The sequence below is a fragment of the Sciurus vulgaris genome (assembly GCF_902686455.1).
Source record: "Sciurus vulgaris genome assembly, chromosome: X".
NCBI classification, from domain to species: Eukaryota; Metazoa; Chordata; class Mammalia; order Rodentia; family Sciuridae; genus Sciurus; species Sciurus vulgaris.
Genome location: NC_136471.1, coordinates 54,124,909 through 54,196,997, shown reverse-complemented (window position 1 = coordinate 54,196,997; position 72,089 = coordinate 54,124,909). Strand labels below are relative to the sequence as shown.

Below are 72,089 nucleotides of genomic sequence, written 5' to 3'. Positions count from 1 at the left end.
TTGAAAGAAAAGAAACAACTCAAAAAAAAAAAAAAAAAAACACAAAACCAAAAGTTGTTTCTTTGAAAAAATATATAAAATTGATAAACCTATAGCCACCCTAATGAAGAGGAAGAGAGAGAATACTCAAATTACTAAAATTATGATAAAAAAGGAAAAGTCATGATGGACACTATTGAAATACACAAGATAATCACAAACTATTTTGAAAATTTATACTCCAATAAAATAGAAAGTCTCAAAGACATCAACAAATTTCTAGAGACATATGACCTACCCAAACTGAATCAGGAGGACATATACAATTTAAACAGATAAATTTCAAACAATGAAATAGAAGACTCCATCAAAAGCCTATCAACCAAGAGAAGCCCAGGACCAGATTCTCAACGGAAATCTCCAAGACCTTCAAAGAAGAATTAACAATACATCTCAAATTATTCCATGAAATAGAATAGAACAGAACCATTACAAACTCATTCTATGAGGCTAGAATCACCCTGATAACAAAACCAGACAAAAACACATCAAGCAAAAATACTTCAGACCAATATCACTGATGAACATAGTTGCAAAATTCTCAATAAAATTCTGGAAAATTGCATACAAAAACATATGAAAAAGATAGTGCACCACAACCAAGTGGGGTTCATCCCATGGATGCAAGGTTGGTTCAACATCCAGAAATCAATAAACATAATTCATCAGATCAATAGACTTAAAGACAAGAATCATATGATTATCACAATAGAGGCAGAAAGGGCATTTGACAAAATACAGCACCTCTTCATGTTGAAAACACTAGAAAAAATTGGGACATTAAGAACATAAAACATCATAAAAGCTATATATGTTAAACATCGTAAGAGCTATAAGCTAACCCCAAGACCAACATCATTCTAAATGGAGAAAAACTGAAAGCATTCCCTCTAAAAATGGGAATGAGACAAAGATGCCCTCTTTCACCACTTCTGTTCAACATCATCCTTGAAACTCTAGCCAGAGCAATCAGACAGAAGAAAGACATTACATGGATAAAAATAGGGAAAGAAGAACTCAAACTATCCCTATTTGCAAATGACATGTTTCTGTATTTAGAAGACAAAAAAAAAAAAATTCCACCAGAAAACTTCTGGAACTAACAAATGAATTCAGCAAAGTAGCAGGATGTAAAATTAACACCCGTAAATCAAACACATTCCTATACAACAGTGATGAATTTACCGAAAGAGAAATTAGAAAAACTATCTCATTCACAATAGACTCAAAAAAAAAAAAAAAAAAAACTTGGGAATAAATCTAACAAAAGAGGTAAAAGACCTCTACAATGAAAACTACAGAACACTAAACAAAGAAATTGAAGAAGACCTAGATGGAATTAACATTGTTAAAATGGCCATACTACCAAAAGCATTATACACATTTAATACAATCCCTATTAAAATCCCAATGACATTCTTCATAGAAGAAAAAGCAATCATGAAATTCATTTGGAAAAATAAGAGTCCCAGAGTAGCCAAAGCAATTCCTAGCAAGAACAGTGAAGCAGGAGGTATCACAATACTAGACCTTAAATTATACTACAGAGCTAGTTTAATGTATGTATTATTTATATATTTACTAATATTAATAAATATACTAATATATTTATAAGTATTATTTAGTGGCATGGTATTGGCACCAAAACAGACACATAGACCAAAGGTACAGAATAGAAGACACAGAGAAAAACCCACATAAATACAGTTATTTCATACTAGACAAAGGGGCCAATAACATACAATGGAGAAAAGATGGCCTCTTTAACAAATGGCACAAAATGAAAATTAAACTCTTATCTCTCACCCTGCACAAAACTCAACTCAAAGTGGATCAAGGATTTAGGCATTAGAACAGAGACCCTGTGCCTAACAGAAGAAAAAGTATGTCCAAATCTATATCATGTCAACTTAGATACTGACTTCCTTAACAAGATTCCTAAAGCACAATAAGTAAAATCAAGAATCAATAAATGGGATGGAATCAAACTTTAAAGATTCTTCACAAAAAAGGAAACAATCAAGAACATGAACAGAGAGCCTACAGAATGGGAGAAAAATCTTTGCCACCTGCACCTCAGATAGAGCGTTAATCTTCAAGATATATAAAGAACTCGAAAAACTCAACACTGAAAAACAAATAACCCAATCAATAAATGGGCTATGGAACTGAACAGACGCTTCACAGAAAAAGAAATATGATTGGTCAACAAATATGTGAAAAAAATGTTCAACATCTCTAGCAGTTAGAAGAATGCAAATTAAAACCATACTGATATTTCATTTCACTCCAGTCAAAATGGCAATTATCAAGAATACAAGCAACAATAAATGTTGGTAAGGATGTGGGGGAAAATGTACACTCGCACATTGCTGGTGAGACTGCAAATTGGTGAAACCACTATGGAAAGAAGTATGGATATTCCTCAGACAACTTGGAATGGAACCACCATGTGACCTAGTTATCCCACTCCTTGATTTATACCTAAAGGGCTTAAAGTCAGCATACTACAGTGATGCAGTCACATCACTGTTTATAGCAGCTCAATTCTCAATAGCTAAACTATAGAACCAACCTAGGTGTACTTCAACAGATGCATGGATATATGCACAATGGAATATTATTCAACCATAAAGAAGAAATTATGGCATTTGCCAGTAAATGAATAGAACTAGAGAATATCCTACTAAATGAATAAACCCAATCCAAAAAACAAAGGCCAAATGTATTCTCTGATATGCAGATGCTAATTCACAATATGGGGATTCAGAGGGAAGAATAGAAGTACTTTGGATTAGACAAAGGGAATTGAAGGGAAGGGAGGGAAAAGTGTGAATAGGAAAGAAAGTAATTAATTGAACATTAGTATCCTATATGCATATATGATTACATGACCAGTGTAATTCTATATCATGTACAACTAGAAGAATGAGAAGTTATACTCCATATATGTATAATATGTCAAAATAGATTGTTATCATGTATAACTAATCAGAAGAAATAAAACTTTCTGACACTGAAACCTGAAAAAATACAATGTATATTAATATTTCTTTAAATTTAACTCTCACATTAATCAATATTAAAGATGAGTCACATTTTAACAGTAATGCAGTAGCTCTGTGTGAAACTGAAGATTCAGGGGTTAAGACATTGAAATAACACCTTTGCATAGAGATTCAAGAAACACTTTAACTTTCCTCAATCACAAAAAAAAAAAAAAAAAAAAAAAAAAAAAAAAGTATTTCAGGCAGAAGGAGTTTTTAGTTGATGTTATTTTCTCTAAAAAGGAATGGAGAAAAAAAGAAATTTGTACCTTTAAAACTTTAGACCTTGGTGATATCACGGGGCTTATATAAAACTGAGACAGAAAATGTAAAGGGTTGAGGTCAGTCAATGGTTTGTTCCTTTCAGACAAAGAATTCTAATCTTAAAATTACCAGGTTCCAGAAAGAAAAGTTCTGTTATATAAGCTGGAAGGGAAATCAAAAGCATCACATCCATGACAGCATAGGTCAAGAAAAGATAAAGACTCACAACTTTAAACAAAATTTCTAACCCAGCAAGAACAAATTTGGGTTTAAAATCTAGAACTAATCTAACAATTGACATCAATGGGGAAGAAGAAACATTTCTTGCCACTGGGATATTTTATTAAATTCCTATAAAATGAGCTCACTGTCCTATAAATATGCTCTAATATGATTTAGTTCCTCAAACTTTTACTGTGGCTTTTTGTCCCTCTTATGTAGCCTCAAAAGGGAAACTAGAATTAATATTAACTTTGAATATTAAATATGTATATTTAAAATTTTTAGTTTTCCTGTTTTGCCTCAGTGAAATAATCATCACTCATTTAGCCTAAAAAAATCATAAGAAATTCTAAAAACACCTGTAGAAATTGTTTCATTTAATATTAAATAACAAGAGATTGAAAGTGATAGCATAAGTTACTAAAATTAGTCGACTCAATTGTTCTACATTATCCACAAGTGATATTCTCCACAATTATATTGAAGAAAAAATATATTTTTAATATTCTTCTCTCATTAATATAACTTAATGATACTCTAGAACAGTGCCCCAGTGAGGACACACAGAACAAATTCAAATCATAAGGATATAGGGTAGACATATAGACATCAGACCTTTGACTACTCATTTTGAAATTATGTAATAAAGGAAATAAAGTTTTAGAGAAGTAGGCATACATAAACAAAAATACATAATTGTGAGACGCTATTCACGTCTCAGTTTTGGGAATGCTTATTTTGGTCCCTATATAGATTGGCTATTTATATATCGACCTCATTTATTTTTTCATCTAATTACTATTCTAAAAATAATATTCTGTGTTATTTAAAATATAAAATAAGACTTGTTCATGTAGATGTGATATAAAGTACAAAACAGAGGCATTTTAAAAAAGAGGCCTTGAGCAACTCTCGTTTTAAGGCAATTCAACAATTACAGCTATAATTTAGTAAATACCTAGCGAAGGTATATTCTTCACAGTTAATTATATAGTGCTTTACAAAATACCATGGTTTGCATTCTACTTCATTTTTTAAATTTAATTGTATATATTTAAGGTGTATAATAATGTTTTGATACACATGTAGGTAATGTAATAGTTACTTAGACAAATTGATATATCATTTCACATAATTATTCATTTCTTATGGCAAAAGCACATAAAATCTACTCTTTTAGCAAAAATTCTGAGTATAATACAATATGATTTAGTCTTCATGTTATACATTTCTAGACATGAGATCATGCAATACTTTTGTATCTCTTTTATTTTACTTAGCATAATGTTCGACAGATTCAGTCATGGTCTGGAGAATGGCAGAAACTCTTTTAAAAACAGAAAGATGTTCTATTGCTTATAGACCCCACAATTCATCCAATTATCCATTAACGCGAACTTTATTTGTTTCCATATATTGGCTACTGTGAATATTGATGAAATAAACATGGGAGTATAGATATCTTTATGAGGTAGTGAGTTAATTCCTTTGGGTATATACCCAGAAGAAGGACTGTTGAGTCATATGCCACTATTTTTAATTTCTCTAGAAATCCCCATGTTGTTTTCCACAAAAGCTGCACCATTCTATATTTATAACAAAAGTATACCAGGGTTCTCTTTTCTTCACCCCCTTGGAAATATTATCTTTTGACTTTTTGATAATGGTCATCCTACCAGGTGTGAAATGATAGCTCATGATGGATTTGAGTTCATTTCCCTAATGAATACATTCATATACCCATTGAGCACATTTTCATATACCTGTGGGTCATTTTTTTGTGTTTGTTAGAAAACTGTCTATTTGGATCCTTTGCCCATTCTTAAATTGGGTTAATTTGGTTTTCTGTTATTTAGTTGGGTGATTTATATATGTTGGATATTGACCTGTGGTTAGATATTGTCTGTAAATATTTTCTTCCAATCTGTAGGCTGCCTTTTTAAATAGTTGATTATTTCCTTTATCTTGCAGAAGCCTTATAGTTTGATATAATCCCATTTACTTTCTTTTTCTTTGTTTTTATTATTTACTTATTTTTTAAATTTTTTACAGACTGTGTTTTGATTCATTGTACACAAATGGGGTACATCATTTCGTTTCTATGGTTGTACATGATGTAGATTCATACCATTTGTGTAATCATACATGTACATAGGGTAATGATGTCTGTCTCATTCCACATTTTTCATACCCCCTCCCTCTCATTTTCTTCTACATAGTCTAAAGTTCCCCCATTCTTCTCTCACTCCCCACACCCCCACCCCTATTATATATCATTTTCCACTTGTCAGGGAAAACATTCGGCCTTTGGTTTTTTGGGATTGGTTTATTTCACTTAGCGTGATATTCTCCAATTCCATCCGTTTATTTGCAAATGCCATAATATTATTCTTCTTTATGGCTGAATAATATTCCATTGTATATATACCACAGTTTCTTTATCCATTCATCAATTGATGGGCATCTAGGTTGGTTCCACAATCTAGCTATTGTGAACCGAGCTGCTATAAACATTGATGTGGCTGCATTACTGTAGTATGCTAATTTTAAGTCCTTTGGGTAGTAACTGAAGAGTGGGATAACTGGGTCAAAAGGTGGGTCCATTCCAAGTTTTCTGAGGATTCTCCACACTGCTTTCCAGAGTGGCTGCACCAATTTGCAGCTCCACCAACAATGTATGAGTGTGCCTTTTTCCCCACATCCATGCCATCATCTATTATTATTTGTGTTCTTGATAATAGCCATTCTAATTGGAGTAAGAAGGGATAAAGAAGGACATTTCATACTGCTTAAGGGAAGCATGAAACAGCAAGATATAACAATTTAAAATATTTTTGCCCCAAACAATGTGGCATCTATGTACATCAAACAAACCCTTCTCAATTTTAAGACTCAAATAGACCAAAACACATTAATAGTTGGGGACTTTAACACACAGTTCAGGTCCAAATGTCCTTATTAATTTTCTGTCTGGTAAATCTGTTCATTGATGAAAGTAGTATAATGATGTCCCTTCTATTATTATATCACTATCTGTTTTTTCTCATGTCCACTAATATTTGCTTTGTATATTTATATATTCTGATGTTGGTTATGTATATTTATAATGGCTATATTCCCATGATGGGTTGACTCCTTTATCTTTGTATAATGACTTTTGTTTCTTGTGACAGATTTTGAAGTGAAGTCCATTTTGGCTACTTATTACAGCTACCCTGCTGTCTTTTTGGTTACCATTCATATAGAATGTAATTTTCCAGTCCTTCACTTTCAGTATATGAATGTCCTTAAAGTCAAAGTTAGTCTCTTATAGGTGGCACATAGTTGGATTTTGTTTTTTAATCCATTCAGTTGCTCTGTCTGTTTTTTTTTTTGTTTTATTTTATTTTTTTTTTTTTTTTTGTACTGGGGATTGAACTCAGAGGAGCTTTACCATTGAGATACATCTTTAGTACTCTTTTATTTTGAGATAGGGTCTCATTAAATTGTGGAGAGCCTCATTAAGTTGCTGAAACTGGCCTCAAACTTGTGATCCTCCTGTTTCAGCCTCTTGAGTCATTAGGATAATAGGCATATGGCATGGTGCCTGGCCAATCTATCTTTTAATTGAAAATTTTAATCCATTTTTATTCAAGGTATTTTTTTTTAATAAATAAGAACTTACTACTGCCATTTTAAAATTGCTTTCTAGTTCTTTGTAGATCCTTTGTTCCTTTATTCCTTTTTTCTTTTTTGGTACCGGAGATTGAACACAGGGGCAGTCAACCACTGAGCCACATCCCCAGCCCTTTTTAATATTTCATTTTTAAACAGGATCTTGCTGAGTTGCTAAGTGCCTTGTGAAGTTGCTGAGGCTGACTTTGAACTCTCAATCCTCCTGCCTCAGCCTCCAAAGCCACTGGGATTACAGGAGTGCGCCACTGTGCCTGATCTTTATTCCTTTATTATTGTCTCCTTTTGTAATTTGATGGTTTTCTACAGTGCTAAGCTTTGATTCTTTTCTCTTTATCACTTGTGTATCTGCTATAGTGTTCTGTTTTGCATTTTCTTACTTTATAAAGCTTACATTCAGCATCTTATAGTAATCTAATTTAAGCTGATAACAAGTTAACTTTGATTATATACAACAACTATAGACATTTACTCTCTACCCCACAATTTTTTTCTATCTCAATTTACATGTTTTTATTATATGTCACTAACAAATTATTGTAGCTATAGTTGTTTAGTATTTTTCTTTTAACCTTTATACTGATATATGAATGACTTATAAATCACCAATATTAGGGTATTCTGAATTTGACTATGTATTTACCTTTATTGGTAAATAAAGGTTTCATATGTTTTCATGTTAGTAAGCAGTGTCTTTTTGCTTCCACTGAAAGAACTCACTTAAGCTTTTCTTCTAAGACAGATCTAGTTGTGATGAATTCCCTCAACTTTCACTTGTTTGGGAAAAGCTTTATTTCTCCTTAGTTTCTTAAGGTGTGGCTCAGACCTTAAGGCATAGAACGCAACAGTGACTGGATGGAGCAGCGTGGTCCCAGTGGACAGAGCACCTGAGTAGCTGGCTTGTGGATGGTGCATCATAATGTAGACAGGGTATATTGGCAGAAGTCCTTAGGGATGCGGAGGTACAGATTTGGCCACAAGAGCAAGACACACATCAGCAGTTGTGGTTCCAGTTCCAAGATGGTACAGGCCACCATCTTGGGTCACACAGGTTAGAGCACCATGTCAAACTCCTTCTGGGTGGGAAAAGGGGAGAGTACAACAGTGTGGATTCCATGTAGCTTCTTCAGCTGGGCTCAGTGCTTGCAAGGACTATAGGAATCCCAAGTGGCAAAAACATAGTGTCTGTAGTGGTGATGAAGGCTGTAGGAAACGTTCTGCCTATCCATTTGTTCCCCAGAGGAGGACATCCTTCCTGGTTCCAAGCTGATCTTGACTTGGAGATGGGGTGGCACAGCTAAGGTGATTCCTTTCCTTTGTTACGTAGCCATCCTGAGTTTCTGTGCACTATAGGATTTCTGCTATCGTTTTGCTATACTTCAACATTCTCTCTCTTTTTTTTTTTTCCAGAATGTGGTTCTTATTACTTTGATTGTTTTATTCAGGGAGACAAGGATTAGAAACATCTAGTTGAACATGTTGCTAACATCACTCCTAATTATCTTTAGAAAAAATAATTTTACTCCATCTGCACAATAGCTCTATAAGGTAGAAAGTATCATTCATATTTTTAAAATGTGGGGGGAAAACCTTGAGGTCCATATGTTAAGTATCTTACCCAGATTTTACAAGACTGGAATAAAGAGGGTATAAAGATAGACAAATTTGTGAAATGCTACACCTTAAATTTCTGGCACATGCATGTACATTTTCAGGGTTTATCACTACGTTTACTAATCCCTAGGGATTTGGAAGGGTGTTATGATAGATACTTCTATGACATATACAGTCAGGATTGAATATGATGCCAATATTTTGGTTGAGAAATTAGATAGCTGCTATAGCTAAAAATGACTGAATGAACAAAATTTTAATAGCTTTATTATTATTCTAGTTAGTGAAAAATAATTGCCTATACAATGGAGAAGATTCATTTATGGTAGGAACAATGGTTGATGAAGTCTGTCTTCACAATGTTCCCACCTATTACAGCCACCTGGTTCAGTCTCTTATCGCCTTTGTTCTATTATAATTATCTCCTTGCTGGTCTTTGCCAACTGTCTCTAATGCCTTTCGGATATAGCCGATACACTGTCACTGGATGAATCATTCTAAAGTATAAATCCTACCATTGAAGGTCCTGTATACAGACCTTCAATCATGTACCACTACATAGTCAAGCACTCTACCACTGACCCACAATCCCAGCCCTAGGTACCACTTCTTAGGAATAAGGAAATATCAGCATGATATTTAAAGGCCTTCACAACATAGTCTCAAATACTTGTCCAACTGTACTGGAAATCTCTTCTGTATTTTATATTCTATCCAACACAGAGTTTTTGTATCTTTCTTATAGTATTTGCAGCATTTGAGCATGCATTGTTCATGTGTTCATTTAACTTTCATTTTATAAACTAAGTACTTGCTATTGCCACATACTATACTTGACGCTGGATGATACAATGGTGAGCAAACCACAAATGGTAAAATGGTAACAATCTTGTAAGTTTCTTGATACAAGAGCGAGATTGCTTCATGATTCATTCCCTTGAAGCCCAATGACTTCCACATAGTATGGGCTTAAAGAGAAGAGCACTTGCCTAGGACTGAGAATAGAGGAAGGGAATAGGAACTGATGGGAAAGGTAGGTGCATAAAGAAACATTTGGAGTTAATCAAAATCTTCTATATTTTGATTTAGCTTCTAGTTATCTGATTATATACACTGGTTAAAACTCTAACAGTATACCTGTGATTATTGTATTTTATTATATGCAAATTATATCTCAGTAAAGTTGATTTACAAAGTAAAAGAAATAATAAGTAAATAAATGCAAGGAAAGAACTGATTGTTTTAAAAGTGAAGATAGTGGTTACTTTGAGGAGGAGAAGGAGAAAGGTTGATATTGGAATGGGGCATGGGATGGGGCTCATGGACTGGTTGAAAATGTTTTATTTCTTGATCCGAGTAGTGGTCATAAGATCTTCCCCTCAGAGTACTTTATTAAACTATCCATTTTTATATGATTTTTTTAGATCTGTGTTTTAATTTATAATCCAAAGGTGAAAAACTGAATTAAAGTAGATTATCATTACTTAAAGCCCAAATACCAAAGTGTGGCATTGGACCAGATGGTTATAGAAAGTTAGAATTGGAAAGAACTGTGGTCATTAATTTGTCCAACTTCTTCATTTTACAAATGAGAACACTGAGAACCAGCAAAGATAGATTTTCTAAAGTCACACAGTGAATTGGTGGCAACTTGGGGACTATACTTCCTGACTCCCTGCACTGGGTTCTTAAGCTGGCCCAGGCAATGAAATTATACTTGACTGCCACTAAAAGATTCTTCAGCTACTTGACAATTCATGACAACATCCTCTATTGTTAAACTGGTAGTGCACTGTTCGTTTAGGTACTTGGGGGAAAAATGTTTAAGCATTTAAATACTAAAGCTTGTAAAGAGTGTCATTGGTAATGTCTGTTTTGTTAAATATAAATGACTAAGTTTTCATCATAATTTCTGCAGAGCTTCTGTGACTTCAAAGACTGTATTCTTCCACAGGGGACTCTATAAGGAGTTGAAGACAGGCAACAATTTGGAGGAATATTGCTTTGAACTTGAACTAATTATTAAAGTTGCAAAATGTCATGCTGATTACACATAGTCAAAAATTTTAACTTTGACTACATAAAGAGATTGGAATATTTCAGTTGATTGCTAATGCTTATTATTACCCTCAAAGGCCACCAATATATTTTAGTAAAGTATGTGACATGGTTATATTTACTTCAGTAAAGCTTGTGAAACATGCGTTCATTTTTATGCATGCTGTGATGTTGCCGTCACTTGATAAGTTTGGAGTATATTTTCAATTCTTATGAGGTCTTTCTTTTCCAATTAGATTGCTCTCCCCAGCATTTAGAGATAATGCCAAATAATGGTTTATAACTCCATTGAGCTTTGTTACAAAGCATGAAATTTAAAAGAAATTTAAATTTGAAATAAAAATGTCCCGTGCCTTAGTTTTCTTTAAACTAATACAATTACTATTTTAAAAATATTAACCTAGAGATTACTTACTAAACTAGAATAACAAAAATTTTAAATGATTATATATAAACAAATTAAATATTATTGAGCAAATTTTAAAGTAACCAACCTAGTTATTAACTAAATAGCTAGGACTTTTAAAAGTTCTGTGTCAAGCACAATTAAATCTAATAGTATATCAACAAATTTTAATTAGAATACTTTTTCCTAGTATGTTCTAAATTCAGGTATAGTACATTGCTGTACTGTATCAGGCCAATTCAAAGGAAGGGGGGATCTGGCTGGATTCTGTTATCTGGATAATTTATTCCAGTAGATGTTTTAATAGTCTGCATGGAGAAATTTAGCATTTACTCTATCATTTATACTCCAATCACAATAAATATCAGAATCCATTATAGGAATTTGAGCCCTTTTTGATCATAATGAGCATCAATCCTCAAAACTGGCAAAATAAAACAGTATAGTGAACAATCTGTACTCTGTGACCACCCTGCCCATGAATGCTGTATTGGCCCAATAATCTCTGGAATATGAACCATCATCCATCTAGCCAAACCTTCAGTACTTACTTGCTCCTACCCATGTTACCAGGATGTTTTTGACAAGTAGCAGTTAGCAGAGTAGTTCAGCATCCCACCTGGCAAATTTTGTCTGTTTTTTCTTTTTTTTCTGTTCCACTAATATAAATCTGTAACCAAGATATCTGTCCTCCCTTTTTTATTTTAGTTCCTAACTCTTCATCTGTTAGGAGTTATGATATCCCCATCCAAAGATGTTAATTAATGTCCAGATCCATCAGTTCCTGTCAATGTGGCCTTACATAGAAATATGATCCTTCCAGCTGATCAAATTAAAATGAGGTTTTTTAAAAAAAGATGAATATTAATCCCATATGACTAAAACCTTTTTAAAAATGGGAGGTTTGCAGGGTACAGTGGTACACACCTATAATCCCAGCAACTCGGGAGGTTAAGCAGAAGGATCACAAGTTCGAGGTCAGCCTCAGCAACTTAACAAGGCCCTAAGCAACTAAGTGAGACCCTGTCTCAAAATAAAAAAAATAAAAAGTGCTAAGGATATAGCTCAATGGTTAAGTACCCCTGGGTTTAATCTCCAGTACCAAAAAGGGAGCCTTGGACACAGAGATTGATGTGCACAGTGAGAAGGAGATATAAAGAGGCAGAGACACAGGGAGAATGTTATGTGACAATCAGAGATCTTCAAGGCAGAGATTGGAGTGACATTAGAAAACTACCAAAAGCTCGGGAGAGGCATGAAACAAATTCTCCCTAATGGACCTCATAAGCAACCAACCCTGTGGATAGATTTTGGAATTCTATCCTCCAGAACTGTGAGATAATAATTTTCTATTATTTTAAGCCACCCAGGTTTCAGTACTTTTGGTTAGGGAAACTCTAGAAATGAATACATCATCCCCCCACTTCCCCACAGAAATGCAACAAAAACTATACAATGTTTCTATTTTGACAATTTTTTTTAAAACTTCCCACTTGATCAAGATGAGTATTCAACTAATTCCAAAACAGAGAACAATTATTTTTCTATTAGTCAGCTAGCTAGTTTAGGGATAATAATCTACATAGAAACAATTTGATTTAATAATGCCTTGGAAAGGCTTTGTAAACTGCTACTTCTTCAGATGACTCAAGAATTTCTCATAAGATTTATTTCCTTTTCCTTCCTTCCTTCCTTCCTTCCTTCCTTCCTTCCTTCCTTCCTTCCTTCCTTCCTTCCTTCCTTCCTTCCTTCCTTCTTTTCTGGCAGTATTTGGGACAGAACCCAGAGTCACTTTACAACTGAGCTACGTACTCAACCCTTTTTATTTTAAGATAGGGTCTCACTAAATTGCTGAGACTGGCCTTCCAAACTTGCAATCCTCCTGCCTTGAACTCTAGATTTGCTGGGATTACAGGTGTGTGCCACAACACTGGGCTCTCAAACTTTTTTGGAGGGGCAAGGGGGAAATCAGGGATTGAACCTAGGGTGTTTCACAACTGAGTCCTATCTCTAGCCCTTTCTTATTTTATTTTGAGACAGGGTCTTACTAAGTTGTTTAGGACCTAACTAAGTTGCCAAGACTGGTTTTGAACTTGCAATCCTCCTGCATCAGCCTCCCAAGTCACTGGTATTATAGGTATGTACCTCAAAAACTTTGAGAAAGCTTGCTTTCTTTAACAAAAAGCAAACTTGAACTTTAAAAGGATGTATATAAGTTTTATACGTATATATGTATATGCATATACATAAATATCACATACACACACTCACATGCATGTATGCAAAAAGAAACAAACAGCAATTCAAACAATGCATGCTCAGTTTTGTTATTTATGCTCCAGTTCACCAGACAGCATTGGTAGTACCATCAAATATTATTTTTGTTCTAAAAGATCTGACAATTATCTAAATAACAAAGATCGTTTCTATTTCTGCTTCAAATTTTGTATACACACCAAAAAATCCAATCCTCTACTCGCTTTTGCAATGGAGACCTGGTCTAAGACCAGTGCAGAGATGAAACTCTAATTTCTCTTTGTCTAGGTTGCATTATTCAATCAGATTAAATAACATAGATGGTCCCTAAGGAATGCACAAATTTTTCCACTTTCTATGAAAACACATAATTTGCATACTGATTAAGGTCTTCGATTCTTTTAAGATCTGAGAGCTACATGAGAAAATAGAGTTGCTGCAAGATTCCTGTTGATTTCAATGGGAATCGCACAAATGAAATGATGGTCAGGAATATGTCCTAATTAGTACGCACTCCTGCCTTGCTGCACTTTAGTTATGCCACTATTAAAATCCACCCACTAAATTGAGCTTATTGTCTAGTCTCTGAAGAAATTAATGTTACATTTGGGTTATGCACAATGTCAACTGGTAATACTTAATAAGTAGAGAGACTTAAAAATACCTTTCAGTGGCTAAAAAATTGTGTTTCCTATGATGGAGTTCATTTTTTCCTTACTCAAGAAACAAAACGAAAGCAATTAGAGATGTTGGTGTTATCACTGAAGATCACTTATGGACTTTAATGCAATATTCCCTGGAATACTTGTAATTTATAAAAAATGATGAAACATTTGGATATTAAGGTATCATATTTACATTTGCATGTTTTTATTTTACATCTTTTTCCTTGGTTTATAGATCTTCCAAGTAGTTTCCTACAAGTAGTATGCTCAAAAAAAAAAAAAAAAAAAAAAAAAAAAAAAGCGTGTGTATAAAGTTTCATCTCCGGTATAATGAAAAACCCTTAATGTTATCTTTAAAACACGTGGCTTTGACCACCAAGACAGAAAACCGGCCTTGTGTATTAGGCATTGACCCCGAAATGACATATAGGTCTTCGCAGACCCTAAAAGGAAAACCTTTGACTTCCAGCAACCTAGTTCATAGAAACAGTTAAGCAAGGAAGACAAGCCTTTAAAGACTTCATTGGTACAGGTTAAGAATCTGGTGGTTCATATTGAACTGGGGAAATGCTTGTGCAGGACAGAAACTAAATAATGGCCATACAACTATTGTTTGTCTTTCATGGAGAAAAACTCAGTCAGAAAAAGTATCAATCTTCCTTTCTGTATAAGATATTCCTATCCCCCTTTAAATAATAGCAGGAAAACAGAGCCCTAATCTTCTCATTTATTTAGGATTAAAATATTAGTATTTCAAAAGTAAAGGTATACATGAGGAAACCAGCTGGATGTGGTGGTACATACCTGTAATCCCAGCCACTAGGGAGGCTCAGGCAGGAGGATGGTAAGTTTGAGGCCAGCCTCAGCAACTTAGTGCAACCCTATCTCAAAATTAAAAATGAAAAAGAACTGGGGATGTAGCTCAGAGCTTGCTTAGCCTCTGGGTTCAATCCCTAATACCAAAGAAATAAATAAAAAAATAAATGAAGAAACCAAGGACCAGAAGAGACTTATTGACAGCCACTACTAATAGCAGAACCAAGAGAGATATATTTTGGAGCTCTTACCGGGATGAATAAGCCTTACTAAAGCATTGCTTTAACTTCAAACTCCACTTTTTCTTTCAATGATAAAACACTAAATATAAAAGATGAAAAAATGTTGATAGCTTATATTTTGTTTGGATACTACCATTATATCAAGGTCAGGGTAAGATTCAAACTGATTAATTTCACTATAGTCTTACAATAAAAGCATATTTAATCTGCTCAGTGATATGTCTGCATTCTAATATCTAGTTCTATTATAAGGTCAAAAGAAGTATGATCACTTATAGAAACAGTACATATTGTACACTTCATTACTGCAATTTCTAAGGAATTTGAACAAAAAAGGAAATCTGCTATTGGATTAGAAGGAGACCAATAGAATTTAGCAGGTTTCTTTTGACACATTCAATGATTTTAAATATTTTCTAATCCCAAATATTTTTCTACATAGGTATTAATAATTTCCTGAAATATAATTAAAATGGGTGTATTATCCAGACTAAATTAGGCATTTATTACTGAAATATTGGGCCTCTGGGTTTGCAATATAAATGTGGTTTAAAAGAAGCCTCTTACTGTGTGACACGTAAACAATATTTTATATTTAGATTCTCGGCATCACAGAGGTATATTTTAAAATGATATTAAATCAATATTCTGCACCTATTATTTGTTCACTATGCATTTAGCACTGTCTTGTTTTCACCAGGGGTCCTGTCTCTAGATGATCATAAATGTTCATTATCCCTTTCTATGAAGTGAGTTTTGCATAATGATTCCATTTAGCATTCTCTTCCCTTCCAGCCACTGTTCAGTCTATTAGGATTGTGGCATGTAACTTACAGTTTTGTATAAAGCAAACGTTTGACTGGTTAGTGGCACAACATTGAAAATCTTATAGTGTGCAAACAGAACTCTTTTCTTTTGGTATGTGAGCCTACTTTTTCTTTTCTTCGTTTGGTACATTTTTTGATTCTTCTTCAGCTTGTTGCATTATGACTTTTAAACATTAATAGTTCCCTTTATATAGAAGGGCTCCCATGATTATATACCCTGTCCTTTTACTCTCTTTCTATTATATAGGGGCTAATAAGCTATTTAGCCATAACCAAGCAGTCAGAGTATGCATTAATCAAGAGTATGAACTGACTTCCTATAGATAACATGCCTAGGCAAAGTTGCTGTATGAGGGCCTTTGGGGTCAAGGCCTTATTGCTCTAACTCCAAGAAAAATATGGATTTGTCTTTGCAAGATTGTACGTGCTAGGTGTATAGACTGAAAATCGAACTCAAGAGTATTATTCAATTCCAGCATGACTTGGAGATACTTCAGAAACAGAAAAACATTTGAAATCAACAACTCAAAAAATGCATTCACCATAGTATTAGGGCTTGGTTCTCGTATTTTAATGCTTTGTGAAGTGGAAACCATGTATCTCGCACACAGCAATATTTAACAAGAGTATGAAATTTACCGAAAGGCATAAGATGCTAAAAGTTTATTATCTAGTATATACTCTCCTTATCTTCAAAATGTTGCTAATATTTTCCTCCATATCCCCCAGTATCCCAAATTGCTCAGACTCCAAGAAACTTACCCCCTTTCTTGCACATGGGAAATTTTAAAAAGTAGTTAAGTGTTTACCACACAAAATACACTCAATTGATACATGTTGACTAAGCAAATGACTTACTGTGGCACAGAGCAAGTCAGTATTAGAATTAGGTTTTCTTTATCACCTGTAATTCATTTGGCACTATATTAAGTTCTAGGGGAAAACAAACAAAGATCCAACCACTACTTTCAAAGAGCAAAGTGAATTGTGCACCTCATTTACATTTTATAATCCGCTAATAAATTATTTTCTCAAACATTTACTGAGTGTTTTCTATGTTTTAGGTGCAGGGTGTCTAAAACAATAAATATATAATCATCACATAGATGAAGAGGTAAATACAGAAACAAAAAAACAAATGTAGGTATAGGGCTGGGGAGATAGCTCAGTTGGTAGAGTGCTTACCTCCTAAGCACAACACCCTGAGTTCAATCCCCAGCACCAGGAAAAAAAAAAAAAAAAAACAACAAATGTAGGTGTATATAGCAACATAATTGTTATGACAAGTTACTAACTGGTAAGCACTTGTGATTTTCAGTATGAAAAAAAAATTAGAAGTGTTACCCACCCTATGGAATCACATAGCATTTAAGTGATATTTATAAAATAATTATAATAGGAGGGTTTTAAAGGAACAGTACAATGTGATACAGGTTATATTTGATATTTTTACAGAGTAGTGGCACAATTAATGGAACCAACTTCAATAAAAAGGCTACTTGAGCTGGACCATGAAGAAGAACAGGAAAGATAGAGGGAGCAGGGTTTACAAAGGTTAAAAATAATCACCTTCCAGTTTAGAAAAGTCCCCCCTACCCACTGTTTAAACAAAAAAGTTTACTATGTGCTTGCTAGAATTATTCTTGTGGTGTACTGGGGATTGCAATGGAGCAAATTGTCATATGCATTTATGGATATGTCAAAATGAACTCCACGATTATATACAACTACAGTGTACTAATAAAAAAAGAAAAATAATTATTCTTACGGGGCCTAGAGGTTTTGTCAACTTTCCAGTAAGTGAGAGAAATGAAAAGTCTAGATTTCCTTCATCTGTTTAATGTGACTACCGGAGAAACATGGCAAAAGGGACAAAGAAATGGTTTGTCAGCAATAAATCAGAAAAGAAACTACCAGGAACAAATAGCTAGATGTGTGTTTACCCAGCAGGAGGGCAAGGTGTAAGAACTGTTGGAGAGAGAAATTCACATGTATAAAAACAGATACCCCAAAACAACTGGAGGCGCTATCAGAGGAAAGAGGAAAAATAGTGTCTGATCTAAAAATAACTTGGGATTTGATCTACTGATTTCAACATTAATTGTTGCATATGTAGACATTCAGGCATTCTGCTAGATTTCTCAGCCCTTGGTCACAATTCCTGCCCTCAGGAAATGCATAATCTACTTGAAATGCTAAAGTAAAAATACAAATAACTACAATGCACAGCGGAATATGAGAATTTCAACATAAGAAGCCCATATGAAATGTTCTGGGGCTCAAAGGAGAAAAAAAGAAAATGAAATGAAAAGAACCCAGAAAGAATTCCTGTAGGAAAGAGCATCTGAGTTCAAGCTCTGAGTAGAGTATGATCTCAAGAGGCAGATTCAAAGGGAGGCAGGTGCTCCAGAGGAGTACCAAGAGTGAAGGCATTCAGGTGATGATGTTCAGGTAACAAAATGTTCACATAACACAGGAAAGTTCTGCCTGAGCATAGGGTATTTACAACAGAGAAAACTGAAAAGTTAAATCAAGACTATGTCTTTGAAGTCAAAAGAAGTATATTTGATTTGCTACTTAATCAGAAAACACTGATTTTAAGGAAGGAGGTGATGCGATGGAACCATACTTGGGAAAGATAACTAGAATAGTTGCTAGCCTAAAATAGTCTATCTCATCGTCCTCAGGATGTGTTAATAACAGACTGTACCTGTACAGACCATTGGTTCACTTTTGAATGATAGGAGAACTTATTCTTTAGTTAATGAAGACTACTACTAACAGGATAAAGTATTTTGAATAAAACATTGATTTCAGCACTTCCTGCCTCACCATCCCACAAGAGAGTGGCAAACATGTGTCTCTAAAGCTCCACTGAGAAGGGATAATGCAGAATCATCTGAGAGACAGACAAGATGGGGAAACAGCTAAGTCTAGACCTTTGAGAAAGTTCCCAGAACTGGAAAGGTGACTGTTTTTTGTGGTCACCAAATAGCTGAGCACAAACTTTTAAGCTCTGCGAGTTGATGGGGGAGGAGATGGAACTTCAGGTGAGTCCTGTATAGAGAACTCATGAATAAGTCAGAGTCTAGGAGAGATGAAGCAGTACCACGCACCCCCAAATGGAAATTGAAGACTTGGCTAATAAACACATGGGCAGGGACATTTGAAATTCTGAATTACATAAATCCTCAAAACCTTCTCACCACTCTGGGGATGCAGGAAGGGAAACCCCAAAATGACTAATATTAGATTGTCCACTTCTTCCCTAAGGCGAGGCCTAGGGATCGGATTTAATTTGGTTTAGAACATAACGGGATATTTCTTGTATTCAGAGTTTATTATGGAGTAAAACTCATATGGTAAAATGCACTAGCAAAAAATGTGTTTCTGGTTTTGATCTAGAAAAACAGATGCTATCGATATGAGACAGATAGATACGAGTGGTAGGAACATGAGGTTAAGGGAACAATTCTATAAACTGGGCCTATTGTGCTGACCCCGACATGCCTTCTTTTCCAAAAAGAATTTACCTGCGCACCTGCCTGGTTTAAGTGGACAGGATGTTACGTTTCTCAACAAACTACCTGTTATCTGCAGGAGGAATGCAGGCCCAAAATAATGTCAATAAGAGGAACCCAAATTACGATGAAGAGGGAGAATTTTGTGACTCTTTTCACAGATGAGATCCCAAAACTCAGGGACATAAGGATAATCCCTCCTAACTATAGAATCTGTCAGAATTTATGAAGAGGAATCCAATTAGGACCAGTCAGCATGGGCCAAAGTGACCTAGGGTTGTCATGGCAGTGGGGACTTGAAAGTCTGATATCGTCTTGCAATCTGTCAAAAATCAAGAGGTGGGCCTAGGCGAGACTTTCTGGAAACTTCTCTGGGATCCCCAATAAAACTGGAGTGCAGGAGAGGCACGCTGTCCCTCTCCTCTCTGAGAGAATCTACTCTCTCCCTTAAGAGTGTCCCCTTTCCTTTTTTCTATCCCTTCAACAGACTCATTCCTATTTTCTGAGGGACATGTCTGAAATCTTTCTGACTTGATCACAAGAATCAGGGTTTGAAGGAACCAGTGGTGAGTTTGGGTGGGGGGATTGGTATCTTGGCACTGTCTCAGTTTCCCAGAAGACACCACTGAGTGCCTTAAGAAGAAATGCTATTATTTAGCTATGGTAGAGAACTACACTGGTATTTGCAAGATTTGCTGAGTGTAATGAACCCTTTTTGTTTGACAACAAGCTTTAATAATTCCATTCTCACAGTGGCAGATCCCTATAACAAAACATGTAGCTTTCTGACAGAAGAAATAGACAGAATTCTACCCAGTTGACAGGGTTCTTTTCTGCTTGAATATGTTAAAAGAAACTGAAAAATTGTCCTTGACTCATCCTGCATGTTGAGATGAAACCTATATTTCCAGTGAATTTCCTCATATCCCCATGCCCATCACATTAGTATTCAGTGACCACTATTAAAGGAAAGCATGCAGACATGCACATGTGCGCATGCATTTCAGAGGATTCTTATCTTCCATACTTGACTTAATGGGATAAATTGCTGCCCTATCATTTTAGCATTGGCAAGAAGCCAATCACTTGCTTGGTCCTACAGCATCCCTAGGTTCCTTGGTAAATGATAATTATCAGCAAGTCTGTAAGTATGGGCAGGAATTGAAAAGCTTTGGGTCAACAGTTTTAGCACAGTTTAAAAACTACTTTTCAGTGCCAACTTACTAGATTAGCCTAAGAACCATCTACGGGTTTTCAGTACTCTCTGATGTATAGAAAATAAAATCTTGCTTACATAGCAAGTACAAGCTCTCTTAACACTTCTTTCTCTCCCTCCTCTATGTGCCGTTTCAAAATCCCCCTTTCTGTCTCCCTGTCTAGTCTTTGAAAGCCCCAAGTCCCAAAGACAGACTCTTGTCCCAGATTATATATTCATCACAGCCAGTGCTCTGTATAGCCTAATACAATAAAATCAATGCAACAGTGTCACTTGTCAGTCTCTTTGTGCATAAGATAACATGATGCCATGTGAGACAAAGTAATGTGGGGCAATGAGTCACCTCCAACTTTTGTAAAATAGTCTAGTCAGTCCGGGCCTGGGGAGAAAATGAGGAAGACAGGGCAATCAGTACACTAGTGATTCATTTCTTAATTTATAGAAATGAAGTTCTTTTCAGCTGATATGAGCAGATCAACTGACAAACCTGCTATGCACATCTGCACTTTTATTATACTTTTATTATACCTGCTAAGCACACCTGCATTTTTATGATAGTTTGCCTGAGGCCATCATAGTGGCAGGGCCAGGAATACATTAGTAAAATTAGAAGAAATATCATCAGGCAACTTCAGTCTGCAAGTAAACAATTAACAGCTCATTAAGGAGAATTTCACTTTTGTGGGAGTCTCTCCTTTCCTTGACAGAATTTAAACTGGCTAATGAATTGAGGCCTCCACCACGAGGGTCAGGAGCATCTCAAAGGCTGCATTCACTGGCTGACTCAGAGTTATCTTTTAGCATACTTATTACACTATAATCATCTATGGAATTATCCATATTTATTATGGCAGGCCAACCAGAAAAAATTTACCTTTCTAAATTCTTTTCACAGTCCTGCTTCTGTAATATCCCTATCTCATTCTGGGGTATAAGTTAAATATGCTGAATGTATGCAGACATATTTTAGCCTCTAGAAAGAGCTTTAGCAGAAAGAGTTAGTAGTAAAACTGAGAAGCAAAAGGCCTGATGAAGCAGGAAAGTGGGTACATATTAAAAGCAGTTAACTCTACCCCCCCAAATTAAAGATAATAATGGCAGACAATTTCTGAACCCCTCACTATGGTCTCAGTCAGGTTTACACTGAGCAACATGACAATCTGCTTAATACACTCACTGAATGCACTTTGGGATTGTTTTGGCATTTTAAAACTTTGCTCCCCAACCAATAACTAATTGAACTTGACTTTCTAATGCTGAATTTGCTTATTTTCTCAATAGTATCTTTGAGAAAAAACCTTTGATTTATACATCTCTAGTTGGATTTGAAATGAATACTTTGCAAATGAGCATAGAGTTAAGAAGACTAGGACATACAAAGTCCCATTCTATAATAAACTATTGCCATCTAATATGCAGGAGAGTTAGAATGTATTTGAAAAGATCCTGTTCCACACTGTTGCTAAAAAAATAGAGAGTCAGGATATAATTTTGACCTGTATTATTTTGCAGTAGGATTTATTCAGTCATTCAGCTAACATTTATTGAAACTTCACTGAATGCCAAGCCCTGGACTAGAGGTACAGGGATGGATTAAATGGGTTTCTGCTCACCAGAACCACACAGGCTACTGAGGGAGAGAGATGTGTAAATGGCTAATCACACTGACATTCATTAAGTGTCATGAATTATGTATGACTTGAGCATTGTGAGGGCCCATAGGAAGAAGCAACTTCTTAAAGGTGATGCCACTGAGGCCTGTAGCAGTGACAGGTGAGTGTCTCTGGGTACAGTGGAGAATATACAAAATATATAAAGGACATGATGCACCATGCTATTCTCCCATAGTACCCTGACCTTTTCCTTTGAAACATGTCAACAGACAGTTATGCTTATGACTATTTCATTAATGTCTATCTCCCTGATGAGACTAAAGATCTCAAAGAGAGGGACTTTGTTTTTGTTCATCATCCCCTGGAGTTATTATGGTGCCTGGCATACAATAGATGGTCAGTCATTATTTGGTGAATAATGAATAAAAGAATCAACACTTGTAAGCTATGGGGAAAGACTGATTATAGGAAAGTTCACTACAGTATCAGTATCTATCACTTTGCTCTTTTGACAAGCTTCCTCTTGGGTTTTCATTTAAACACTTCACCCATCTTAATGTAGGCACAATATACTGTGTCCCTACATGCAACACAACTCTCGTTTGAATATCACCTATCCTAGTATAATCCATGTACTCGTCCCACAGTTATGTTGACTTACGTCTCATAGGTACATGAACATCTCCTTACCCTATTCCTGTGTCCTCCTTTCTTTTCTCACCTCCTTTCTCTCCCAGCCTGCAGGTCAGGGAAGGTTTCACAGAAAATGTTATATTTCCTTGGGTCTTGGATTGACTAGACCCCACTGAAATCAAACTTTAATTTGGTGTTTTCTGTCAGGAAAAAACACCTGCTCCAAAAGCTTCCAATTCATGGCAAGAGAGGTATGTCCCTGGTAAATCATGAAAATTAAATCAACCCATTCAAAATAATATATCTAAAACTTTCAGGGTGTGTTCCTGAGGTGATTACTAAAACACATATGTGCCACTTGCTTTACTTGCAAGTGCATAAAATCTGGCTTTTTATTATTATTATTTTGGCACTGGGGATTGAACCCAAGAGCTCTTTGCTACTGAGTCACATCCCCAGCCCTTTTTATTTTGAGACAGGGTCTAGCTAAGTTGTTGAGGCTGGTCCCAACTTGCTGGTATTACAAGCTTGTGAGGCCGCACTTGGCTAAAACTGGCTATTATTGGTTAGGGAAAACATGGGATGAAAGTTAATCAACATTTGCTATAGGTGTTTTTATTTATTTACTTAGGCATTAGAGATCAAACCCAGGGTCTCACACATGGTATGGGTATTTTTAGATGGAATTCAGTGGAGTATCTGAATACCTGTAGTTTATATGTGATTCAGCTAAACTGACCTGAATGTGGTTCCTGGTATAGCCACATATAATACAACTTTTGTACCTTTTTCATCTTCTTCAAGTGCAAGTATAAGACCAGTGCAAGTATGGTTTCATCCACCAAGCCCTGCCCACTCACTTGTACCTCAATTAATATTTCTCTCTCAGAACTCTGGTGATTCTCTTTACCTGTATGACTTGTTGGACATTGAATGTATACAATATCAGGTTGTTATTTAACATGATTTCCATATTGAAAGGCCAGCTTCCAAGAGGTTAAAAAAAATTAAAACCATGATCATAAATTCCTCAGAAGCAGATTTTCATATCACTTTGAATCCTTAGTACCTAGTATCTAGTCTGGATCTTAAATGTAGTAGATGCTCACCAAATATTTTTTGGCCAACACAGACCATATAATAATAAAATATCATAATAAAATTGTTAATGACTGAGAATATCTTTTGAAAACAGTAACTACATCAACAATATCATTAAAAATATACTCATTTTGAATAGTTCATAGAGGAGGTATCATGCAATTATTATTAATATTCATGATCATTAATAAAGCAATAGCAATTCTATTAGTATTGAAAATATTAGTGATGTTTACAATGACTATTAAGCCTTTATACATTTTGAATGAATATACTATAATTACACACTAAATGATAACTTCATATAAGTAAATCAATCAGAAATTACATGAAACTGAGTTATATATAGGTGTAAGTGACTATGGAAAATGAGACACACCATCTATACTCAAGGCTGAAATTTGCTTTCTAATCCTTCCTGTCTGGTATCATTCTAGTATAATATTATCATTCTAGTATAATAATATAAGTAGAGGGTACCTGAGTGAATTATTTTGTATATGTGCAGGGGATTTTCCATGGGGACCTGAATGTGTGACCAGGGACTGGAAATATTTGACTAAGAAATCTGTTAAAATTATACCAATATTTTTATTGGCAGACCTAAAAAAATGGGTTTTCTCCAGTGACTAAGATAAACCCAAAACCGTTTAGAGGTTCTTGGAGCATTTTTGGAACTGCAAGGCAGATTTGGGTAACATAGCTGTAGGGAGAATTTCAATTCTTATAAAAATCTTAAAAAGGAATTTGAGAAACAGTGAAGTTCAAAAGGGTAGGTACTATTATCCATTGCTATGAGGCTGAAAAAAAAATGATAAAAACTGACAGTGATGCAATCCAGGCAAGTTATTCTGACCTGAAGTTGGGAATGCTCAAATGATATTAGCATCCCATTGTTCTCTGTCAGTTCTTGACCCAAGGGGCAATCCCTGCATCAAAGGAGTTGAAAAGGGCCAGACATAAGCAAGCTTGAGATTTCACATTGTGACATATGTCAGCCTTTTCATTTGACACTTCTTTTCCTTCAATGTACTGTATATGCCAGCCCATCTACTCCATGGCAATAATACAATGAATACTGTTTATTGAGTTTCTCCAGGTGCCAAATGCTTTGCAAACATTTTTTTTAATCTGTACAATATTTAGCCCCATTATATAGATGAAGAAATTCACAAATTGAAGTAATTATAGAATTAAAATAATTTACTCAAGATCAATTGACTGGGCTAGGTGTATTTCTGCCTCCTAAGCTGAGTTCTTTTCACTTCAACCTTGCTAAATATTCAGAATCTGCATTTTAACAAGATTCCAGGTGGTTCACATGCAAACTGGAGAAACTACACATCATGCTGCTTTCCCTCTGTTTCTCTCTTCTCTCCCGCCCCACCTCACACACACACAGACTGGCAGACTGGGGGGATGGGGGAGAGGAAGTGATGTAAATCATTATTTAGGAAAAAAGAAATATTAATGCACCTCTTTTGGGGAACAACCTATGGGGATTTTTCTGTTAACTGGGCCCTTTTAAATACATATAATGTGAACCAGGCACCATGGTGCACATCTATAATCTCAGCAACTCGGGAGGCTAAAGCAGAAGGATCACAAGTTCAAGGCCAGCCTCAGCAACTTAGTGAGACCCTCAGCAATTTAGCCAGACCCTGTCTCAAAATAAAAAAATAAAATAAAAAGGGCTAGGGCTGTAGCTCAGTGGTAAAGCACCCCTGAGTTCAAACTCCAGTAACAAAATAATAAATAAAAATAAAAGAGTATAAAGCGTATAGTATGTATTACTCCGAAGTTCTTAATGAATAAAATAATTTTGGATAAAAATGAAACATTATATTTTATAGCAGTTTATAGAAGAGCAAAAAAAGGGAAAGAATAGAAGCATGAATCATATAAAAAACCAGGAGTCTGAGCTTGCTGTGGTTCACACTATGCTGTGGTATAATAAGTATACCAGCAATTACAAATGATTTTTGAATGGCTGTGGCTTTAGAAAACCCACCAGCTGTAATAATTACAATCTAAGCTTTCATGGAGCTATTTTCCTTGCAACTACAGAAAGGATGGCACCATGGGAATTCCTGCCATTTACATACATTCACCATCATTTTCACCTATTTCCAGGTGCTGCACCTCTGCAATCTAAAGTGATGTTAATGAGAAAGAAAACTGAGTAAGAATCCACACTCATTCTCATTTTCCCTCAATAAATTTTTATCTAGCATAGACTCTTAATTTCCTTTACTTATGCTTGTCAATGTGGAGGTAACATTTAAATTAAATAGATTGAAATGAAAATAGAATTTTCAAGTAGGACCAACCTTGAACATGCTGAAATCTGTTGAATGTAAAGCCTCATATAGGAATTTAATATATTAGCATGCGTTACTGTCTTTCTCAAGACTAATGCCCTCAGCGTTTCTCTGAAGTTTCTGTGCGTTGACATGACCCGGGAATCAAGTAATACTGAAGATTCTGATTCAGTAGTTCTTGGATGCATTCCTAACATCCCATGCCAATTGTTCTAAGATCAGACTACATTAGCAAAGGCACTGGACTTCATTTAGTAATAGTGAAATGTTTATATTTTCCGTCTTCCTTTTCAAACAAAACTAAGTCATCTTTTAAATTATAAAAGTAATACTTAGTCATACATTCCATTAAAGGGAACTTGGAAAACCATAAAGGCAGAAAGACTAAATAAACAATCATCCCACCCAAACAAAACTATTATCATCATCTACCCTTATTTCCTTCTAATTTTCTCTCAGTGCACATGCATCAAGTTTTACAACATGGAATATCTTACCATTCATTCCCTTTTCATTTAACAGCCATATTTAGCCCACTTCACACTGCTGCACATTCAGTTTTCTATCAAATTTCCAAATAATGTATTTCCTCACAGGTACATCCATCACTCAGAATAATAAGTACAATGCTAGCTATCAGCCACATAATTCAACAAAGCAAACTTGCAGCTCTTCATCTATGCACCAATGTGGAAGAGCAAGAATTCTACAAAACTTTGAAAGTAGTACAGTATATGTATCATTATGATGTCATAACTGCCTACACAGAGGGAACATAGATAAAGACCTTTTCTCCTCAGAAACATATTTCATTTCTTTAAAGCATTGCATTTCTTTCTAAACCTGATCTCCAGAGACATCTCTTGGGCCCCTTTATAGACAATTCGCTTATATCCAGTGGGGTCAGCTTACTTAGAGAAACATAAGTTTTGTGCTGTTTTTACTTTTTTCTCTCTGCAAAGCTTGCTTGCCCTTCTTGACCTTTTCTTGGCAGGCTGTAGACCACAGCTGTTTCAACTGATGGGGCAAGAGTCTGATACTCTGTTCTGCCCAGGTGTTCCTTTTCATTAACACTGCATCAATTCAGGCTGTCAGACAGGCTGTTATGCCTGTGACAACTAAACAGTTGGTAGACAACAGGTACAGGTGGGCTACCAGTCACTTGCATATGATTTGAAAGAGCTACACTTGTCACTCATCCATAATGGTAAAACAGTAGAACAGAAATGGGTTATGTGCTATCTTCTATGCAATTGAATATTGGAGCATTGATTAGATACATGAGGATGTTTGCTTTAAACTGAAATTTAAATAAAATTACAGAAATGTAAACATGACAACCAGTATATTTTCCTATAAAAGCATGAATAATATGCAAGATATTTTAAAGAATTTTTAGCTGAACTAAGAACATTTGGAAAACAAAGTGACCCTTTCATGTCAGCAACAGAACCAACCCATCTTGTAAGCTAATAATCTTATATTAGCCTTTTCTAGGTACATTGTTTATACCTTAAAACTGTCATTCTCCAACATTAGTGTGCATAACAATATCAAAGAAGACTTGCTAATACACAGATTGCCAGGCCCCATCCCTAGGGTTTCTGATTCAGTAGGTCTGAAGTAACACCTGAGAATGTGCATTTTTAAGTTCCAGGGCATGTTAGTCAGCTTTACGTAGCTGGGATAAAATGCCTGAAATAAATAAGAGAAGGAAAAATTCATTTTGGCACATAGTCTCAGAGGATTCAGTCCATGGTCAGTCGTCCTGTGGTTTTTGCACCCTTGTCAAGACAGAACATCAGGGTGAGAGTATTTGGTGAAGCAAAACTGCTCACTTCATGTCAGCTAGTAAACAAAGAGAACAGGAGGAGGGGGCCAGGGTCCTGATAGCCCCTTCCAGGGCACACCCCCAATGACCCAACTTCTTCCAACTAAGCCCCGCCTCCTAAAGGGTCAACCACCAACCAGTAGCACCACTGGCTGGCAATCAAGCCTTTCACATATGGGCCAAACCATAACATCAGGTGATACTAATGCTGATACTGTGACATTCACACTAAGAATAATGCTTAAGAGTGATGCAATAATTCCTGCTGCTTAGAAAGTCTTTTTCAAACCTCAGGTGGCATAAGAATCTTTTGGGAGGAGGGCTTAATAAAATGTAGATTCTAGGGCCTCAACTTCTATCAATTCAATAAATCATTCTGCTGCAGATGGACCTAGCGAACAAACTTCTGATGAATACTATGTTTAAAAGAACTGGTTCTCACACCTGGAAGATCATTAGAATTACATAAACCAGAGTTGCCCAAATTTTAAAGTGCATACTAATCACCTGGGGATATTGTTAAAGTGCAGACTCTGATTCAGTGGATTAGGAGTAAGACCTAAAGTATCCATTTCCAACTAGCTCCAGGTGATGCTGAAAGGCTATAAAACTATAGTCTGGCAAGTCCCATTCCAGAGGTTCTTATTCAATAGAATGGAAATATATTTTCAGTTTAAAAGAATGCAACTTTAATGCACTCAATATATTTAAATTCTTTTGATCATCAAATTTTTTTGAGATTGATTTTTGTAGAATGGATATAGTTACCAGTAATCAACTCAAAATGGATCAAAGATCTTAACATAAGACCTGAAGCTTTGAAACTACTAAAACACTTCAAGAAAAAAGGATAGACAGTGATTTCCTGAACAGGATTCCAGCAGTGCAGGAAATAATACAAAGAATTGACAAATGGGATTACTTCAAACTAAAAGTCCTCTGTACAACGAAGGAAATAATCAATGGAATGAAGAGACAACCTACAGAATATGAGAAAATCTTTACCTGTCATCTGACAGAGAATTAATATCCAGAATACATAAAGAACTCAAAAATGTAACAAAAAGCCAAATAATCCATTAATAAATGGGCAAAAGAGCTGAGCAAATACTTTACAAAATAAGGGGCACAAATGGCTGATAAATATATGAAAAAATACTCAACATCTTTTGCTATCAGAGACATGAAAACCAAACTACATTGAGATTCCATCTAACCCCAGTGAGACTGATTATTACCAAGAAAACAAAAAAATAAGAAATGGAGGAAAAAAGGAAACTTACATACTGTTGGTGGGAATGTAAGTTAGCCAGCTACTATGGAAAACAGTATGGAGGTTGCTCAGTAAATTAAAAGTAGATCTACCACATAATCTAGCTATATCACTCCTGGGTATGTAATAGGATTCAAAGTCAATATGCAGATCCTTAGCACCACATGAAAAATAAATAAATAAAATAAAGATATTGTGTCAAAAAACACATTTAAAAAAAAAAAGTCAGCATACAATAGAGATACCTGCATTCCCATGTTTACGGAAGCACCATTCACAATAGCCGAGATATGGAATCAGCCTAGGTGCCTATATAATGATGAATGGATAAAGAAAATGTGGCATATATACAAAATGGCATATTACTCAGGCATAAAGAAGAATGATATTGCCTGGCATGGTAGCCCATGCCTGTAATCCCAGTGGCTCTGGATGCTGATACGGGAGGATCGAGAGTTCAAAGCCAGCCTCAGCAACAGCAAGGCACTAAGCAACTCAGCAAGACCTTGTCTCTAAATAAAATACAAAATAGGGCTGGGGATATGGCTCAGTGGTTGAGTACCCCTGAGTTCAAGCGGTGCCCCCGCTCCCCCCCAAAAAAGAAGAATGATATTATGGCATTTGTCTGTAAATAGATAGAACTAGATATCATCATGTTAAGCAAAATAAGCCAGACTCAGAAAGATAAGAATCTGGGGGAGGGCAGAAATAGGACAGGGAATATTAGGGAGGAAGGGGACCAAGAAGAGTGGACAAAAGAAGGGAACAGGGAGAGTTGATAAGATCAAAGTAAGCTACATGCATGTATGAAATTATCACAATGAATCCCATTATTTTGTACAATTGATATGACTAATAATATTTCATAAGGCAAGTATCACATTAGAGCTGTAGTTCTGTAGTTAAACACCAGGGAAACTACGAAATCAGAAAAAGTGTAAGAGACTCTTGAATGAAGAGTCTTGAAGTCATGCTGGTTGGTGAAGTCTCCCTGCATGAAGCCAGTAGGCAATGACTGAGAGAGGTGGTTGTTTTTCACATGCCCAAATCCCACTATAAAATAAGAAAGCATACAGAGAAACATGACCCAATCAAAGGAGTGAAATAAAACTCCTGAAACAGACCCTAAAGAAAAGCAGATATATGAGCTACCTGAGAAAGAATTTTAAAAACTGTCAAGGTGTTCAATGAGGTAAGAGAACAGAGACAACTAAATGAAATCAGGAGTACTATGATCAAAATGAGAACATCAACAAAAAGAAACTATAAAAAAAGAACCGAACAGAAACTTTGGAATTGAAATACATAGTGAGCTGAGAAATTAATTACAAGGGTTCCACAGCAGAATTAACCAACAACAAAAAGCAAATATAATGAGGAAAAATGAGGAGAGCTTAAGGGATATATGGATGCTATCAAACAACAATATGTATATTATGATGGCAACAGAAACAGAAAAAAGAAAAAGGAAACTAGAACTTATTACAAGGAATAATGGCACCCAAATTCCCATATCTGAGGAAAGAAATGGACATACAGATTGAACAAGCTCAGAAAACTCCAACTAGGATAAAACCAAAAAGAACCACAGCAAAACACACTGTGATCAAAACTGTCTAAAGTCAAAGACAGAAAGAAAAGGCCCCTATGGGACATCCCACCACAGACAGAATGGCCAAGGGCGGGACCTTAGCGTGTGGGTGCAGAGGAAGAATTGAGGCAGTGGCGTGGCTGAGAGACTGACTGGAACTTGGCATGGCTCGCCTGGGGCTCCATCTGGTGAGCTATACCTTCTTTCTAGCAGTGAATGGTCTGTATTCCTCTATCGACGATGTCATTGAATAACTCCATCTAATTTCGACACAGAAGTTATTCAGAGTAAGTTTGTAGCTTGCAGAATTCTGTGCTCCACAGTGTGGTCATTGCCAAAGGTTAACACCATAATGGAAAGAAAGCAGCAACTGCATTAAAAGATGTCATAAAAGTTGGTGCAGTTGCTGCAGATAAACATCAGTCCCTAGGAGGTCAGCGTGGTGTTCAGGGATTTCCTATCATCAAGATTTTTGGATCCAACAAAAACAGATCAGAAGATTATCAGGGTGGCAGAACTGGTGAAGCCATTGTGGATGCTGCCCACAGTCCTCTGCCCCAGCTAATGAAGGACCATCTGGGGGAAAAGAGTGGTGGATATGGTTCTGGAAAACAAGACGGAAGTGATAGTTCAAATAAGAAGGATGTGATTGAGGTGACAGAGGACAGCTAAGAATGTCTTTGACAGTGAAAATGTGTGGATGGTTGTTTTTTGCCCCTTGGTGTGGACACTGCAAGAACCTAGAGCCTGAGTGGGCTGCTACAGCTACAGAAGCAAAGGAGCAAACCAAGGGAAAAGCGAAGCTGGCGCTGTGGATGTCACTATGAATCAGGTTCTGTGAATCATGTTCTAGCCAGCCCAGACGGAATTAGGGGATTTCTACAATCAAGATATTTCAGAAGGATGAGTCTCCTGTGGATTATGATGGACAAGATCTGACATAGTGTCCCGGGCCCTCAATTTGTTTTCTGATAATGCCCCACCTTCTGAACTGCTTGAGATAATCAATGAGGACTTTGCCAGGAGGACGTGTGAGGAGCACCAGCTCTGCATTGTGGTTGTGCTGCCCCACATCCTGGACACAGGAGCTACAGGCAGAAATTCTTACTTGGAAGTTCCTCTCAAGTTGACTGAGCAAGAAGAAAATGTGGGGGTGGCTGTGGACAGAAGCTGGGGCCCAATATGAACTTGAGAATGTGCTGGGTATTGGAGGGTTCGGAAAACCTGCCATGGCAGCCAAATTTCACTCAAGATGAAATTTGCTCTTCTCAAAAAGGTCTTTCAGTGAGCAAAGCATTAATGAGTTTCTCAGGGAGCTGTCTTTTGGGCATGGTTCCACAGCACCAGTGGGAGGTGATACCTTTCCTGCTATCACTGCAAGAGAGTCCAGGGACGGCAGAGATGGTGAGCTTCCTGTAGAGGATGACATTGACCTCAGCAATGTGGAGCTTGGTGACTTGGAGAAAGAGGAATTGTGAGAGCCACAGCCCAAGCTTCAGATCATTTTCTTTTCTTGGAGTGAATGGATTTTTCCAGCAGTGAAGGAACATTCTTTACAATCAGACTAGTCTACTAGTGGCCCTTATAACCAAAAAGTAACTTGACTGGTTATTTGAAAACACTGCGACAATGAGCTTTTACATCTCAAGAAAATATTGAAAAATTCTATGAATTGTTGTAGCCAGTAAATTGGATTGTATTCTCTCACATAATATTTTGAAGAAAACTGGGCTGTTTTCCCTCCCTCTGACTGCTTCTTGAATGTTCTTGGAGGCTGTTTCTTAAATGTAGGTTTTTTAAACATGATTCCTTCATTTGAATATCAATGTTTTCTTCCATTAAAGAATAAAATGATATTTTGGACAAAAAAAAAGACAAAAGGAAAATTGTGGAAGAAGCAAAAGAAAATGATTTGTCACATGCAAGGGAGCCACGTAAAATGATCAGTGCGTTTCTTATAAGAAACATTACAAACCAGAATTGAATGGTATATTATATTCAAAGTCCTTGAAAAACAAACAAACAAACAAAATCCCTGCCAATCAATAATATTATGCTTGGCAAAACCATCCCTCAGAAATGAAAAATAAAAAATAAAAATGCAAAACTTTGTCAAACAAAAGCCAAGACAGTTCATCACCAGCAGACCTGCTTTACCAAAAAAACTGTTAAAGAAAGTTCTTCAAATTGAAATGGCAGAAAAGTATTACAAAAGCATATGAAACTCAGCTACTTGGGTGGCTAAGGCAGGCATCACAAGTTCAAGGCCAGCCAGGGCAACTTAGCTATAACCCGTGTCCATAAAATTTTGAAAAGGGCTGGAGATTGTAGCTCAGTAGTAGAGCACTTGCCTAGCATGTGCAAGGTCTTAGGTTCAATCACTGGTACTACAAAACAAAACAAAACGAAACAAAACAAAAAGCATATGAATATAAAACTTACTACTAAATGTGAATAAGTAGAGAAGTATTGAATAAAATAAATTTTAATGTTGGTAGAGAAATCACTTTGAATTCCAGCATAAAGGTTAAAGACAAAAGCACTGAAAATAATTATAAATATAAAAATATGTTAATCAATACAAATTAAAAGATAAAAATATGTAAACTGTGACATCAATAACATAAAAAACGAAGGGGGAGAAGTAAAATTATACAGTTTTCATATGCAATTTACATTTTTGTCAGTTTCAAATAGATAATGATAAGAATGAAATATTGTATGTAAGTGCCATGGTAACAAAAGAGAAAATACCTACAAAAGACACACGAGAAAAAGAGAAATGAACCAAACCATATCAATACCAAAGTCAAAACATACAGGAAGACAGCAAGAGAGTAAAAGAGGGACACGAACTACATGACGGTCAGAAAACAACAAATTTGCAATAATAAGTCCTTCCCTATCAATAATTACTTTAAATATATATGGATTAAACTCCCTAATCAAAACATATAGAATGAATGATGGAAAGGATTGTAAAAAAGAAAAATGAGCCAACTATCTGCTGCCTCTAAGAGACTTAAATGAACACCATCGACTTAAAACAAAGGATGAAAAAAGATAAGTGAGGACATCAAGACTATACAATAGAGAAATGATAGTCTCTTCAACAAACAATGTTTGGAAAACTGGCAAACTGACAATGTGAAATATCTTTGTTAACTGGGATTTTACAGTGTTAACCTTTTCTATGACTTGCTATTTCACCTAGCATAATGTCCTCCAGGTTCATTCAAAAAATAAATAGATAAAAATTCAAAATGAATTAAAGATTTAAAAAAATTGAAACTATAAAATTTTTAGACAAAACAAAGAAAATTTTCTGGCAATGACTTCTTTGTTATGACACCAAAGAACTGTTAACAGAAACAAAAATGGACAAGTGTGATTATACCACACTTAAAAGTTTCCTTAGTAAAGAGTGAAAAGACAACCTACAGAATGGGAGAAAATGGGGTGGGGTCAGTGATAGAGTGATTGCCTAGCATATGCAAAGTCCTGGGTTCTACTGAAGCAAGACAAGGTCAGGTAGTTAGTGTAGACACATGAATCTGCTCTGGTTGAGAAGATGAAAGTTGGTTCAAAGGGGAATGGAATGTTAATATCTTTAGGACACATCCCCCTCCTCTAACTGCTAACGAAAAAGTCACCTGCTCTGTGCGCCAATATATGGATGAAACTGGAGGACATTATGCTAGGTGAAATAGCAAGTCATAGAAAAGGTTAACACTGTAAAATCTCACTTAACTAAGATATTTCAAATAGTCAACCTCATAATGTAACAGTGGTCAAAGTGCTTTGAATTAGCGCTTGCTGCTCTGCCACTGTGACTTATTTTCAAAATGAACATGTTGCTTTCTCATCCTCTCTCCCTGCTCCTCCCTAATCTCTCCCCCTCACTAATCTCAGGGGAAAGAGGATTACTTTTCTTCTAGGCAGAGTTACCTGTCCTTGAGCTCACACCCTCCACTGGAATGAAGTAATTCAGACTTTGAAGATGGCACCAGAAGATCTCAGAAATTAACAAGTGAATTACAACTCTGGACAGAGAATACATGGAATGTAGCCTTTGAATCATCTCTTTAGAAGTCCCCTGTTCTTGTTGATGAGCAGAACTATAGCCTCTGGAACAAGCGAAAATATGAGCCCTCTAATTTTGATTCCATATGAGTTTCAGGGAGAATTTCTCTGTTTCAAATGGACAAACCAAAGTGCTGGTGGGATTTTGATAGGGATTGTGCTGAATCTGTAGATTACTTTGAATTTTATGCACATCTTAATGATAGTAAGTCCTTCAATCATGGGTTTGTTCCTGTGTTTCCATTACATTTGTTGGTGAGGCTTTTTGGTTGTTGTTCTTTTTTAAAAATGGTTTTGATTACTTGAGGTCCCTTGAGGTCTGCTTAATTCTAATTTTCTTAAGAGAAACTCCTAAACAAATGGTTACATTGATACCCCTTTGCATTGATGGCAAGATTAAAAAATGGTGCAACTGCTATGGGAGATAATGTGGCAGTTCCTCAGAAAACTATAAATAGACCCAACAATACTATTTCTATGTATATATCCAAAAGAAGTGAAAAAAGGGTCTTAAAGAGATATTTGCATAACCAGCATTATTCATAGTAGCCAAGAGGTGGAAACACCCCTATGTTCATGGAGGGATGAGTAGATAAACAAAATGTGATATATATGTATAATGGAATATTATTCATTCTTAAAAAGGAAGGAAATTCTGTCACATTATACAACTTGGATGAACCTTGAAGTTATAATGCTAAATGAAATAAGCCAGTCACAAGAAGACACATACTATACTATTCACTTACAGGAAGAATAGCCAAATTCATAGAAAATAGAATGGTGGTTACTATGAGCTGGGGAAGGAGGAAAGGGTGTTTTTGCTTAATAAGTATAAAGTTTCAGATTTGCAAGGTGAAATAGTTATGATCTGGTTTGACACTAAAGTGAATATATTTAACACTATTGAAATGTATACCTAAATATGGTTAATATGATAAGTTTTATTTTTTGTTTTTTACCATAATAAAAATATGTGTGAACTCATGCATGGGATGGATATATAGCAACTCCAGGGTAACTTTAGCTGTGGAGGTTAGCAAATGAATGAAATTAGGGAGGAATAGCATTTTATTTTATTGTAAGTAAATCCCAACCAAATATTGAAAAACTTAAACATTTGCCAAACATGGATGGCAAATACATGGGTATTTGCTATAATATATGCTATAAGTTTTTGTTTGGAATATATCATAATTATGGAAGACTTATTCTTAAAATACCAACATTTACCCAAAAGAATTTTCCAAATTTCCACAAAGAATTGAAGTGAGAAAAGGGATTTGAATTCAGGTATGCTTAATTCTAATTTTCTTAAGAGAAACTCCTTTTCTAAAGAAATGGTTATGTAAACCTTGACTTAAATGATTGGGAGAGCCTAAAAAGGTGGCCAGCTTTTTCTTATTTCTTTGTCTAGTGGTATCAGCACCTTCCACTATGTCACTAACCTAGATGGTCGATTACCGGTTAAATTAATCGTTTCTTGGATATCCTCAGAATTCTAAAACTAATGTCTTCCCAGTTTCTACTTACACAAAACATCATTTTTATACTTGCTCCATACCTACAATTTAACTATTATGATATCCTAAATGCTCAGATGTTTACCCTATATTCTTCATTCCTTAAATCTAGATTCCTGAAATTTCATGCTTAATTGCAAATCTACACACACAAAATAGCCAAGGTGAGCAATAGTGTTTGCATAGGGACATGCCTGGGAGTTGGGAGTGAAAACTAGTCTCCACCCTAGTGCATTATGTGAGAACTAGGACAAGCATCACCACTGGGTACAATAGTCTATGCAGGAAACTACATCTGTTCAAATGCTCTTTAGAACTGTTTCATAGCCTTTACACAGGGTGAGATTTTGTTGTTGTTGTATGTAGTATGTGATAAATAGAAAAGTCACTATGATCAATGTACATTCTGCTGAGCATGGGGCGAACTGACTCAAATGTTAGTTAACTTCTCTGGTCCTCAGTTTTCTTGTCTATAAAATTAATTGTTGAAATACCCACTAAGGTCTCCTCCATTTCTGAAATTGTATTACCTTATTTGACTATATGTGTCCAAATGGAATCATCTAACTACTCCCATGTATCCTTTATATATTTATTTTTAAATTCTTGAACTACATATTGTGAATTTCAAAAAACATTGGAAACCCTTAATATGAGATATTAGTTTAAATTCCCATAGATTAGATGACATGAAGAAATCCAATCATTTCATCCAGTTTTAGCAAGTTCTAAATTTTGTTGCATCTCTAGATTATCTGCAAGCAAACAATTCCTTCTGGATATTTGGAAATACTGTAGAATAACTCACTTCTCAGAAAAAGCTTTGATTTCAATGATGATCTATTTTTAAGTGCTAATTTTGAGGGGGCATCATTCCTAGATTTTATTGCTTATCACTTGCCATTGGCCATGTATTATTTCAGATCATTAACAAGCACACTAAGGTCATTAACTATAAAATTTAATCTTGTTTTAATTATTTCACTAAATATTTAATAAATCCCCTTTTTACAGACTAAAGATTCAGTTCTTCAAAATAATTTCAGTTTATTATATACTAAATAAAGAAGCTATATGTGGCTCCTTTATCATGAAGAAATCTACAGCAGATTTTCATCTAACTCAACAGTAGATCTCATTGTCATGGACCATATCTGGAAATTATTTCCATTGGTAAAGGACACTAGAATTTCTGTTGAAACACATTCTGTGCCATTATCATTGATTATTATTAACTAAGTTTAATTGTGCAATGCTCCCTAAATGTTGTAGGACTTTCACCTAAGTCCTACCCTTTCTCTATAGTATTTACAGTGTATACACATACACACACACAATGATGACATCTAGATAAGACTTACAATGGACTTTATTCCCAGATATCATTTTATTATTTTATATGAATTCTCATCAGCACAAACGCAAATAATCTATTCTGGTTAATCCATTCAGTATCTACTTTCTACTTATTCTAAAAGGTAATGTCTCATTTTCAGAAATAAGTTTTCCTGAGCTGTTTAATGTGTGAATACAATTTCTTTGAGGTTTGGGTGTTCCAAACAAGTGTATGTTTCTCATTCTTATAGCACTTCAAATTTTCTAGAGTATTTATCCTAAATGCCTTCTATGTTACTGCCATGCAATTTGGAAAATATGATCTTTGTAACATGATATAATTCCCTTTGGTGACAGAACTTCATTATTATTTTAAAAGTAGGAAAGTTTAGTGAGTCTACATTCTTATGCTTAGTCACTACTGTTTCTGTGTTTAATTGGAGCTGTAACATACTGGAACACATTGCATTATATGTCAAATAAACATCTTTAATATGTAAGAGTGAAAGCATCACACATGAAATGTAACATTTATGCAAAGATATAAAAACTTTCTAAGAAATAAAAATTGAGTTAATGGAGAAGTTAACTTTAAAAAAACTAATACCTCAGTGTAAGCAAAGAAAAACCAAGCTTTTAACAATTAAATATCTGCAATCTGTATTTTTTGGTCTAAATTACTAGGAAAGTAAAAGTGTACAACAAGGCGATAAGTAGGAGTGAAAAGGAAGGGAAAGAAGCACAGAAATCTTTGTTGGATGTAAAAATAAAGTAGATGTAGAGTCCAACCACTTAGACAACAAACTCAGGTTAAAAAAAAAAAAAAAAGCAGTTTCCCTTGATTTACCTGTTCAAACAGTTCAGGCTGAAGGAGGTTGTTTAGAATTATCTTAATATTCACTTAAATTACGCACCTTACTTTGGTATAACATTTTTAAAGGATGATAGAACAGATATAAGGAGCTCACTCCAGAATTGAACTATTATCTGCAGCCAGCCCGGGTTGTCTTCAGAGACCTATCGTACTATTCTTTGACCCTGACACTGGGGTCAATCCACAAAAGTCGAATTACAACACAGATTTCAGGGAAAGGATATAATTATATTCTGTTATGCCAACTTGGCCTTGAAAATTAGCTGGAGTACTGGGAAAGAAGGCAAAGGTCAGAAGTAAGCTGTTAGGAGAACAAAAGCAGGCATTTACTGAAAAGCTCTTCACTAACTCTAATGCGGAAAAAGGGAATCACTGCAGGCACGCACGTGTGCAACACTCAATACCTTTTTTTTTTTTTTTTTACTTTCTTTTTTCAGATGGACTCTTAAAACCTTACCCAATTATCTGAATCCTGGCATTCATACAGTTTTCCCATTGGCCTCCAGCAATGAGTTTTTATTTTGACATGTTGCAGTCTGGAGAAAAACGTGTTCCCATGACACCGGTGTTGATTGCAGCTGTTTGATGATTGTTACAAGTTCATCTCAATGTTCTCTCACAAATGTGTGTGACGCTGCCAGCTTTGCAGCTCTGGTGTTCAATACACCCGGTTGGAGTTTATATGTTCCTCCATCTGACAGAGTGGTGCTGATGAAATCTGTTAGAAATGGTGACTACTCTGCCAAGTATTTGTCACATTTCTGAGAAACCTCCAGGATATCCATCTAGCCTCAACTGACATCCAAGGCAGCCATGTTGCCAGTGCCTTCATCAACTTGAAGGGTCATGGACTTCTGACAGGACAATGATCCATAGCAGATTTGTTCTGACTAGAGAAGAAACTCCTCAAATAGAGATAATCAAGGCATTTTGTTGAATTAAGCAAAATCAACAACGAAGCAAGAGAATCAAGGTAAGAGCATAACGTGCAAAGAGGACATGGGGACCCTTCCTGCGTCCAAGACCTAGTTATCCTAAAATGAATGATACTCAAAATTCTTAAGTTAGAGAACAAGTAAGCAAAATAAGGTTTTCTATTTACTTTCAAGAATTATTCTGATAAATGGATTTCAAATAAGACAGATTTTCATCCTTATTCACAAAACTGGATTCCAAAAATCTCCCTTGTGACTGTCATTTCACAAAGCAAGCTTGGATATACAACTCAGTATTGTGTGTGTGCATGTAAGTTTCAGATGTAAGCCTTTTTCAAACAGATGGTTCTTGCTTCTAAAGTGTATAAATTATGGCTTTGACAAAGCAGGGCATTTAAAACATTACTACAGGAAGGAATTGAATCTTTAGAACATGAACAAAAATGATATAAAAATAAACCCTTTTCATTAAATGTTAAATCTAAATGCTCAGACTCCAGCCACTTCGACAAGAACCATGACTAAAAACAGTGAAGTCTCTTATCTTTGCTTCCTGGCTTTAAGTTAGCAAATCCCATGTTTCTGAGTTTTAATTGTCCATCAACGATATGTTTCCAAATTTAATCTACTTCTTGGCAGTAGAATCAGCAAAACATTTGTTCCCTTTCTTCTGGATACAGCTGCAATCAATTGGATGCACAAATGGCATGGAGGATGCTACAGGGAATCTCTGCCCCTTCATGAAATGGAATAGATATTTGGATGATGGTAGTTTTTACAGAATCAAAACAAAACAGCCAGAGCAAAAAAGATAATCAAGCCAACACTCTCCAAGTATGCAATTGAAAATGCCTATTTGCCCCTAATTCGTAACAGTTCCAATATTCCCATATACTCATAAATTCTGTCTAAGACCATGCCAAAGGTAAAGTCCCTGGTATTATAATAAGCACTGGTTAAATGAGTAGGCGAGGAGGAACATGCAGAGGGTCTTTACACTGTAATTTATCCATTAAAAGCATTCAAAAATATACAAGGCATCAGGATGGTAGCTCAGTACCAATGCTAAGAGAATAATTTTGTTTAAATTCACATATGTAGTCTTATGATAGTCAGACTTACTAACTATCCAAAATACTATTAGTCATTCACCCCTGGCACCAGAGCGAAATTTTCTCTTGTGTAGAATTTAAATTATGTCATTTTTCACTCAGTAATACCATTCCTTTCATTAACTTAAAGGAAGTACCCAGTGATCAGGAAATGGAAGTTACTTATTGTATGAATCTTTGGCCAGCAAATAAAATTCTATCCAAATTTTGCATGAAAGGCTAATACCAAATCAAACTTTCACTTTAACTGACTGGCCAATTCAAGGAAGTAAGAAAACCAGTTTTTATATTGAATTCCTTATAATGATGGAAGAATGGTGAAAAGTGAGAAGGTAAGCAGAGCACACAAGAAAACCAGAAAGAGTTCTTAGAATAGTAAGGTATTCAGCAAGATTAGAGGAGGAACCACAGCTACAGATAAAGAAGAATAACAACAAGAATTGAGGAAGTAATTGCACACCTAAATATGAGAACTAAAACCACACAGCTTGTCAATGGTAAACATATGAGCTTATCTTCAGGACCCTGGGGTAGGAGAAAATCACTTAAGCAAGAATCATAAAGCATTAACTATACATGGTAAGAAGGATAAACTAAACTATGTTACAATTCGGAAATCCCTTCAACAAAACACACCATTAAGAAAGAAAAATAGTAAACCAAGAGTGGGAAAAGATATTTGCAATAAATATCCAACGTGTATTAGAACACCTACAAATAAGGTAAAGAAACCACTGCAGAACAGGTAAGAGTCCTAAACAGGCGCTTTTCAAAAGAAGATATTCACATGGCCAATAAATATTAGAAAATGTATTGATCCTTATCCATCATCAGGGAGTTACATATTGGAACCACAAATTCAAGTCATAACTAATTCACTTGACTGGCAAAACATGTAAAGACTCCAAAAAGATTCCAGGTGTTACTGCAGAATTTTCACACATTACTGGTAGGAATATAAAAGCCATTTTAGAATCTAGATTGGCATAATCTATTAAAGTTGAAGATACATGTACCCTGTGACCCATGGATTCCACTCATGCACCAGGAGTATGTAAATAAAGTTAAGAACAGCATTGTTTGAAAGAGTCAAAGATTGAAAATAATCCAAATATCTATGAACCATAAAATGGATAATCTGTGAAATATTCATCCAATTGAATGCTTAGTGTTGAAAATGAACTAATGCTATTTACAATGACATGGATGAGTCCCATGAACATAATGTTGAGCACAAAAAATGTTGAGCAAATGAGAACATACAATATGATAGCATGCATATAAAATTTAATATAGGCAAATCTAAACTATACATTTAAAGGCACATGTTTGTGGCAAATCTATAAAGAATAGCAAATAAACAATTGTCAGGAAAACCATAATTAGAATTATTTCTTGGAAGAGGGAGGAAATTATTGTTAGAGAGGGACACACAGGAATTTTTGGGGGGTTCTGGCAATATTTTATTCCCTGACTTTGATGGTCATTACATTGAAATCCACACTAAGATTATTCATCTAACTGCAGGTATGTTTTATACCCTTTTAATAAGTATATCACATTTCACAGTAAATTGCTTTAAATGTACAAGGCAATTCAGTAAGTTGAAAAACTGTGTAGATTATAAATTCATACCTGCAAGACTATTTTTAATTGTGTTAATGTTATGCAAATGGTATTTGTGTCATGGAAAAACTATAGCAATATACATAGATTCAGAAAGCATTAACTCAAACTACCAAAATAGAAGTGCTCTGGAGAATTTTGTTAAATGAATCAAAAAGTGGCCATAATGATGGTAAAGACTGATATCAAAGATGCACACGAAAACTGCAATAATATTATTTCGTGAGATAGAAAAGGAAACACATCAATATATTATTTATGAAATATGTCATCTAGACAATTATGTATAAGCAAGTTAATGAATTAAATGTTGTTTGTAAAACAGGAAAACTGTTCAAACAATCAAAGAAGTAAGAATCTGGGAAGCAGATTTCTGGTTTTTCTGTCAATCTCATTCTCTATTCTAATCTGGTCAGACTTCAGTGCAATAAAGGTCCACCGCTCTTGTTTCATCTTCATAATATCACTACTCTTAGTTTTCTTGGAAATCACCAATTTCCTGTCCCTCCCAATTCTGTCACCCCCTGCCTTTTCCAGTTTTGACCCAATTCCAACTGGTATCTCAATCTACTCCACTTGCTGATGTTAGTGTCCACTTTATATTTATGTTTGCATGTATTCGAGCATTTGCTTTATTTGCAGCACTGATGTCATATCACCAAGGAAGTTGTATTTTTCTTTCTACATAATTTATTCATGACCTACAGAATTTGTCTTCCACCAGCTACAGATCAGAAAGAAGCATGGGGGGGGGGTGTTGTATGCTTGTTTAAACCACAGATCTCATAGAATAATACCCATGTTTTGTGATTCAGAAGTTTTACAGGGATGCTTAAGAATCTGCATTGGAAAAAAAAAAAAACAGTTCACCAGTGATTCTGCTATGCAGCCAGGATTAGGAGCAGTATCATGATGTCCAATAGGTCAATGGAATGAATCATCACAGAGGAGCCTCTAAATAAACATTGATTAAAAGCAGAGAACAATCTATGTAAATTTTCTTCTTAGCAAACATGGTTTCATAGAATGGGGGTATATTTCACCTTACAGATGGGAAAACCATGACATGGAAGGGTGAAATATTTTGTTAATGCCATATAATTAGTCAGCTGAGTCAAATATGGAACTAGAAACTATTCTTTAAGTCCTAATCAAACACTGTCATTACCACACTTTGAAAGTCCTAGTACCAATTGCAGAATTTCAATGCATACTGCCCAAAATACTTCATTAATTCATGAGAATTGTTAAAAGTTCTATCACTTATCAGGCACATCAAATGTTGGTGCATTTTGGTAGAATAGTCTTTAAATTACCTTAACTTGGCCATCTATTAAATATTTTTTGTTATAATTTTGTGAAACTTGCCCTTGGGAAAGTTTAATGATTAAAATTTATCATAGAATCCTCCTAAACTTGTTACAGAGGACTATATACATAATAAATATTATAATTATAGCAAATGCTCCAATATTTAATACAGATTTGATAAAACTTTTAAAACACTTGAAAAAACATCTATATTTATATGTCAAGCCTTTCCTTCATGCTGAGTACTAAAAAATTTTTTAAAAGGAATTGTGGATAGGGAATTTTCATTTCTCTATTCATTATTTATAATTGCCCTGATACTTTTGCAATCATGTTCTATTTCCTATCCAAAACATTCATTAGTGATACTAGCTATTTTGATATAAGCATTCTTTACCTGAAGAAGATGATGCCACAACAATTTAGATTTTGATCCAAAGCAAATTATGTCATCTTATAAATGGAACATACACCTCTTTCACTTTACCTACTCTCCTTTCACTTACTCCCACTTTTAAATTCATTCCTTTTGATATCACCACTTTCAATAAACGCTCCCCTCACCTAATTTATGATCAACAAGAAGTTGGCCTTGCCCTTATATTGCCAAGAGAGTGATGCCAGAATATTATGGGCATAGATCATAATTTCAAATATTCCCTTACTACAAACAAATTAATCCGCTGAACAAAACCAAAAGAGAAAAAATGCCTTATTGTTACTTTATATAGACAAACACCCTCAACCATATTTTCATCACATAAAAGGAAAACAATATAGAAATTAAATAAGCTTTTGGCTTAAAAACATTTAATTGTGTTAAATTTATACACGTGCCAGGAAATTTTAAGAAAAACATCATATTATATTTAAGGAGTTTGGATTGGAATATTTGAATAAAAGATTCTCTTCAGATTGAACTTGGCATTCAATTCATTAAGAAGCACATGTTTTATGAATTTTAAAGTCAAGTGAACTGATTTTATGTTAAGAATAAGCAATAATAGAAAGCTGATTAATATATGCAAAGACGTAATCAACCAGTATGTAGAAGGTACTAAGCTGAGTACTATGAGGGACACATAGCCACTTACCTCCAAGTGGCTACATAATTAATTGAAAAATAACTAATGTATAATGGAATGGAGGCTGATGAGAGATTTTTATATGTATGCAGCCTCCTCTATGTCCGGAGCACTCCTTCTCAGCCAGGGTCAGTTTTGATCCTTGCAGGTGGGGGAGGAACGCATTTAACAATATCTGGATACATTTTTGGTTGTCATAACTGGTGGGCAGTGCTGCTAGAAAGTAGTGTATAAACACTAGGGATGCTGCTGAATATGCTATAATGCACAGGTCAGCTGCCCTCTTCCTCCATCAAAGACTTATCTAGCTCATAGTGTCAATAGTGCCAAAGTTGAGAAACCTACTTCTACACAGAAAATTATATTAGGATCATATTCTTTTATAAAATATTTTTTAGTTGTAGGTGGACACAATGCCTTTATCTTATTATTTATTTTTATGTGGTGCTGCAGATCAAACCCAGTGACTTAAACATGATAGGCAAGTGCTCTACCACTGAGCTACAACGCAGCCCCAGGTTCATATCCTTCTTAAATGAAAATTCAATTGAGCTGCCTCCTTTAGTCATATACATAAGACAAGTAGGGAGTTCAGTAGGCTGAATAGGCCATGCTGCTATATTTGGAATTCCCTTTATACCTAGTCACCACTGCGGAATGAAATGCTTTGAAAACAATGAGGAATCACGTAGTGAAGGCTGAAAGACACGTTATCTTGAGATTAGGGCACATGACAGGACTACAAGCCTATTACTAAACAGAGGTATCCCTGCACCAGTGAATATGCAATGGTTTGTGCAGGCTGATGATATGTAGACGGGTAGTAAATTTTTCAGATGTATGTACATATAGATAGATATAGATATGTAGCTTTTGGAAACAGGAACCCTTTGTTTAGTTCATTGTCTTATGGATGATTCAACCTGAAAAAGAGACCTCTGGAGGGAAATAATAAGCTTTATACAAATGAAGACAGGTGAACAATTATAAAAAGGAAAGTTATGAGAGATACTGTCTTGGTACTCCATGCTGGTGAGGTATACGTAATCGCAGATGTTGTTATTGCCCCATTCAGATACCTGGCCAGTGGACTCATCCCCTTACATGCTGTGAGTGTTGACACTAACAGCACATAGTTGTCTCTGTTCCTGGGAGAACTGCCCTTAAATGCCAGGAACTGTTTCACTTGGGAGGTTATGCACCTTGTTCCAATATCCAAATCACTGATACAGAAATATAAAAGGCTAGCCTCCTTGTTTCAAAGAAAGATAATTCTATTATGTTATTTATGCTCTGGAATTTCATCTTCAGCCCAACCCAACCCCGACATCTCCTACTGGAGAGGACCGAATAAAAGCTACACTTTATCTAAGGTCACATCTTTGCTCCATTCTTCCCCCTTCCCTAACCAGCTTCCCCTTCTTTGTTTGGGTTATTCCTTAATAATTTTTTCTCAATATATCACAACAAATCCTTGTTTGGGACTCTGCTTTTAGGGTATCTGATCTAAAACACATACAAAATCAGGAAACTAAAATAGAACATAGAACATAATATGCAGGAAAAGACTCATGCTATGAGATCCATGCAGAATCAGGGGATAGGGCTTGGGATTCATGCCAGACAGGGAGGTAATGGTGAAATAGCTATACAAAGTCAGAATGCTTTAAAGGCTACAACTCAAAGAACAGGTAGGCTAGAAAAAACCCTACCCATAAACAGAGGGAGATAACAGGAAGCCTGGACTTTGGGTGTTATTATTAAAAAAAAAAAAAAGTCTGTACTGATAAATCAAAACCCCCTAGGACTTTACCTAACAAGGATGTAGAATCTAAATTTATATTTCCTACATGGCCCAGGGACTTATCGGCTGAGAAATCAACATAACCTTGGTCTGGATTAATATGTGGCAGATAATGATACATGGCAGATGCAAATGCATATAGCTCTCTGAGGAACTTTTCCCATGGTGTTCCTACAGAAGAGTATGAGTCCAAATAACACAGTATTCATAATTAAATGATAAAGAATAAGAGAAGGGAATTGCCTCATCGAATATCCAGACTTATAAAGGTATTTGTATACAAATTTTTATTTTTTAGTATTGGCCCAGGGACCAAAAAAAAAAAAAAAAAAAAAAATAGAACAAAGTCTCATAATAATCCAAGAAACAGATCTAAGAATTCTGGCTCTTGGCCACAATTCCTATGTGTGATTTTTTCAGGCCTGGACATTGGCAGTTCTAGAGGCTTAACCTGAAAACCTCGTGTGCAAAAGCAGCCCTCCCTAAACCAGATTTGGTGCACAGCCAAGTATTGTAGTCTCTGAAGGAAGTTGCAATCAAGGATTCAGGACCCCACTGGTTGACCACACTCACATATGTTGTATTCCTAGCGTGGATACATGCATTTGGAAACCTCTTTATTGAGGTCTTCAGCAGAGGCATTCTACAGGAGCCTTTACCAAAACTTCTTTGTGGTGGTGGTGGTGGTGGCTTTTTTCCACTGACTTAATCTTTAGTACTTTTCCACTCCTTAGCCCCTCTCCTCTTGCCCTGCTCCAGTCACAGGAAACTGCAGGAGCCTTTTGTTCAGGGCTCCCTTGACAGTGGGAAGAGCCCTTTGTCCCAACCATCTGACCCTTGACCAGCATCCTAACACAGATGCCTCTGGTTTAGCCTCTTGTTAATACTTATCAAGTAATTTATTAAAGTCTTGACAGTTAGCTTTCATTTTGGTTTAGTGTTTTAATTGGCTACTTCAATACCTAACAACTTGGTTCTCTCCAGCTCAGCTTCAGTCCCAGCAGAAGTCCTGACAAGACTAGGTACATATTAATACATATTTTGTTGTGTAACTCAAGTGGTATTACAACTCTGTGAATAAAGAATGAATTATTCACTAAGTGATTCTGTGATGATTGGTTCTCCATATGGGAAATAAGACAAAATTAGTTTCCTACTTCAAGTGAGGTAGTATAAGTGTTTAACAACCAGTTCTCTGGAGTAGGGAGAATGAAAGCCTTATTTTTGTAGCACTTGCCCATTTGTGTGGTGTAAAGACTCCCACCATGGGTAATTGAGCTACATTTATGATGTCACAGAATGCAGAGTTGGGAAGATAGGTACTCAATCATCTCTAGCAAGTTGATTCCAGTATAACACTGCTATTCTATTTGCTATCGTTTGGATGGTACCCTAAATTAATATATTACAAGCTTGATCCTCAATGAAGCTATATTGTAAAGCCTAGTCTAATGACAGGTGATCGGGTCATGAGGGTGGAGGCCTTAGGAATGCACAAATGTCATACATTGGGAATGGGTTGGTTATTAGAAGAAACTGTTATAAAACAAGCCTGGCTCCTAGTACCTTCTTCTCTCTCTTGCACAGCTATGTTGCCCTCCTACCATTTCAGGACACAGCACCATGGCCATCATTGCACACCAGAGCCATGCTCTTAGATTTCCCACTTCCAAAATTATGAACAAATAAACTTCTATTGTTCATAAACTTCCCAGTATTCTGTTATACCAACAGAAAACTAAGACCACAAAATACATGAACATTAATTACAGATGAAGGTAGATATAAATGTGAAAAGCTGTACTTTAAGAAAATAATAGATTGTATGACAACTGGATAAGGAAGAGATTCATGCTAACACATAAATATAAATTTCTTTCACACTATTAGAACACATTGATAATAGCCAAAATTTACTTATGTTTTCCAACTTGGAGTATTCTATATTATTTTACATAGTCAAAGGAAAATCCTAACATTTAAAATTATATGATGACAAGAATGACAAGAACACAGAGTTTGAGCTTCACGCTTATAGCAGATTGGTACATGCTAGTTTTTTTAGTCAGCTTTTTCACTGTTGTGACTAAATGATCTGACCAGCACAATTATCAAGGAGGAAAGGTTTATTTGAGGACTCATGGTTTCAGAGGTCTGAGTTCATAGAAGGCAGGCCCCATTCCTCAGGGCTCAAGGTGAGGCTGAACATCATGGTGGGCAAGGGTGGCAGAGGGAAGCAGCTCACATCATGGTGATCAGGAAGCAGAGAGAGAGAGACTCCATTCACCAGATACAAAATATATACCCCAAAGTCACGCCCCAATTCCCACCTGCTCCAGCCACACCCCATTTGCCTCCAGTTACCACTCAGTTAATCCCACCAAGGATTAATTCACTAATTAGGTTAAGACTCTCAAAACCCAATAATTTCTCCTCTGAACCTCCTTACGTTGTCTCACATATGAGCTTTTGGGGGACACCTCACAACCAAACCGTAACACTAGTGTATTGACAATAATCTTCAAAAGTTAAGACAAACACCTCACTGAAAAAGCCTTATTCTTGCTGCATTTTATTCAATATACATTTATTTCCTCAAGCTCATTTCTCACTATATTCTCAGCAGCTGTAATTCATGTCCATCCTGCAATCAGCAAATGTCTTTCTTAAATTTCAAGGAGTGGAGAAAATTGGTAGAAGAGGCTGTGAAGAAGACCTATTTCTATAACTAATGAAGTGATAATGTTCAGTGCAGGGTGATAATAATATCGTAAGAATTATTTCAACAATTAGCAAATTTTACACATTTAAAAAGAAATGTTATGCATTAAATATACTTTATTATCACATTAGGTGAGTTTAATTAATAACTAAAACAAAGAATGAGCTGCATTGATAATTAATTAAATATGAACACTGATTGTAATAAATAACACACATAACTAAAGTAGCTGATAAACATAATCCCTGTGAACAAAATAGTTGGGTTCCAAACTTCCTCAAAACATTCCCTCTTTTGCTTTACTTACCATAAACAATTATACATTATTTAATTATACAATTATTACCAGACATAAAGTAATTCATAGTGAGTCAGCTAGTAGTGTTGAGAGTAAGTTATTGGAAATAAGAAGAAAAGAATTGAGGTTGCTATAAGGGAAAATGGAAAATTATAAATCAGGCCACAATTTTAGATATACCCTCTTTTTTTGGTTCTGCTTGATTCTCTCTTCTCAGCCACACAAAGCAGAGCTATAAGTGAGAGAAACCACTTTATCCTATCTCTTCACTCTTGATTGGAAAAGAGAATCATTGAAATTGAATCAGCACCCTTTGCAAGTTCACCAACGTGTACATTTTTCTGCCTTCCTTTTTCAGGCACATAGTAAGTGGATTAATAGAAGCCCAGGGTCAATATAGAATTCACTGCCATGGTTCACAAACCTATCTGTGCATAAATATCTGGGGTACTTGTTTAAAATATAGGTTCCTGGGCCTCATACAAATGATGCTAATTCAGAAAACAGTATCCAGAAATCTGTATTTTTCAGTAGATGGATCCCTAAAAAATTATTCTGATTCAGCCCACGGGTAGGTAGACTACCATTTGGAAACCATTGCTAGAGTGTCCTGGGCAATATGTGTGCTTTGAGTAGGGGAACAAGTCCTAATTAATGCCCACCTGCAACCCCACCTCTATTTATCTGGTGAACGGTTTCATTCTTCATGTTACATTTACATATGTGTTAATAGCTACATATTTTGTATTTTAAAACTAGTAGGTGAAAGGCTAAAATTTGTTATCATTCTGTGTTCATGAGGGATTGGTAAGTAAAAATTTCAGAGAACATGGAGACTATTCAGAAACATCCACTCGTTCCTAATGCTCAATTACTCATGTCCCAAACTCCACTCAAAGGACGGGTTCCCATAATACTAAAGTCAAACAACAACAACAAAAAATCCTATCCCGAATAACCTGTCATCTTGTATATCATAACTTATGTCAAAAACACATTGTGGAAAACTAAATTACAGACTACTTCACATTAGTGCATCTACAAAATAATAATACAGAGTATAATACAAATTCTACCCCCCAAATAAATATCTACCTCCAGGATATGTTTTCTTTTTTTCTCACAAGACATTTTATGTGTGTGTGTGTGTGTGTGTGTGTGTGTGTGTGTGCAGAAAAAGAATGCCATATTAGCTATTAGCAAGTGATTTTCCCCCCTTCACTGGCTCAGGGAAGGTAATACATTTATCTCAGACAGTTTGAAATTTGGGGGAGTTAACACTGCTAGCCCATCTGTTCAAGTAGAAAATTTCTACAAGCTATTTTTAAATAAAAGCAACCTAAAATATGATTTATACCTATATTAAAACAGAAAACCTCAATACCCAATACAAATATATTGACATCATTCAAACCACAGTGAAAAGAAAATAAAAGTACCATGATAATCATGGTTGAAAATCAGAATCACCACATTGAAATACTGTGCTGGCTAGGTGATTGATCCTGAGCATTATTCAGAAATAGAGTTGCTGTTCCTCAAATCAGAGAAAGTACCTGGAAACCAGAGGATTTTATATCGTGCCTCTTTGTACCTCCATGCCCAGTGGTTGAAGTTCATAGAGGATGACTAAAACCCAGTTATTAACACCACTACTCAGAACTGAGACTCTTCAGGAATAAAGATGTTGCTTACCACACCAGCAAAGTAACCATGGCAAATGAACATGAAATGGTAAAGAAAGAAAATTCTAAATTTCAACTAGGAATTGCAGAAATGAGGACTGCAGTAGATATATTCTCATCCTTGCTTTTTTAGTATATACTTTATAAGAGGCAAAAAACTTTTGGGGGGCCCTCTTTCCTTTCACTGTTATATGAGGAAATGTTAGTGGTTGTTAATCTTAGAGCTTAGTCTTTAGGCTGCAGGATATAAAAAGTTGATCGTGGCTACACTAGAAGAGGATTCAACATCCTGCAGAGATAGATAGTGACTGATAGGATTTGAGGTCTCCATTTATTTGGATGAGGGATAGCCACAATAGATTTTTCACTGTTGTTGCAAAAGTATGCATGAGATCATGGCATCTCTCCTGCCAGGTAAGTACTTGAAGTGTGTATATCAATTCTTCTTGCCAAAGGAGAAAACTGATGAATATGTCATGCTGACTTTGGCCAACTTCTGCCTTACCTTCCATGGCCTCTACTTCCTGTAAGCCATAGGAACATTGGAACTACATTCCTCAGAGTACCAATTCTCTACCATTTTATGTATGTATTTTATATTTTATAAATGAGAGGTTTTCATGTACAATTTGGAAGAAGAGAAGCAAAAGTTATCTCTTTTCTCTGACAGTTGTGCAGGCAGATAATTGGGCTTCCCAGATAAGAGTTTCTGGAAGCCATTTCTATGTTCTCCTGCTGTTCACCCTTCTGTGGGACTGAACAGGAGCTGTGAAGTCTTTAGAAGATTCCTTCAATTTTCTAATTCTGCATGGTAGCCACTCTTATTATCTGTGGTAATGAGCCTAAAAGCCAGTGGCACCACCCCTGATACTCATTCCTCCACCCTTCCAATAAGTTGGTAAGTACCTAGTTACCTTCGTTAAATCTTTCTGCTTGAAACAAATGGTATGATTTTCTGTTTTCCAGACTGAATCCCGATTAATTATAATTTCAAGTCCCCTATTTTGGGAACCAAGTAAGAAGTTAGACAAAATAACACTGTACAAATAGATGTTGAAAACACATTTTAAGAAAAGATAATGTAACATCTTAATGGATTGTTTATGGATTCATCAACAAGAAAGCACAAAATAACAGCCAGAGTCTGAACTATTAATGTCACCAACCTAATGAAAGTGAATGATGAAAGTAGCAAAGCAGAGATTAAAACATATTTTTAGTGAAAATAGTCAACTAAATTATGACAAAACTTTCTGGTTCCATAATAACTTCATAAGTGAAAAAAAGTAGGTACCAGGAAAATCTATTTTATCCTCTGTGGATTTCTCAGAGTCATATAATGACCAGGTACAACTAATGTGTCTGATAAATGAGTTTCTTCCTTCCTTTTGCTGTATTTGAATTCATATTATGATCTTGTACATAGTCCTCTTGGTTCCCAACTTCTTTATTTTCCAATGTTAAGAAAGCTCATCAACCTTTGGGATGCTTGAAGGATACTGAACAGAGAGTAGTGGTATTTTAAAAAGTTAAAAATAATTCAGGAGCATTTCATTGAGCATAATACTCTTTAATTCTCATTAAAGGAGCTTCCAATTTATCAGATAGGAGATGAAAAGTTATTGTAGCATAATATATCTTTTCTCTAACACCACATTTCTATTTAATTGTTTAATTTTGTAATTAAGGTTCTCTGAGGTATAATTTATGGTGAATGATAGCTATACTATGCGACAGATGAGAACAAATCTGAAGGTATAACTTTATCTGAAATCTTTAGACTCTTGTACTGATGTTAAACTAGCACTGCTATTTAATTGATCATTTCACTATCTATAGTCTTACCACTTCATTTAAAGTCAGTTATGTTGTACATTATCAAAACCACACATAATGCACAGTTCTGACTTTTTTCCTTACTTTCTTTCTTTACATTTCTGTTTTAGAATAAATACAAATCATAGCAGACCATGGATTTTTAAAGATGACTCTGTTACTCTCAGGAAGTTTAAGACACCAAACCTTTAGTTTTCTTCCACTATGCAACCTGTGTGGGACTCAAAGAACTAAACTGATTGGTCTGTCATTACTATACCAAGTCACCCAAATTGGTCATTTCCCACAACCACCCCAATGCAAATCAATACTATGCTTTATTTTTTAAAATTATATTTGAAAGAACTGAATAGTCAGGGCATTCAAATAATAATAGCTATAATTGAGTTTCTACTTTATTCAAAATTCAGTGATAAATGTTTTCTATAGCTTCACTATGTTATTTATTTCTCAAAAAATCTTCTGAAGAAGGCATAATTATTCATACTACGTATGTAAGGAAATTAAGATAAACTCATTTTAAATGGCTACTTAAGTAATTGGAATTAGAATCTAGGTCTATTTTAAAGTAAATCCCTACCCTTTTCAATACATGATACTACATTAAACTGTTGTCTGTTTACAGTAGCATAAGCCAAACTGATGGAAACTAGATAGCTGTACAAATGACTTTAAAAAAACTATGACGGTTTCTTATTATCATATGATTGTAAATACTAGATTATAGTAGCTTTCTGGTTTTAGGGATCAAATCCATGAAGATATGTAATATTAGCTGAATTAAATCAGTTTACCAAACATGGAATGACCACTTGCATCAGTTAAGTGTGAATGCAAGGGCTTGGATTTTAAAAGCTCCATAGGTCATTCCCATTCATACTAAAATTTGAAAACCTTTGCTCAGGACTCCTATATTCAGCTGCTTAAATACCATTTTATAATGCCTTAAATTATTTGTTAAAGTAGCTTATAACCATTTATTGCTGGTCAATCTCATGAAGGGTAGACATCAAAGGACTGGAAGAGAAATCCAAAGTATTTTGCAGTAGCTGTGGCAACCATAGCAGGTTGCAGAAAGTGTGAACACTTTCTACTGGGGCCAAAGGGAAGGATTCTCACTTTAAAACTTGATTCCATGATTCAGAAGCATTTCTAGTATTTTGTTCCTGTTTTTTTTTTTTCCTTCAAATTTATTGCTCAATCATTAGTAGTAATGATGATGTTGTTTTGACAATGTGTAAATGATCCCACATTTATGAAATGATGGTACACTTTTTCTCAAGACTACTTTGTGGGGTGGGTACTGGGAATTTAACCCAGGGGCACTTTACCACTGAGGTACACCTCCAGCCCTTTCATCTTTTATTTACTTATTTATTTACTTATTTATTTTTGCAGTGCTGGGGATTGAACCTAGTACCTGTGCTTATGAGGCAAGCACTCTGCCAACTGAGCCATATCCCCAGTCCTTATCTTTTATTTTGAGATAGGGTATCACTAAGATGCTTAGGCTGGCCTTGTGATCCTCGTGCCTCAGCCTCCCAAGTCTCTAGGATTACAGGCATATGCCACCATGCCTAGAAAAACTGAACTTGGTTATATTTAGTTTTTCCCAAATCCAATAATCAGGAAGACTGCCATTAACCAACTTCATGAGGGATACACCTTCTGAATCAGTTAGGACTTTCTGTTCAGAAAACATAAAATTCAAACTCTTTAGACAAAAGGGTTTTATTGGTGCATGTAACTCAAAGTCCCAAGGTAGGATAAACATCAGGTGTGATTTTGTCAGCAAATCTCTCAGCTGTGCCTTTTTAACATGCTATCTATATCCTTGGACTGGCTTTCTTAGTGGTGGTAAAAAAGGTACTACTATAATTTCAGGCTTCATGAGGCATACCATATTTTCCACACCAAAACAAAGAAAGAAAGACAATGAAACTCTCCTGTTGCTGCATTTTACCCTGATTGGGCTAGTTTAGGTTACATGCCCTGAACCAAGTATTTTTAACAGAAGTTACACAAATTCTGAATGGTTTAAACTAGAGATGAGATTTGCTTTAGTGAAAGCAGAAAGATTTCAAGGGGAGAAATTTGGGTCCTGAAATCTGGATTCTGAGTCTTGTTTCACTGATTTGAGTGTCTATATTTCCTAGTAATATATTCAAACCAAACTCTTAAACTATGTGGTATTAAGGTCATTCTCACCTAAGATTCTAGCTTTATATACGAGTCTCTTCTTGATTTCATTCCTATCCAGGTCCTTGATCTATGACCTAGGTTCTGTACTAAGATCTATCTTCTGTTGTAACGACCTGTCTTAAAAACCCAAAATTCTCCTACACCCAAAAGAGAAACCAAAGTCACGAGTTCAATTTTTGTTCTAAAAATAATTTTCTGCCATAGCAATGACCAAAATAAATAAATAAAGATTGTGATTGCAAGGTAACTACATTTGTTATGGATGCTTTTAGAAATAGCATGAAACATAGCTTTTCTGAGAGTGCTTTATAAAACTATTGCCCTGTTTTTTAAAAAATAATATTTGTTGGCTTTAATTCAATTTCAATGACAGATGTATGTTCCAGGATCAGAATGATGTAAATGAGATAATATGCCTCTATAACCTTTAACTGTAATATTAGAATTCATTTGAAAACTGATCAATTTTTTTCTAAAGTATCTGAAAAGTGAATACAGTATAGGCAGTAAAATAATCAAATATAAATTCAATGCTGTGGTTTAGGGACATAGGATGACTAATTTGCATCATACCAGGGGCTTTAAAGAATAACTAGTAGGGATGAAAATAAACAAGAAGGATAAGTAAACAAGAGCATTATTATGCACACATTTATGAACCATTAAGCATAATCATAGCTAGGGAAATAGCTTCTGTTTGCTAGCGATAACCACTCTGAACTCAGATACATAGTACTTTCAATGACGAATACAAGAATATTTATATTACAAGCAGAATGAAATGCAATATCTATGCATGATATGATATGAGAAGCAAAGAAAAACAATGTTCACTACTAATGGACTTCTGATCAATCAAAGGAAAGATGATTAAGTAATAATCTTCTTACAAGCATGTACAAGGTAAAATATATTTTGAAAAATGCAGTTCTTCATTGAAAATTTTCCTCACATATCACTCATGATATGTACTTCAAAAGGCAAAATTAAAGATCCTAGTTGAATTGAAGCAAATTATCAAAGTTTAGAGACTGTCATCATTTCATGCACCAAAAATCAACTGACTTTAATCAGAATCATCACAGTCCAAACCATAACAGGATGATCCTCATTCTTTTTTTTCTCTTGATACTAAATTTAATGACTGTCAACTCAAAGGCAATAAATAATCATACTTTTATGTAGCTGTTTAATGCAATTTATTAAGATATGCTGATTTTAAAATGAATTCATATCCTTTCTTATCATTTCTACATTAAAATATGCAGGTATTTTTGAAATTCACATTAAATAAAAATGTGAATGGATTTATTTTCTACAGCTACAGGCTTCAGTAGTACTACCCTTTAAGAGAATTCAAAATAAAACAAGTGTCATTGCTGGGTGTAGTGGTGCATGCCTATAATCCCAGCAGCTCGGGAGGCTGAGGCAGGAGGATCATGAGTTCAAAGCCAGCCTCAGCAAAAGCAAGGTGCTAAACAACTCAGTGAGATCCTCTCTCTAAGTAAAATACAAACTAGGGCTGGGGATGTGGCTTAGTGGTCGGGTGCCCCTGAGTTCAAGCCCTGGTATTTTTTGTCTCTTGTTAAGTAATGAACTATTTCTAGACAATAAAGAGATTTCCATGGTATTCTTTAATTAAAATTCTTCCCACCAAAAGCATCCTGTGTAATACACAGTATATTTTTCTTTACTTAATGGGAATTTAACCAAGTAAATGATGACAAAATATAATGCATTGCTCAGAATGGGATTGTTATTCAAGTTCACAAAAAGTACATAATGATAATTTCTACTCTTACCACAGTCACTTACACAAATAAGAATCCATTAAAAGGTGGTCACCTTGTTGATTTGATACCAGAGAAAATTCTGCCATTTTTCATGTACGAATGATGTCTGCTTCAGGCAAAATTCTATTCATTAACACAAATAAAGCTTTTGAATTAATGAACCTGCCTATGTTTTACCAGTACAGCTTTGCCAGGTATATTCATCAAAAATCTTAGAGTAAAAGAAAAATTCTCTGGAATTTTGGGGGATACCTTTAGTTTACTGTGTCTTTAAAATTTCCATCATCCTAAAAACTAAACCTTTACATTACATAAGGCAGAATATTCTCAAGAAGTTGAGGTGGGAGAAAAGAAATTAAAATGGGTGTCTTACGTCAAGAGGTACTTGAAGAAGCAATCATTAATTGAATAGTATTTCGGAGTACTTAATAGATTCCAGACTGTATTAATGGTAGAGAATTATCAACATCATAATCATCATCATTATTAGAGTAGTATTGAGTATCATTATTAGTATTAGTAGTATTGAGTCTATATATATTAGCACTGTGCTAAGGGTGTCATTGTTGCTTTTATTTTTGTTTCTTATTATTTAACCTTCACAAACACCTTATGATATAGGTATTACTGTTATTGCCTTTTACAGACATATGGAAGGAAACTTAAGATTTAAATGATCAAGCAACTTGTTCATGGCCATATAGTAAATGCTGAAGCCTGCATTTAAATCTAGGAAATCTGGTTTTAAAGTATGACATTTTTATAGTCAATTATGATCATGGATTTTACCATATAGATCAGGTAACAATATATTCACACAATTCGTTGCCTGAACTAAAAGCCTTAAAGTTTTCCTTTCCTCTCCTATGGCATATTCACCTCCAAGCACAGTTGCTGATACCTACAAAGTACATCTCAAATCTTTCTTCTTCCCTATACCTCCACTATTATCACTCTGATCAGGTGATCTTTATCTGGTCTCCTACCATATCCTTCTAACTAGTCTCCTTGCTTCCAGCATTGTCTTCTCAACCCTAAAACCAGCATCTCATTTAATGCAGAAACCCTAGAGACATTTTGACTGAAATCAAGAATAATGCAAAGATGCTCACTATCTCCTCTGCTATTCAGCTTCTTACAGAGATATTACTCAACGCAATTAGAGAAGAGGAACTAAAGATAATAAAAAAGGTAAGAAAGGAAAGCATCTGAATTTGTAGATGATATCATAGTATACCTGGAAAGACCAAGGGATTCAAATTTAAAACTAACTCAAAATAATTCAGTAATGTATAAAGACCTAAAATCATCAAAAAGAGATAGTCTTTTCAGGGCTCATTTGGTAAAGTAATTGCCTTGCATGCACAGGCCCTGGGTTCAATCCTCAGCACCGCCACCAAAAAAAAAAGAAAGGAAGAAATAGCCTTTTCGAACACAAACAATAGCTAGAAATACAATGGTAAAGAAATCTCCATTCACAAGCAAAATGAAAAGGTGAAACATTTAACAATAAAATTAAAAAGAAATGTGCAAAGCCAGCCAGTACTCAGTGGAGCATAACTATAATCTCAGTTATTCAAGAGGGAATAGAATTCCAAGTCTGAGACCAGACTAGGCAATCTAGCAAAACCCTATGTCAATACAAAATAAATAAATAAAGGAGCTGGGTTTGTTATTCTGGCAGAGCTCAATCCTGGGCTCAATCCCCAATACTGCCAAAAAGAAAAAAGGAAAAAAAAAAAAAAAGAAAGAAAGAAGAAAAAGAAAAAAGAAACATGCAAAGCTAATATGAAGAAAATTGAAAAAACTCCTAAAAGTTACAATAAACAAATGGAAAAAGAAGATCTCTGTTGTTATAACATGAAGGTGTCAGTTTTCTCTAAGCTACTTTATAAATTCTGAACAACCTAAATAAAAAAAACAGCAACTTTATTTACTGGAGCCAAACAAATTAATATAAATAGTCATATGGAAAAATGAAATTCAAAAATAAATAGTAAACAGTGAAAAGAAAAACTTGCAATGTAGGATTAGCTTATCATACATTAAAAAATACTATGGACTTTTATTATTAAAACAATACAGTACTTATAGACGAATAGGAAAGTTCAATGGAAGAGAACAGAGTCTAGATTGAATCTAAGTACATATGGAAAATTAGAATGCAATGGTAGCTTCTCAAAACACTGAGACAAAGATAGACTAATATTTTAAATGGTCTAGAACAACCAATTAAACATTTTAGAAAAAGATACAAGTGAAACTATGTGATACCCTACACAAGGATAGACTCCAAATGGATCAGGAGTCTCAATGTAAAAAATAAAACCATGCAAATATTAAATGTACCATATGAGTACTGGAATGTACTTCTGAATGTAGGGAAAAATCTTCTACATGACACAAAATCCAGATTCAATAAAAGATTGATAAATTTGGCTATATAAAAAAATTAAAAAGGCAAACCCCAAAAGCAAACTCAAAAGACATCTCAGAAACTGGGGGAAATTTTTTAACATATATCACAATTAAAGGGCTAATAGCTTTATTTTTATAACAACTCTTAAAAGTTGAAAAGACCAATGCCCAAATAGAAAATGGGCAAAAATCATGTATACAACCCACATATATATCCCTTAAACATGAAAATATATTCAACCTCATTCATCATGGTATAAATGCAAATTAAAAGTACATTGAGATATTATATTTCACCTATCTGAATTGCAAAAAAACACATATTATGATAGTTAATTCTGTTGGTGAAACCACAGAATACACCATGGGCAAGAATGTGTATTTGTGTAACAGGGAAATTTGGTAATACCTAACACATGCTAAATAAGCATTTATCTTTTGATCCCAGCAATCTATCCTTTTGGACTCTAACCTAAAGACACAATTCCAAAAATAGGACAATACATGTGCACAAGGTTATTCATTGAATTGTTGTATGTAATTTCAAAACACTAGAAGCTATCTAAATGCCTATACAATATATAATATTGGAAGCAATAAGCCATCTATAGGCATATACATAGGAAACTGTGGTTCAGCCACATATAGAATACTACATGAATAATCCATTTTATGTTACCATAACAAAATACATGAAGCAAGCTAACTTTATGAAGTAAAGAGGTTTATTTAGCTCATGGATACAGAGATTTGAAGTCAGAGAATGAGCAGCCTCATCGGTTCAAACTCTGGCATGGACCTAATGGCATCATGGCACAAGTCCATGCAGAAGAGAGAAATGACATTGAAAAACAGGAAATCAAAGACCAATTCAGGTTTCAGAGCTCAGAATCACTTTTATAACAACTCATATGGAGATCTCAGAGGTCCTATAAGAGCTACCTTAATCTCTTCTGCATGCAGCTTTCCTGTTTTAGTCAGCAATTTTGCTGCTGTGACTAAAGACCTGACAAGAAAAATTTTTAGATGAAAAGTTTATTTGGGGGGCGTACAATTTCAAGGACTCAGTACACAGATAGCCGATTCCATTCTTTGGAGCTCTAGATAAGGCACAGCATCATAGCAAAAGGGTGTGATGGAGAAAAGTGCTCAAGACATCACTCCAGGAAGCAGAGAGAGAGCTCGGCTCATCAAGGACAAAATATATACCCCAAAGGCATACCCCCAAAGACCTACCTCCTCCAGAAACAACTACCAGTCTACAGTCACCACCCAGTTAATCCCTATCAGGGAATTAACATACCGATTAAGTTAAGGCTCTCATAACCCAATGAGTATGCCTGTAAACCTTCTTGCACTGTCTGACACATGAGGTTTTGGGGAACTCCTAATATCTAAACCATAACATTCCCCAGTGACCTAAGAACATCTGACTAGTTCCCATCTCTTCAAGGTTCCACACTATCTCCCAACACAGTCAATCTAAGGACTAAGTTTCCAATATATGAATCCTTAGGGGCAAACGACATCCACGCCTTAGTGCTATGTAAAGTACTAAGGGTATCTATAGTATGCTAAGTTCCATATAATGGAAAAGGTGAAATAAGACTATAGTAGATAGATATATCTATCTTCTATAAGACTAGTAGATAGATAAATAGATAGATGGATATGCACTCAGTTACACAAAAAGGAAACAGGAAGGATAAATCAGAAACAAACAAGATTTGTTGTCTCCAGATGGTGCACGGGTATAACATGAAAAGATAGGGTATAAAAGGTTTGAGGTAACACTTTTCTCGTTACACAGTTCCCTTTATAGTTTTGTAACCATGCCAATATTTCACATCTTTAAAACGTGGAACAAATCAGGATAGGGAAAAGAAAAACTTCAGTGAAATATAAACAGGAAAAAAAAACCCCACAAATAACTTTAAGGTATTACAAATAAATAACATTCCAAGCTGGGTGCGGTGGTGTACACTTGTAATCCCAGCAGCCAGGGAGGCTGAAGCAGGAGGACTGTGAGTGCAAAGCCAGCCTCAGCAACAGTGAGACACTGAGCAACTCAGTGAGACCCTGTCTCTAAATAAAATACAAAATAGGGCTGGGAATGTGGCTCAGTGGTCAAGCGCCCTGAGTTCAATCCCCAGTACCCCAGAAAATAAAAAACAAAAACAACGTTCTCACACTGGAAGAGAGGGAGGAAAATAACAAACCCAACTAACTTATTTACACAGTATTTTACCTATATAGCCTTGGGTCTCAAAGGAAAAAAAACATACTAGACACTGAACTCTTTGAATTCCAGTTAAAAGCTTTGTTTTCTCAACCAGGCTTGGTGTTGCACGCCTATAATCCCAGGAACTGAGGATGAGGCAAGAGGATTGCAGGTTTGAGATCAGCCTCAGCAATTTAGCAAGGACCTAAGGAACTTAGAGAGACCCTGTCTTGAAATACAAAATGAAAGGGGCTGGGGATAAGCTGGGCACCGTGGTGCATGCCCGTAATTCCAGCAACTCAGGAGGAAGATCACAAGTTCAAAGTCAGCCTCAGAAACTTAGTGAGGCTCTAAGCAACTTAATGAGACCTTGTCTCAAAGTAAAAAATAAAAAGGTTTGGGGATGTAGATCAGTGGTTAAGCAACCCTGGGTTCAATCCCTGGTACCCTGGTACCAAAAATGTGTGTGTGTGTGTGTGTGTGTGTGTGTGTGTGTGTGTGTGTGTGAGAGAGAGAGAGAGAGAGAGAGAGAGAGAGAAATTATGTGTGTTTGTCTTCAAGCAATGACCAATGATTGGAATATATTCTAGAGAAAGGGAGACAGATTTCTTAATCTTGGAGAAGAGACAAATCTGTAAGGAGTAGATGTTAGAATGATTTTTGTGGTTTGATATTCCAATTGGAGTTTATAGTATGAGCTCATGGTTTTCCAGATAAATATGTAGGTAGGTAAATACATTATTGATTGATTTCATGTAGATAGATATGCATGTGTGACACACACACACAAAACACACACACACTTTCCAACCCTGCTTCCTATGAGGATCTATAGCAATGATACTCCAAAAGTAATGAGCACCTGGTATCCAGGTCTTTTTTTGTAAATATTAATTTACACTAAAAGTAACCAGGACTTTTCAGAGAGAAGATGAGATATTATCACAAGGACAAAGAAAGCAGTTGAATGGGTTGCCAGTGACCAAATCTGGGATAATTTGAATACCAAAAAATAATGACAAGCCGAGCATGGTGGCACCCAACTGTAATCCCAGCAATTTAGGAGGCTGAGACAGGAGGATTGCAAATTCAAGGCTAGCTTCAGCAATTTAGTGAGGCCCTAAGCAACTTAGTGAGACACTGTCTCAAAGTAAAAAATAAAAAGGACTGGGGATATGACTCAGTGGCTGAGTGCCCCCGGTTCAATCCCCAGTATCACAAAAAAAAAAAAAAAGAGAGAGAGAGACAGAGAGAGAGAGAGCAAGAGAGAGAGAGGATCATGAAAATCTAAAGATAAAAGGTCTTCAACATGACTGAAAAGTTTCAGATGAAAAGAAATTAAAGAAATAACTGGAAAAAAAAAAAGAAATGTGAAGCTGAAAAGAAGATGCTAGAGTAGGAGGGCTTTTGGTTTTTTCTGACATAAAAAGCATTATTAGACACATGTAAAATTTGAATACAGTCTATAGATTATATACTACAATTTTATCACTATTAATTTTCTGGTTTGCCAGTTCCACTTTGATTTTGTAAGTATATGTCCTTGTCTTAAAAAAAAAAAAAAATAAGCACATAAGAACAAGTAGTATTCAATTGTTAGGAGATGTCTGTCAATAGAAAGTTTGATAATATGTTAACATTTGGAAATTTGGGGTGAATGATATTCAGGCAATCTTTGTACTGTTCTGCAGCTTCTCTATAAATATGAAATTATTTCAAAATTAAAACTGAAAAGAAAAATACATTTTATTAAAAACTAAACAGCCAGGCATGGTTGCACACTCCTGTAATTCCAGCAGCTCCAGAGGCTGAGGCACAAGAATTACAACCTCAGGGCCAGCTTCAGCAATTCAGCGAGGACCTCAGCAATTTAGCAAGATCTTGTCTTAAAATAAAACTTGTAAAAAGAGCTGGGGATATTGCTCAGTGGTTGAGCACACCTGGGTTCAATCCCCAGTACCAAAAGAAAAAAAAAAGAAGAAAGGAAAAAGAGAATAGATGAAATTAAAATGCAGTATTGCAGTATTGATATTAGTTGACAATGACTGATTGCTTCGTGTGGATCATTAGATTGTTCTTTACTTTTGTGTATATTTGAAATTTTCAGTAATAAAAAATTACAAAAGCCTGTAATTAACCAAATTCAGAAATAAATATGGAAAAACTTGTGAAACTTTTATTTCAACAACTGCTACCTACAACTATGTAGCAACATACTTCATTTTGGGTAATGAGGGAAACTTATTCTAGTTTCACAACTCCCTGGTCCTTCTGATTACTAAACAAGTCTAATTTCAGGTAAACTTTCAGTAACTCAGTAACTTTAGGTATTCTCATCTCTTTCTTTCTACTTAAATTTCTTCTTTCTAGATGTTCACATCTCTCTAAAACTGCATTAGTCTCTTATCCTTCTGTCCACTTTGGAATCAGTCACTGTGGAAAAGGAATGTATTTGCTTAGGAGACTATCTGTATGGAGTGATCATTAAAGCTATTTCAAAGTACATCTAAGACTTGTTGCAATTCTAGTCCCTGATCAGAATGTAAATGGTATAAACTCTAACAAATAATAATTGTTTAAATAACAGATAACGAATTAACACATACAAGGAGGCAAGTGTAGAGGTCAATAAAATTGTCCTAAGATTGAAACTAATCCAATTTTTTAAAAAAAGACAAAACTCCAACTTAAAGACTTTCAAAATAATTTTTATTATACTTTAGAAGATGTTTTAAGAACTAATCTCACTTGTGATGAAGAAAAATTTATCTGAAATAAATTAATTTCTTCAGTTGCATTTCTGTTCTTTGTTAAACACAAGAAAAAGAAGCTTAAAACTTTTAATATTAAAACTGTATTTATGAGATACCTTTTTGGGAATCAGTTACATCTCTTCATCTATCTATATGGAGAGGCATTCATCCACTCTTTGATCCTTCAACATCTAGCCTTCTGTGTAGATTTCTTTTTATTTATTTTTTCATCTGTATATTCACATAGATGAAGTGTGTGCCTGGGATATTTCTCACCAATTATTAATGACAATCTTTTCTAGATGATGGAATTTTGCACAAAATGTTTACATTTTCTCTTTCATACTCTTCTCTATTGCTTGGATATTTAACTGACACCCAGGCATCAGTTTTTAAAAACGAAGTCATTGTTACCTTAAAAACAACAAAAAATAACTTAAACAATAGTATCTTAGCACTTTCCAGGCATCTTGAAACACATATTAAATCATAATCCTAATTCCCTGGTGGCTTAAACCTAAATTTTCCAAATAAAGGCACAGGCTCTTTAGAACAAAGAAATATACCTTTACAACATCTTTAATTAAAAGAAGATAAAATGGAGGGTGTAATATATTTAACTGCATAATTGTAACTGGCTAAATATGAATTTCTGAATTTGTCACTCATGGGTTAAGTCAAATTCTTAGCCGAGAGTGTTGAAGCATATCCCTATCATAGACAATTCCTTCCCAGAGAAGTTAAGTGAAAGGTGACAGAGGTAGAGGAGTCTTTTAATTAAAGAGTCCCAGTAAAGTCTACTTTGCTGTGAATGCAATAATACAGCAAGCTAGGACTAGTACCATTAATGAGAAAGTGTATACCAAAATACTGTAAGCAGACAGTATCACTAGCTGAAAGGAAATAATCAAAACCCAGCAGGGAAGAAAGCAAAACCCAAATCCCTGGGGATACCTGTAAAAAGTTCATGTGTGATACCAACCAGTGTTAGATTATGTATATGACAATTTCATTTATTCAGAGTTTAAGAAACACACTAACAAGAATGGTAATTAGACTGGGGATATAGCTCAGTTGGTACAGTGCTTGCCTTGCAGGCATAAGACCCTGGGTTCAATCCCCAGCACGGTAAAAAAAAAAAAAAAAAAAGAATGGTAATTAATAGTGATGACATGAAGTCTACCATTTGAAGTGGTAAATAGAAAATTTATTATCTCAAAATCGTATCAATGGTGCATGTTTAGATAATCTTAAGCATTTGGAATCCCAGCAACCATCATAGTGGCCTAGAAGAGAGCTAATGAAATCTGGTTATGACAGCACAGGCCATCAGGTAATAATGTCACTTAAATTATAATAAAGAAAACAAAACACAAAAAGTTTAAGTATTTGCTAAATGATAAGTGTCTGCAGTCAAGAAAATAATATGCTATTGAAATAAATGTGCCAGTTTCTAGCAAACATTACACACCAATTTTCAAGATTATTTTACTGAAGTTTACAAGCTTCAAAATATACAGACCCTTTGTGAAGAATAAGAAATGTACTGGGCAAGTTGGTGCTCACCTGTAATCCCAGCAGATCACAAGTTCAAAGCCAGCCTCAGCAACTTAGAGAGGCTCTCAACAATTTAGCAAGACTGTCTCAAAATTAAAAGGGCTAGGATGTGACTCAGTGGCTAAGAACTCCTGGGTTCAATCCCCAGTAGGAAAAAAAAAAATCAATGCTGTTATAAATATACCTATCTTAACTTAAAATGTTTCTTTTATTATTCCTGATCCTCATTTTTCTGTCTGCCCACTCTCACTCATTTTATTTTCCTTTTCTTAGTAACTACCTGTTCCTTCATTGCATCTCATACATACCAGACCATGTACTTTTCCATAATTAATAGGTGTTAAACAAATATTTGTTATTTTTAAGCTCAAATTATTATTTAATCTGTTTCCCCCTTCTATTCCTAAATGAGAAATTTAACTTCTTTTTCCCTCCTAGCAACCACATCCCAATTATGTTGGAAATTTGGGGATTTGCCATCTTTTTAAGTATTTTTATTATTGAGATAATTAACACTTGCTTTTATACATTATGTTTTTATTTTAATGGAATGATATTCATAAATTTAAGTTGTGCTGTATTTATCTATTTATCATGTATTTACTATTATACCATGATTTCCCCTTTTTGGAGAGGACTATTTATTCATATTTTTATTTCTCCCTTAATCTCTAAGGATTGATTTGTACTTTTGCACTTTTCTATTACAGACTTTTTAACCTGGATGACATGATGGTCCTATTTCTTTACTTTACTTAGATCCTGTTTTGGATTTTTGTCAAACAGTACAAGCTTGCAGTTTAGTTCTTCCAATTAAATAAGTGGTTTCTTTACAACTAGGTCATTCTCAGACTTTTTGTTACTAAGTTAACCATATGCACTTAAAATATACTGACACAATTTTCCCATTAAAAAATAAAACCCCTTAAGAATCTACCAGATTTGCCGGGGAGATAGCTCAGTCAGTAGAGTAGAGGGCACAAGGCCCTGGGTTCAATCCCTGGCAAAAAAAAAAAAAAAAAAAAGAATATACCAGATTCATTTGATATTTGGGCATTATCTGTTTGATTTGATTACTTCATTGTCTTCCTCCTATCTGCCATCTGTACTTCCTCTTCAAAGGTGGAGCATAAACTAGTAATCCTCAGTAATAGTTTACCTCTTCTACATGCAGAATAGAAATATATATAATGGAAATATTTAAAGATATTCATACACTTGGCATTAAATTGTTTTTTTCAAACATTGCAAGTTGTCCATTCCCAGTCCTCTTTCAACAACAAAACTTTTAGGGAGTCTGTAGGAAAAAAATTTAGTGTAATATTTGTAACCAATTTATCTAATTTTTGCTTTATAGAAAGAGGGAATTAGACTCAATTCTTTAAATTCATAGAAAATTTAATATTGTAGTTTTGCCTGGAATGCTAATTACCTTCTCTTGATGCTTTCTGAGATTACATTTGGTAGTCTAAGGATCCTGTGCAATATTTGAAAAATAAATAAAATTTGAAAATTAAATAGTGTAGATGTTGATATAGCTAATTATAAAATTTGTGTTTTCTTACTATATACAGCCTAATACCTGATTAAAAATTAAACAAGAAAACATATTATTTCTAAAAAGCACCATATTAAAAAACATTAGGTATGAAATCACAGATTATAAATGTATCAATTATTTTATTAAAATAACAGACATGTGCAAGACTATATTTCCATAAATAAATTACCCAATGAATTTGAATCATAAATATCATGAAAGAAAATGAAAAAGATCAGTAATGAAATATAAAGCAGCAGTTCTTATCTCCATGTTCTCCTCCATATACATTCAACACACTTAGCCGACATATCCGACATATCCATCAATACCTACAAACACACTTGAAAAATAAGAACATGGCATCACCATAGTGCACTGATTCCTAAGTAGTAATTTTATGTTAAAATGAAAATCATTTTATTGATGGTTAATTTTATAGTTTGATTAGATCTTAAATAGGAATAATACTGAACCTTGACAAAAATTTCCCATTTAAAAAAATGCCTTTTATTTGTTTATTTTATGTCAGGAACTCTTTTGAACACTTACATGGATTATATTATTGAATGATTATGATAACCCTAACAAGTTACTATTATCCCTACTTTACTGATGCAGAATGAACATCCAGTTAAGTAACTTAACACACACACACACACACACAATAGCTAAGCAGTAGCTTAGCCAAGAGTATAACAAAGGTAGTCTGGTTTGATTTTATGTTCTCAAACACTACAAATTACTGCCTTACATTCTTTGTGTGTTTACTAGAGTGTTTTTAAAATTCATTCTAAATGTGTGAAAGAAGGAGATAAATCTTCCTTAACATCCCCTTTGCATCCTGGAAAATGATAAACTCACTTTTTCTTATTCCACAAAACAATGAGAAATATCATAGGCTATCTGTAATTTTCAAATGCCTACTGGAGTGTGAAAAAATAAACTTGAATTATTTTGCATTTACTTAAACCCTTTCTAGAATAAAGGATAACTTCTTTTATGTTTATTTGTGACATCTAGCCTCAAAGAGAAAGTAGTTTTTAAAATACATAATTTTTAAGTATGTCTTAGGCTTTTTGCTATAGGTACTGCATACATTTTCAAACAGAGAAAACAAATTTTATGCAGTGCTTTATAGTGTTACAATCCAGAGGGATCTATATGGGAAATTTGTGAATGTACTATAGCCTTATTTATTATTCTTATCAGGCTTAAATTTAATATCTTTATACTAAATGTTGAGTCAACTTTTAATCCTCAAAATGATAAGAGATGTAGAAGAGCTTCTATACAGTCAAAAATGAGATGATATCCACAAGACAAACAGGTAAATAAGGAAATAATAAGCTGTTCAAACCAAGAATTGTCAATTGCTTTTGGTTCCATTGTAAGGAAAGTCCTAAACCAGTAATAGTATTAGAACCCTGTTTTTAAAAAAAATATAAGGGAACAAAATCAATACAAAAGAAAAATCCTAGAACAAATAAATAGAATCAGACTTCCAAAGACTATAGCTATTGAAAGAAATATATGTAGAATTTTTAAAAAGGGAAATGTATGGCATTAGATGCTTCTATTACAAAAGAAAGGCCAAAAATTGTTGTTGCAAGAGACAATAAATTAGATAAAGAACAGAAAAAAGGTAATAATATGCTAAGCAGAAATGGAAAATACTAAAGGCAGAAAATTGACCAATCTAATGCCATTTTGAGAGATTTTTAACACACTGTTCTCAATAACTCCTAGAATTCAAGATACAAATTAAGTATGTGAAGAATTAACAACAAACTAATAACCTAATAAATAAATACACAACTCAATACCCATTAAATAGAGAATATACATTCTCAGGAACACATAGAACATTTTTAAAAGTTGACACATAGAATAAAGTTGGTATAATCAATTATTGAAGAGACAGTGACACAAGATCTTTCTCTGACCATAAAGTCATTTAAATTAGGAAACAAAATCAAAATGACCATATGTGCTACATGTGTTAAGAAAGTAGAGCACATACTTTTAAATAAATCAGCTCAAAGAAAAGAATATAAAACAAGATAAACTGCAAAACTGAAAGATATATAAAAACACATGTCAAAACTTGTCTTATGTAATCAAAGATGTACTTAAATGAACATTTGTAGCATTAAATGTTTGCATTACAAAAGGATTAAAAGTAAGGAACTAATTTCCAGTGTAAGATATTAAAAACAAAAACAAAGAAAACTATAAATACAAGAGCAGAAATCAGTGATATAGAAGCTAAATATGTAATTGACAGAGACTCGAAAAAAACAAAAGTTGATTGTTTGAAAGAACAAAATGAATAAAATAGGCAAATATGTCAAGATTGGCCAAGAAAAGAAATGAAAAGGAAAATTCAAATCTAATAAGAATGAGAAAAATGAAACCTAAGTGTAGATGTACAAACAACTTTTTGCAAACCTTTTAATACACAGGTAAATAATTTTTTAAAAAATGTAATTTTCCAAAACTGACTAAAAAGAAAAATCTACTGATTTTAAAACTTATGTAGTCAATTACAGTGGTACATTCCTGTAGTCCTAGCTACTCCAGAGGCTGAGGCAGAAGGATCCCTTGTAGGGAACATTCCTCAAGCTTATTTGTCAGCAGTTGCTGACACCATGGTTTAAATAAACAAACAGTCTGGATGGGGAAACTGAGGAAGTGGTAAAGACTCGCCATGGACTGCAGGCCTTTGCAGTTACTGAGGCTGAGCAATGAGCTGAGGGAAAGCCTCGCTCAGCAGGCATCACAGCAAGCTGTGATGTGAGTTCACCCGTGCTGCCTCCCCTCATGCTGTGTGCTAGAGCTTGCCGTTTCCCAAGTCCTTTGTCTCAGACTTGTTAACGGACAGAAACACTTAGGATACTTGGTTTGTTTACATTAGTATGATGTATAGCTTACCTACAGGTTGGTTCTGTTATGTTTTAACCAGTGTCTTAACATGATTGGATAATGTGCCTATATATGTCTTGTACAATCATTAGTAAAAATAGATCTGTGCCTTCAGAGCCTGGTCTCCGATGTCTGTATTTACTGGGAGGCATCATTTGTCCTCACTCTCAGCAGGACCCAGTCTCCAATAGCAACAATCCCAAGTTCAAGGCCAACCTGGGTAATTTAGGAAGAATTTGTCTCAAAATAAAAATCAAAAGGGCTGGGGCTGGGGTTGTAGCTTAGTGATGGAGTACTTGCCTAGTATGGGTGAGGCACTGGGTTTGATCCTCAGCACCACATAAAAATGAATAAATAAATTAATTAAATAAAGGTATTGTGTCCATCAATAAACTACAAGCACATAATTAAAAATAATAATAAAAGGGATGGCTATGTAGGTCACTGGTAGAGTACCCAGGAGTTCAATTCCTAGTACCTAAAAATATAAATAAATAAATAAATAAATAAATAAATAAAGCTTATATTAACCTCTTCCTTCCCTTTTCCCCTACACAAAAATGTTTTTCTGGGCTGGGGAGATAGCTCAGTCGGTAGAGTGCTTGCCTTGCAAGCACAAGGCCCTGGGTTCGATCCCCAGCCCCGCAAAAAAAAAAAAAAAAAAAAAAAAAAAAAAAAAAAGTTTTTCTTAGGAAGACATTTTTACAAGTCACTTATATCAAAACTCAAGAATCACATGATAATAATATTATAAAAATCTTTTAGATACTAGAAAAAGACGGAATATTGCTCTGACTCGTGTAGTGAATCTAGTACAATCCTTTTTATTAAAACCAGTAAAGGAGACAATATCACTTGTGAGTACAGATAAAAAAATCTAAAAGGAATACCACAGAACCTAATTATTCTGAGATTCTGTATTTGTACATTCTCTTATTCACTAAAGCTTGTAACACCCAAATCAATATTTAGAGAACATGTGAGGTCATTGATAGACATGTTCAGAGTACTGAAAAATTTGCATCATTGGACATGCATATCCCCCGAGTGCTCGCCCTTCTTGTTTCAGCTTTCGTACTGTAAACAAGTGTCCTTTGAGTGTTCTGTTTAATGCCATGTTTTCACATTTTGATGCTTTTTCTTGGTGGTTTTATTGTTGAACCCATTAAGTCCCAAATTTTCAAATCCGTAAATATTGCAATGAAATTGACACAGCTGCATTA

The 72,089-nt window shown here is 35.0% G+C and overlaps 1 pseudogene across 1 annotated transcript; it reads left to right on the top strand.

The window, feature by feature from the left end:
- Window positions 1-31,342: 31,342 nt before the first annotated feature.
- On the top strand, window positions 31,343-32,977 carry LOC306651022 (protein disulfide-isomerase A6-like; annotated as a pseudogene). Its single transcript has one exon. The product of its transcript is annotated as a protein disulfide-isomerase A6-like (transcript).
- Window positions 32,978-72,089: the final 39,112 nt, after the last annotated feature.